This window comes from Ovis canadensis, chromosome 2 (assembly GCF_042477335.2).
Source record: "Ovis canadensis isolate MfBH-ARS-UI-01 breed Bighorn chromosome 2, ARS-UI_OviCan_v2, whole genome shotgun sequence".
Taxonomy (NCBI): domain Eukaryota; kingdom Metazoa; phylum Chordata; class Mammalia; order Artiodactyla; family Bovidae; genus Ovis; species Ovis canadensis.
In genome coordinates, this window is record NC_091246.1 from 53,254,877 (window position 1) to 53,319,886 (window position 65,010).

At 53.7% G+C, this 65,010-nt stretch overlaps 6 protein-coding genes across 25 annotated transcripts in view; 4 read left to right on the forward strand and 2 right to left on the reverse strand.

Moving 5' to 3' along the window:
• Positions 1–1,241: 1,241 nt before the first annotated feature.
• Positions 1,242–12,040, reverse strand: RGP1 (RGP1 homolog, RAB6A GEF complex partner 1). 12 transcript variants are annotated; one of them, XM_069576225.1, is made up of 12 exons: positions 6,712–7,097; positions 6,483–6,558; positions 6,249–6,383; positions 5,744–5,880; positions 5,381–5,464; positions 5,122–5,271; positions 4,713–4,859; positions 4,402–4,529; positions 4,010–4,199; positions 3,321–3,472; positions 2,446–2,601; positions 1,242–1,902 (listed from the first exon to the last, which is right to left on the reverse strand). In XM_069576225.1, the coding sequence occupies exons 3-11, from the start codon at positions 6,362–6,364 to the stop codon at positions 2,548–2,550; spliced, it is 1,158 nt and encodes a 385-aa protein (XP_069432326.1). In that variant the 5' UTR covers positions 6,365–6,383; positions 6,483–6,558; positions 6,712–7,097; the 3' UTR covers positions 1,242–1,902; positions 2,446–2,547. The 12 variants fall into 12 exon arrangements, with proteins under 12 accessions (XP_069432326.1, XP_069432327.1, XP_069432328.1 ...); XM_069576226.1 differs by having other exon boundaries at positions 6,486–6,558; positions 6,712–6,875; XM_069576227.1 differs by having other exon boundaries at positions 6,733–6,860.
• On the forward strand, positions 1,986–3,090 carry MSMP (microseminoprotein, prostate associated). The gene is made up of 3 exons (XM_069576253.1): positions 1,986–2,191; positions 2,373–2,481; positions 2,845–3,090. Exons 1-3 carry the CDS (start codon positions 2,062–2,064, stop codon positions 3,023–3,025), a joined length of 420 nt encoding a protein of 139 aa, XP_069432354.1. The 5' UTR covers positions 1,986–2,061; the 3' UTR covers positions 3,026–3,090.
• GBA2 (glucosylceramidase beta 2) lies at positions 6,848–18,080 on the forward strand. The gene is made up of 17 exons (XM_069576205.1): positions 6,848–7,770; positions 11,198–11,289; positions 11,600–11,715; positions 13,377–13,595; positions 13,898–14,137; positions 14,365–14,467; positions 14,619–14,772; positions 14,860–14,985; positions 15,182–15,354; positions 15,567–15,671; positions 15,869–15,976; positions 16,076–16,227; positions 16,353–16,459; positions 16,596–16,738; positions 16,813–16,928; positions 17,027–17,218; positions 17,493–18,080. The coding sequence occupies exons 1-17, from the start codon at positions 7,442–7,444 to the stop codon at positions 17,772–17,774; spliced, it is 2,757 nt and encodes a 918-aa protein (XP_069432306.1). The 5' UTR covers positions 6,848–7,441; the 3' UTR covers positions 17,775–18,080.
• On the reverse strand, positions 17,942–26,482 carry CREB3 (cAMP responsive element binding protein 3). 2 transcript variants are annotated; one of them, XM_069576234.1, is made up of 10 exons: positions 26,444–26,482; positions 21,845–22,885; positions 21,582–21,729; positions 21,439–21,506; positions 21,238–21,327; positions 19,662–19,768; positions 19,485–19,553; positions 18,797–18,881; positions 18,615–18,699; positions 17,942–18,533 (listed from the first exon to the last, which is right to left on the reverse strand). In XM_069576234.1, the coding sequence occupies exons 2-10, from the start codon at positions 21,980–21,982 to the stop codon at positions 18,217–18,219; spliced, it is 1,107 nt and encodes a 368-aa protein (XP_069432335.1). In that variant the 5' UTR covers positions 21,983–22,885; positions 26,444–26,482; the 3' UTR covers positions 17,942–18,216. The 2 variants fall into 2 exon arrangements, with proteins under 2 accessions (XP_069432335.1, XP_069432336.1); XM_069576235.1 differs by lacking the exon at positions 26,444–26,482 and adding an exon at positions 24,150–24,308.
• TLN1 (talin 1) lies at positions 22,203–53,863 on the forward strand. Of its 4 annotated transcripts, none has more exons than XM_069576182.1 (58): positions 22,203–22,687; positions 28,421–28,583; positions 28,819–28,916; positions 29,159–29,288; positions 29,371–29,523; positions 29,779–29,921; positions 30,029–30,156; positions 30,877–30,937; positions 31,558–31,662; positions 31,978–32,133; positions 32,886–32,987; positions 33,162–33,238; positions 33,461–33,641; positions 33,783–33,896; positions 34,008–34,116; positions 34,318–34,526; positions 34,647–34,745; positions 35,155–35,205; positions 35,745–35,912; positions 36,107–36,401; positions 36,967–37,133; positions 37,954–38,082; positions 38,285–38,401; positions 38,503–38,616; positions 38,820–38,954; positions 39,119–39,247; positions 39,403–39,505; positions 39,656–39,864; positions 40,188–40,307; positions 40,513–40,710; positions 40,897–41,036; positions 41,222–41,315; positions 41,437–41,526; positions 41,644–41,766; positions 42,978–43,121; positions 43,593–43,754; positions 43,997–44,137; positions 44,227–44,408; positions 44,607–44,739; positions 44,908–45,009; positions 45,093–45,263; positions 45,347–45,496; positions 45,604–45,705; positions 45,791–45,910; positions 46,639–46,785; positions 46,916–47,082; positions 47,172–47,355; positions 47,445–47,570; positions 47,669–47,785; positions 50,890–51,075; positions 51,200–51,307; positions 51,806–51,911; positions 52,098–52,222; positions 52,325–52,450; positions 52,559–52,621; positions 52,731–52,913; positions 53,066–53,194; positions 53,306–53,863. In XM_069576182.1, the coding sequence occupies exons 2-58, from the start codon at positions 28,454–28,456 to the stop codon at positions 53,429–53,431; spliced, it is 7,677 nt and encodes a 2,558-aa protein (XP_069432283.1). In that variant the 5' UTR covers positions 22,203–22,687; positions 28,421–28,453; the 3' UTR covers positions 53,432–53,863. The 4 variants fall into 4 exon arrangements, with proteins under 4 accessions (XP_069432283.1, XP_069432285.1, XP_069432284.1 ...); XM_069576183.1 differs by lacking the exon at positions 22,203–22,687 and adding an exon at positions 26,872–26,976; XM_069576184.1 differs by lacking the exon at positions 35,155–35,205.
• A 4,695-nt stretch (positions 53,864–58,558) lies between these two features.
• TPM2 (tropomyosin 2) overlaps positions 58,559–65,010 on the forward strand; it is an 8,450-nt gene continuing 1,998 nt past the window's right edge. For 2 of the 5 annotated variants that reach the window (XM_069576245.1, XM_069576246.1), the window contains exons 1-8: positions 58,830–59,804; positions 60,246–60,371; positions 63,286–63,419; positions 63,518–63,635; positions 63,730–63,800; positions 64,262–64,337; positions 64,517–64,579; positions 64,747–64,816. In XM_069576245.1, the coding sequence (XP_069432346.1) occupies positions 59,691–59,804; positions 60,246–60,371; positions 63,286–63,419; positions 63,518–63,635; positions 63,730–63,800; positions 64,262–64,337; positions 64,517–64,579; positions 64,747–64,816 (772 nt within the window). In that variant the 5' untranslated portion in view covers positions 58,830–59,690. Of the gene's footprint in view, positions 59,805–60,245; positions 60,372–63,285; positions 63,420–63,517; positions 63,636–63,729; positions 63,801–63,939; positions 64,338–64,516; positions 64,580–64,746; positions 64,817–65,010 lie in introns of all 5 variants that reach the window. The other 3 variants (XM_069576247.1, XR_011254328.1, XM_069576248.1) reach the window with 3 other exon arrangements.

The following is a 65,010-nucleotide window of genomic DNA, read 5'->3' on the forward strand; positions in this document are numbered from 1 at the left end:
GAATTCCAAGGCCATGCCCCCCACATGCCAGCCTACATCAGGGCACCCCGCTCCTGTTTTTTTTTTTTTTTTTTTCCTCTTGTTGCTCCTCTGAGATGGAAAGCATATCAGACCTGACTAGGGTGAAGGTGCGGTACAGTCCTCATCTCCGGCCATGTAAGCTGTCTTCTTGGAAAAGGATAGGGAGTTCGGAGGACTGATGAAGCTGTTTCTGAATGGTGACAAGGTGAGAGGGAGGGCAGTCCTCTAGAAGTCAGCCAGTAGTAGTTGAATTGGAACCACTGGGTTACAGGGAGCGGGAGTCTAGAGGTAAATGGAATTGGAGACTTAGAAGGAAAATAGAATAAGTGCCAAAGTGCTGACCCTGTGGGTAGGAGAGTGATAGCTGGAACAGGGGTCTTCGGAGTGTGAAATAGCGAAAGTAATCCGGTGTGGCTGTGGCAATTAATACCAAAGGCCGGCATTAGACACATGAGAAAGGAGAACTTGAGAGTTCACAGGAGGATGGGAAGAAATAGTTCAGAAACCTTATGAGGAAAAGCAGGAGTCCCAAAGTTAGCTGGAAGGATGGAAAAAGGATATGTCTTCCCAGGAAGAAGTGAGGGGTCTTGACCTAGCAAAAGGAGGCTTATCAGCAACTCTGTTCTCAAAGTGGACATTTAGAGTTTCAAGGACACAAGGACCAAAACCATCCTGGAGGTAATTTTTGCAGGAACTGGTAGGATGAAAGGAGCATACATGTACAAGTGAAAGAAGTCTATAGCAGCCCCAACAGAAGCCGTGGGCCATGCACACAGGGCTCCTCCGCATCATTCAAAGAATGGAACATCTAACACCGACCACAGGAGTTTACTCTTTCTGGAGGGCTATGTGCCAGGCACAGCGCTAGGAGCATGACATGCATTATCTCATGGAATCCTCTTGATGATCCTATGAGCTGGTATCATTATCCCAGTTTACAGACAAGGGAACAGGTTTAGAGAGGTGAACTAACTTGCTCAATATCACATAGCTTTTTAGTAGAATTAGGATCTAAATCCAGAGTCTGACTCTTAATCACCAATCTTCAGGTTCTCCAGAACCTACAGGAAATCCAAAAGAGGATGTCAGAGGATACGTTCCTAAATCCTCATTCCGTAACATACAGGAGGAAAGAAGGGCCTCTCTTTGTGAAAACTGGAATGACCCATACGGTAAGGGCACTTAAGAGATGTTCCTCTTTGAAAAGAACCATTCCCAGATATGGCAAGATCTTTTATTTGCTGTGTGTTTGGGGTGATGAACAATGGATAGTCTTATCTCTGGGATGCCTGTAAAAAAAAGGAGACACCTGCCCCCAGCCCCCCACCCCTAACCTCTGAGGGCCAGCCATGTCTCTAGGACACTGCAAGGAGACCCTGCCCTAGGGTCTGAGAGAAACATTCTCCACACCAGGTGCCTGTTTGCTCTCCTGGAGCCTCTGGCCGTCGCACCCTACTGCATCTCCTTGGTTTGGCTGGGGCACAGGATTAGCCATCCCCAGGAAATGCCTCCCTCCGGTCCAGGCAGGGATCCCAGCGTACACACCCCTGGAGAGTGTGTGTGTGTGTGTGTGTGTGTGTGTGTGTATTACGGGGCGGGGGGAGATGGTGGAATGCTTCCTTCTCTCCAGGCCAGGGAGAGTCCTGGGGACCACCTGGGGGCCCTCACCCTACCCCCTCCTTGCTGGGGAAGTGCCCAGTCCAGCGCCCCTTCCCCGGCCACCCTCCTCCCCCTGGCTGTGCGGGGGCATGAATCAGCTCTCACAGCTTATTAAAGCTAGACCTCTTGTTTTCATGCCCTCACCTCAGGAAACAGAGTTACGGCTTTTCCAGCTCCACTCAGCAGGGGGCCAGGGTCCTCACTTTATAAACATCCCCAAGCCTGTGAGAACAGAGGGCACGGAGATGGTGTAAGACAGGCGCCCAGGGGAGAGAGACCGAAGCTAAGGCTCAAGGAGAGGAACAGAGAAGAGCCAAGGAGACGAGGCCAGAGCAGCCTGAACGGAAGCCAAGAAGGGTCCGAAAGAGCTGCGCTGCCGGAATGGCCCCAAGGACACTCTGGGCGGGACAGGCTACGGGAACTCGGGGAGGCTGGGGGGTCATCTACTTGGTAGCATCTCTGCTCCTCCAGCACCCAGGAGTCCACAGCAAGTGCTACTTCCAAGCTCAAGGTAAAGCTGCGTGAGGCCTAAGGAAGGATGGGTGCAGAGGGCACTGGGAGGAAGGGCTCAGAGATGGTCCCGTGGCAGCAAACGCAGACTCCCTGGAGCGGGGACATAGGAGAGACCACACGCAGGGGCAGCGTGCCCTTACTGCTCCGCTCTGGCTCTAACGTTTCCTGTTCTTCCCCAGCCCCCTGCCACTATGAGGGGAAGTATTTCACCCTGGGCGAGTCTTGGCTGCGCAAGGACTGCTTCCACTGCACCTGTCTGCATCCGGTCGGTGTGGGCTGCTGTGATACGTGAGTGACCAAAGGTGGCCAGAGAGAATGGCTCCGATGTGAGGGACTGAGCTGGCCAGGGTGTGACTAGATTGCTCTGACGTGAGAATGAACGGAGTAGCAGTAAGAGGCTGGCTGAACCTGACGATACCAACAAGAAGATGTGAGAGGCTTCAGGTTACAGAGTGAGGGGAGTTAGGTGGATCTGGAGGGAAAATATTCCTGCTCTGAAATGAAAAAAATCCATATATGGCAGGCAAGAGAAATACTGCAGGGCCGGGGGCACTGAGGAGACATGGGAGGAGCGCCGGGGAGGGGATTCGGGTCAGGGATAGAGGTGGACCTTCACTGTCCTGACCCTTCCCCTGTCCTTCGGTTCCCCAGGTCCCAGCATCCTATCGACTTCCCTGCGGGCTGTGAGGTACGCCAGGAGGCAGGAACATGCCAGTTCTCCCTCGTGCAAAAATCTGACCCTCGGCTGCCCTGCAAAGGGGGAGGGCCCGACCCAGAGTGGGGCTCAGCTAACACCCCTGTGCCTGCGGCGCCTGCTCCCCACTCCAGCTAAACACAACTGACTGCCCTTCTGCTGACCGCCCACTGCTGCTGCCACTTCCAGGGAAACCACTAGCAGCTGCCGATTTATTCTGAATAAATAAGTTAACGCTCAGCCGAAAGCCTGCCTCTCATTATCTGTGCCACTGGACCCCAGGTGAAAACAATGGGCCCTACTGGAGCCCAGGGGCTGAGTTCTCAGGATCCTGAAGAAGGCTGTGCCACGTGGGGCAGTTTCAGATGGTTATGGTGCTGGTGCTGGGGCCGGGGGCCGCATAGGAGGCCAGGGTAGGGCTTGTAGGCAGCACCTTGATGGGCAGGTCCCAGCTGAAGGTGTCCACAGGCACTTGCTCAGGCCCCGTCCAGGTGGCGGGCTCAGGCTGTTCCATGGGAGGTAGGAGCACCAAACCGGGTTCTCGGGAGGTGACAAACTCAAAATGCAAACGCCACTTCAAGGACACTGTGGTGGGGGGGGTGGGGGTGGGGGGGGGAGAGATAAAGGCAGAAGCATTAGAGGCCAGGAGTAAAAGCCAAAGACAGGATGTGGTTAGCAAATTAGAAAACAAAAACGAAACCCTGTATTCAGGAAGAGCAGGGAAGTCATGGGGCAGGGAGCCAGGATTGAGGATTTCGCTCAAGAAATCTAATGTGTTGTCACTGGAAACGTGACAATAAGGACAAGAGCATCAAGCACCTAAGAACCCAAGTGTGGGACAGTTAGGACTTGGTAGCTTGAAGCAAATGCTCTGTGGAATCAGAGATAAGTGTACCACAGGGTCCCAGTGGGCAGATGGGGAGAGGAGATTTGCCCAGCTGTTAAGAATTTAGGGGTGCGTGCACCTAAGAAACAGGTTGAAGTTCTGAGGAAGTGTTAAGGGTCAGAGGTTGGATGTGGAAACTTCTGGGCGTGTGTTAGGAACCAGGATCCATTATACTGTACCAAAGCACAGCATTTTACCCTGGGCTCCCCTCGCCCCCAACAAGGTCAGGGTCTCACCAATGGCTGTGCAGAAGCCTGGGGTGGAGCTGAGAGGGATGGGGAGAGAGAAGCTGGTTCTGGTCGTGTGTAGGCAGGACTCCTGGTGCCGGGCATGAGTGATGTGGGACACCGAGGGGGCACCTCCTGCCCCGCGGCGCCGCTGGTACTCAGGCTGCACACGCTCCTCCGTCTGTAAGCTCACTGAGAACTGCGATCAAGAAGACAAGGGTGTGCAGGCAGGCACAGGGACGCGCTGACTCTGGACAGGAGGGCAGCCCAACCTCACGCTGTTTTACCAGAGGGCCCTGGGTGACGCCCACTTCTCCATGCCACCTGTCTTTCTGCAGGCCCTCTCCTTCCACCCTAACCCTTCAGGCCCAGTTCCCCCAAAGTTCCTGCTCCTCTCTCACCTGCAAACAAGCTACAGTTCCTTCTCCTAAGTTTAAGGTCCCCACCACATCCTCGCCAAGTCTGTATACAGATTTGAAGATGCCAAATGTCCCAACTTTTCCTCGGCCATCACTGATGTTGTACAGATCTAGGGAGAGACGGACACAGTAAACCTGGGGTCCATACTGGGGAGTCCAAAAGGTGGGCCTGCCTTTATGATCATGAACTATCTGTGGGTCCTCAGAAGAATCTGGCAGTTAGGAGAGTCTGGCTCCGAGACAGGAGTCCTACAGGGGAGGAAGGGGTGGGGCAAATTTGGAAGGACCCTCACGGAGGCTTCGGCAGGATGTGGCAGCCATGAGGCGCTCCCCAGCCAGCTCGGTGAGCCACGAATCCTTCTTCCCACCTTCATCCTCCTCTAGGAATGGGCTGGATGGGGCTACAGCCTCATCCTGGGGAAACCGGACATCTTGAAGGCCTAGAGAGAGTGTAGAGAGGTGGTGGGAGAGAAGAGCAGTGGTTAGGGTTTTAGATGCCAACCGTCAGGGTTGAAGGTACAGGGCGCCACAACTGAGGGGTAGGCATCTCACCTGTGCTCCAGGACATTCTCTCCCCAACTCCCTCACACCGTGACTAAGATCAGGAAGCTTCCCTCCAGCCCCTTTCACAAACTCTCTAAAGAGCATTACTGCTTTGGTGAGGCTCTTCCCCAGCCCCTCCCTCCAGGAACCCTTGCTTACCAGTGAGCACAAGAACCCTCAGAGGGACCCTCAGTAAAGTGATGGGTGAGTTGACACGCTGGCAGCCAATGGTCAGTTTGTAGACATACTTGACTGACTGACCCCGAAATGAGGGTGGTCCCTCTACAGGCAGCACTTCGCTGTAGGAGTCTGGTTGGGAAGCAGTAGTCAGGGCAGCCAGAAGTAGCCGGAGAGGTCCTCCCTCCAGGAGCCGCAGAAGGCAATCCAGGGGCCCAGGGGCCCAGGGGCAGTCACTCACATGATTTGGACTCTCCAGGGTCTAGCCTCAGGTCACAGAAGAGGATTTTTGGTGGAGTGGAAAGGATACACTGACCCCTCTCACCTAAAAAATAGAAGACTGCAACTTAATAACCTCATTGTCTAGCGCTGGAGAAGGCTAGCGAGCAAGTGGGGACAGTAAGCACTGCCAACACGGGGCAAGCCATTCCTCTTTCCTCAAGGTGAGACAGGAACAGCTTTACGCCCCCTAGAGCAATAATTACACTCCACCACAACCCCAATAGGACAGAGACTGTAATGACCCACCAGAACAATTTGACAACTTCACCCTTGGGTAACAATGATTCCATCCCCCTCTGAAGGCAAAAGCCCCATCTCTAACCTCGGTGTGGAAGAAAGACAGTCTGGCTCTCAGGCTGGACCTCCGGCTGACTGGAGTCGGGGGGAGGAAGTGCCACTCGACTCTCACTGGCGTGGAACTGGCAGTGGATTTGGGCACTGGCCCAGGCCAGAGCCTCACTATGGGAGGAGGAAAAGAGGGCATCAGAGGAGCTCCTGACCTCACAAATGCTCTCCCAAACTCCCTACCACACTGAGAAGACCAACACAGAGAGGTGGCTGTCGTCCGGATCAGAGAATCCAGAACCCCAAAGAGAAACCATTATACACAGAGAAGTATACCACAGGTAGCAGGGGGAGGAGAGAAGAAAGGCGAGCTGAGGGCTATGTCACCCACATCTTCTGTTAACTAGCCCTTCCCTACAATGAGAGCACAATGAACAAGGTGATGGTGATGTAGCCACAGGACAGCCTGAGCTCTGGCTCAGCTCTACAGATAGCAGGCTTCCTCCCAGAAGGGCCGTCTTCTTCAGTACCAGTGTCCCCACCTGGATGCAGAAGTGGCCGTGGGGGGCAGGGGATTGGTGACTGTAACCACACACTCCAGGGCCTCCCCTGCCAGAAACACAGGACCTCTGCTCAGCTCTGCTACCACTTCAATCATGGCAGCTCCGGGATCGGATCTAGAAGGAAACAAGGGGTATCAGAGGTCAGTACCACGGCAGGGAAGGGTGTCTCGGGCGAGCCTGGGGGTGAGGACCGAGGAAACGGGCGTTCAGTACCACGGTGTCAGAGGGAAGCGCCCAGGTTTGGAGTGCGGGAAGGCGGAAGGCAGGTACGGCGGCAGCTGACCGGGCACTGCAGAGGGAGACGGAGCCGCTTAGGGTCCCAGCCCCCCGCCCCTATCGGCTCCAGGTCATCCCCTCTCTTCCCCGCCGGGACCCCTAGGCCACCCCCGACCCCTTCCCTGGAGGTTCCACCTCCCAGCCCTGGGCCCCGGCCGCCCGGCACCTCGCAACCAAGCCCGGATACCCCTCAGATCGAAACAGGGGACCAGACTGAAACAGGGTACTCGGTGCCTCGAAGGCCTCGGCCGCCCGCCCCTCCGGGCCCGGGCCAAGTGCGTGGCTGCGGCCGCGGCAGAGGCGGGACTTCCCTCCGAGTCCCTTCCGGCCGGAAGCGCCGGGCCGGCTAGGCCGGAAGGGGCTGGGGTGGGCCGGCCGCCCTGGGTCACCTTCCCACGGGCTGGTACCCGGGCGCGGGCGCCGCCCCGGACACCGGCCGGCGGGACCCGGCGCCCACCGCGGGGGGGCCTGGTGCCGCGCCCCGGGGACGGGGCCTGGGCTGCGGCGAACTCCCAGGCCGGTCCCGGGGGCGGTGCCTGGAGGGCCGGCCCCGGGGGCTCCTCCCCTCTCCGCGGGCCCAGTCGCCCTTTGGCCGGGCCAGCTAATCACCGCGGCCCAATGACGTCGAGACCCGATCCTTCCCGCCCAGGTCCCAGAGAGACAACCGAGGGTGAGACCGTGGCGGCTTTATTGCTGTCGCCGCCGCCGCAGCAGCAACAGCTACCTGGTTGCACAGAGACACCGGCTCGCCTCAGCTTTCCCCAGTGGCCCGCTTTCCGAGACAACACCTAAAAACCATCCACGTCCACATCTGGGCTTGGCTGGCCAGATACTTGGTACCAGAAAGCTCGGGAACTGAAACCACCGAGGTCCTGGAGACCCAGGATCCAGGGAATATGGGAACCGGAGTCCCAGCCTCGGAGCAGACCAGCTGTGCCAAAGGCGATCCACAGGCTTCTTGCCCTGAAAATGGCACGGAGGCTGTGCAGGTTACAGACTGTCCAATCCCTGAGGACAGTCAACCCCAGCATGAACAGGGTTACAGCAGTGCGGAGGACTCTGGGCAGCTGATGGCTTCCTACGAGGGGAAAGCTAAGGGCTACCAGGTGCCTCCCTTTGGCTGGCGCATCTGCCTGGCTCACGAGTTTGCAGAGAAGAGGAAACCCTTTAATGCCAATGACATCTCGCTGAGCAACCTGATAAAGCACTTGGGCATGGGCTTGAGGTGAGTCGATCCCATTGCCTAGAGGACCTTGTGCCTCACTTTGTTCCAGCAGAGGCAGGAAAGGGTAAGAAAGCAGGAGGGTGCCTTGTCCTGGTCAGGTGGCCCCTATCTATACCCAACATCATCTAAGCCCATAGTTTTGGAGGGTGAGACTAAGTCAGGTCTCTTTGCAACCCACTTCCTTCCAGTAACTTGTCTGTTTAGCAAGAAAGGGCATTTGAGCCTTGTAGTAAGCCTTACACATCTAGGCTCCCTCTCAGGTGCTCTCTCTTCTCTGAAGACTGCCCTTTGGGATTAGTTATACTTTGTGACAAGGTAGAAAAGATACTCTGGCTGTTTCGGTATTGATACAATGTTGTCTTCTTGGAGGGGAGGGTTCTCAACTCCAGATCCCCCTAAGCAACTGGAGTATTCACTGAACCTCACTCACTTAGGCACAGCATTTTATAGTCCCAACACCCTTTGGCTTCTTTCCTCAAACTCTGGCTCCAGGGAGTGGTTGAGAACTTGCCTGCTCTCAACCCTAAGGAGAGGGCGATGAAAGGTAATATTCACTCTATTCTGGAATAGATGGCCCCTGATATAAAAAGCAAAGAAGACCTTTGACCAGAATGGCCCTGCCTTAGGTGTTCCTAGAGATTAGTTATAATCTTCCAGAGCATTTCCTGGTCCCCTGCCCCAGCAAAGGGTTGCAGACAGGCTGAGAGCTTATCCTGGGCTATAGGACTCCTCCGGATCCTCACTGAGTGTTGGGACCAAGACCCAGTAACAGAGACAGGTGCCTGTGAGGACAGAAAGCATCACCCTGAGGTCATCCTGAGTCAGTTGCCACAGTAAACACAGAACTGTGGAGGGAGGCTTCAAGTATGGGAAACCTAGCTTTGACAGCCTCTTAAGTAGAGGTTCCTTCTCTTCTGCGGTCAGTGCTGTGGGGTTGGGGTGGAGAGCCCATGGACCTAACCCAAGCCCTCGGCAGTGGGGAGGGCCTGTTGCTGCCTGGGTGTCTGACTCCTTTGACAGTTCCTCTGGGTGGCCTGTACTAGAGCACAGTAATTCCTCCAGGCTGCTTCTGAAACTGACTTGGCTAGTTTAGACCCTAAAAGGCTTTGGGTCAAAACAGGATCTGGGGCCAGGGTACTGAGAGAAGCACCTTGGGGTGCATGTGGTGGGAACACTGAGGTCAAGAACCTGCCCATGGGCATCTTAGCCCCTCCATCCCTAAGTATAAGCTGAATCACAGATGCCTGAAGCTGTCCTCACCCCCTGGACTCAGATCCCCATCCTAGGACAGGGTGGGGATCACTGACACAGGGGTTTTGAGATGAGATGAGGTCCTGCACTGAGGAGAATGCAGGGGTGAGACAAGAATTCTGAATGATTAAGTTGAGGTTGAAATCATGGAAAAGGACAAATAGATCAGGAATAGCCAGCTGTTCAATGGTGTGAGAGAAACATAGGCCCTAAGAGGGAGCTGAATTGGGGGTACACTGATCAGGAGCCCCAGTAAGACAGAGTTCTCTTGGCCTCAGAATGGTAAGAACTCAATTTTGGTTGCTCTCCCTTTCAGCCCGAATCCATTCATTCAGTAAATATGTACTGAGTGCTTGTTCTGTGCTAGACACACCTTTGTTCTGCTATCTTCACATCTTGCATTTCTCCCTCACCACCCTAATCGGAGCTGTGCCCTCCCTCCATTTGGCAATCCTTTCTGGCCACCAGTTTCAAAGTCCAGTTTCCTCTAAACTGGCAAAGAAGAGCTGCCTTCCCACTGTTCATCTTCCCTCCGTCTCCCCTCACTCCCAGAATGTACCCTCCTGTTCTCTAATCATATTTCTCCTTCACTTGCTCCTGTCCTTGTTTATTTCTCTTATGTTCCACTGTTTGTACATATGTTCTTTGTAAACCCAGCAAATATTTGTTGACTGCAGACCAGGTGCCCTGTGCTTGAAGCTGTGGGTAATAAGCAATAAGTCTTTGTCGCTGTCCCTTTCCCCAGGGAACTGAAAAGTATGTCAGACTCACGTGAGAAACAGTAAAGTAACAGGACAGTGTCTGATTGGGAGCTGAGATAGTGTACATACAAGTAATGATGATATGTGACATGGATATTCCACTTTGTAGCTTTCCTATCTATTGTGTCATTTGTGACCTTAGAAGGGCACAAATGTGCCAATAGAAGGTTATCTATTGTGCCCTTCCAACCATCCCTTGAGGTAGGAAGGGCAAGAGTATCCCCATAGATTCAGCAGGGTTACTTACCCCATTACATAGCTATAAGCAGTGTGCTTGAACAATGGGGATAAATGAACGAACTGCCGAGGGAGGAGAGTGGAATTGGGAGAGAGTCCAGCAGGAAGGGGTTGCTTAGTGAGGACCCACTCTGAATGGAAACTGTAGAAGTATTAGGCTGGGGCTTTCCTGGTGGCTCAGATGGTAAAGGATCTGCCTGCAATGCCTGGGTAGGAAGATACCTTGGAGAAGGAAATGGCAACCCACTCCACTATTCTTGCCTGGAGAATCCCATCGACAGAGTGCCTGAAGAGCTACAGTCCGTGGGGTCACAAAGAGTCAGACACAACTGAGCGACTAACACACACACACACAGACACACACACACACAGCTGAGACAGAGGTCAAAGCCTTGAATCCCAAACAGACACACAGACACACACACACACAGAAATACACAGACACAGACACACACACACACAGACACACACACACAGACACACACACACGGCTGAGACAGAGGTCAAAGCCTTGAATCCCAAACAGAATCATTTGCCTATTGGATACAGAGCTGTGATAAGACCAGGATATATTGGGGTTTTTAGAAGGCTTTTCTGGGATATAATAAGAGAACAAATTAGAAAGCTTACAGTTTAAATGTTGAACTTAAAAAAAGAGACAGAAAAAGGAAAAAAAAAGAAAAAGACCTAAAAGAAGATGGCCCAAAATGTATATGGGTGGGATTTTTTTCACCTTCCACTTAGTGCATTCTCCAGATTTTCAACCTTTCATAATCAGAAGAAAAATCATTTTAAAAAAGAAGGAAGCTATTGCAGCAGCCTATGCCTGTTTATGGGGTGGGGATGATTATAAGTCAGGAAACTAACTGGCCCTTTCAACACCTCAGACAGAAGCTCCTGGAATAAATTAAACCAGTGGTGGAGTCAGAGGTGAGGAAAGATCAGAGAGCTCCTTCTAAGGACAGTAGAGAGGAGAAACAAAGATAGTCCCATGCCATGACCAGGGGTGACTGGGAAGATGAGAAGACCTTGAACTACAGAAAAGTCGAGAGAAGAAGTTTGGAAGTGAAGGCAATGGGTCCTTGGAATAGTTAAACATGGGAAGTCACGGCTGGGTGTCCAAAGAGAGAGGTGACTGCAGGCCCTTGCCCTGACCCACAGCACCCCTTGCTCCTCAGGTACTTGCAGTGGTGGTACCGGAAGACCCAGGTGGAAAAGAAGAAACCTTTCATCGACCTCATCAACTCTGTGCCCCTGAGACAGATCTACGGTGAGCCTCACTCCAGCCCTGCTCAGTCAGAGAGGGCAGCATCCAGGCCCACGTGGAGCTAGGCAAAGAAGCCTTCAGCTTCTTTAAATTGCACTGACCCATTCCCTAGGGTTTCCCCCCACCCCAGCTTTATTGAGATATAACTAACATAGAACACTGTATAAGTTTAAAGTGCACAATGTGTGAATTTGATATTCTCCCCCGACCCCCCATCCCAGGTTTAGGGGAACACATCTCTGTAGTCTAGAAAGTGATAAATGGGCTCTTTTTCATCTCCCATGCCCCTCTGACATCCTAATTCTTTCTCTAGGTTGTCCCTTGGGTGGCATTGGGGGAGGCACTATCACCAGAGGCTGGAGAGGCCAGTTCTGTCGTTGGCAGCTTAATCCTGGAATGTACCAGCACCAGACAGTCATCGCTAACCAAGTAAGAGCCAGGAGGTAGAGCAGAGGTCCCGGGCAATACTTCCCAGGCAAGAAGGGTCTCTTGGCTAGTGTAGGATGTGGCGATTAGAGATGTACATGATTCCATCTAGTATTTTCAGGATGTTTTCTGTGTGCCAAGCCCTGTGCTGGGTGTACTATAGGAATGAGACACTCAGAGTTCCTGTTCCTTGAAAGAAAAAAGGTACCCCTATGCCCTTTATTTCTCTAGTAAATGCCTCCTACCTGCCTTGCTGCCCCAGCTCCACTGGTTGAGCCTGTCCCCAGCCACAGAGAGTCAGACAATTCCGGGATCACTTAACCTGCTTGAAAGATCAGAAGGGAAAACAAACCGAAAGTCTGCAAATGCACAGGAAAACATGCATGCACAGAGCACCCACTGCTTGCCCTGATTTGCCAGCCATCAGCCACTTCGTCACTGCTAGGCCTTTGATTGCCAGAGGCATGTGGACTACCTTTCATCATCACTCTCTAGTGCCCTCCCATGTTGAGTTGTCCACCAAGTTCCTGTTTCCTGTCTGAGGGAGGCCTCCAGCTCATCTTCAAAGGAAAAATGACTAGCAGACCTTGAATTCTATTAATGACACTGCCTTTCCTAGTTCAGGTTCACCAGCCCTGTCCAAGGCCCCAGGCTTCCTCTCTGGCTCATCCCTGAGGTATCCTGAGGCAAATGCCTTCCAGAATCATGACTTTTTTTGTATAATATTTAATATGTAAAGAGACTTCTATAAGGGAAGTACCATTATTATGCCCGTTTTACACATGAGGCAACTAAGTACCATGCCCAAGGTCACATGGTTGGTAAATGGAAGCACTGGGATTCAGAACCAGTTTTCTCTGTGGTTATAAGCCTGTAATGTTAACCATTACCTACTATTCCAACAACATAAAAAAAAATTATTTGATGTATACATTAAAGATATTAGGCGTACTTTGAACTGAGGGAGGAGATATTAACCCCTCACAGCCCGTACCCTCCAGAGCAGTCAGGGAGTCAGAACATAAACGCATTATCACATGCTGGACTGGAAGGGTAGGGGGACACACAGGAGAATGGCTCACTGCTTGAGGGGAGAGATGGCATTTGATCTAGGCCCTGAAGCATGAGGGGTTTTACCAAAAGGAGAATAAACACATGCAAAAGCATGGAGAAGGAAATGTATTGTGCTCAAGGAACAGTATTTGATATGACCAGAATATAAGGGCTTGAACAAGTAATGAATCTGATGGGCAGGGAGAGGCCACCTCAAGAATGAAACTTTGAAAGCCAGGTAAGTGAGTTTAGATTTTAGCCTGAGGGCCACGGAAGTCATTGAAATATTATAAACACAGACTAACATATCTTGAGTTCTCTGTAAGAAAGATCAGTCTGAAATCCAGATGGGGTGGGGCAGAGATGGTACGGGGCTGTCTTAGGGCAGTTAAGACCAGAGCAGTGAGAAGGGAGAGCAAGCAGGGAGAAAGAGAAGGCATGATTTGCAGTGATTCATTGAGTGTAGGCGGAAGGCCTGGGAGAGATGGAGTTAAGCTGTGGGGCGCGGGTCACCACTGCAGGGTCTGCAGGGGAGAAGCTACTCTGAGGAGAAGGGGTCTCATTTGAGATACCTGTTACCCCATTCCAGCCCACGTGCCTTCTTGGTTTAGTTCACAGTGTGTTTGCGCCGGAGAGGACAGACGGTGTACCAGCAAGTCCTGTCGGTGGAGCACCCGAGTGTCCTGCGCAGCTGGAACTGGGGTCTGTGTGGGTACTTTGCATTCTACCACGCCCTCTATCCCAGAGCCTGGACTGTCTATCAGCTTCCTGGCCAGAACGTCACCCTCACCTGCCGCCAGATCACACCCATCTTGCCCCATGACTACCAGGTGAGGCTCCCTCTTGGTTTCCTCTGTGCTCTCCCTTCCCCAGGATCTCTCTCTCCTGGAAGTGTCATGACCTGTGCAAGACAGGGGGTGGGGCGTGAACTTCACGCTGGTTTCCTAGGACCACCACCCGATTGGTCTTCTGTCTCCTAGTAGACAGCTTGTCAGGCAATGTGGGGAGATGCAAGTGGAAGACACTGTATTAGCGGGTATCTGAGTCAGCTCCTTGGTGCCAAGGACTGATCCTGGGAAGTAGGGCCAAAGGGCTACACAGGGACCCTCTGAGTCTGACCTTCTGCTCCCAGGACAGCAGCCTGCCTGTAGGAGTCTTTGTATGGGATGTGGAAAATGAAGGGGATGAAGCCCTGGAAGTGTCCATCATGTTCTCCATGCGGAATGGACTTGGTGGTGAAGACGACGCCCCTGGGGGGTTGTGGAATGAGCCCTTCTGTCTGGAGCGTGATGGAGAGACGGTTCAGGGGCTGCTGCTGCATCATCCAACCCCCCCAAACCCCTACACCATGGCTGTGGCTGCACGACTCTCGGTATGGGGGTGCCTGCCCTATAGCACTGCCCTGAAGCCCTGCTGTGAGCCTGACCCGAGCCCAATCCCATACCACTGTGGTCTCTTCACTTCCTCAGCTCCTGAGTCCTATCCTAACCATAGCCCTCGAGCTGGTGGAACTTGGAGGTGGGAAGATGTAGAGGGGAGTTAGTCAGGAGCCACGCACCTATGGAGTTTCTCCTCACAAAGTCTTTGACCCCTTAACAGGCAGACACAACGGTAACCCACCTTACAGCCTTTGACCCTGACAGCGCTGGGCAGCAGGTGTGGCAGGATCTACTTCTGGATGGACAGCTGGACTCCCTCGCTGGTGATGGGGGGTCTCACGGGGAGGTGGAGGGAAGAGAGAATGTCCCTGTCTTCAGAGCAGGGCTGGGAGGCCTGGTACCAACAGGCCTTCTTCCTATGTCAGGGATCTCTGTGGCCAAAGTGGGTACTCACTCATTTTGTGCTTCTCTCAGGAAAAAGTCTCCCTTCGCAGAAAGGAGTGGGCATCGCTGGGGCTGTGTGTGTTTCGGGCAAGCTGCCACCGCGAGGCCGGCAGCGCTTAGAGTTCTCACTGGCTTGGGACATGCCCAGAATCATGTTTGGAGCAAAGGGCCGGGTCTACTACAGGTGACGGGAACAGGAGTGTGCACGGATCATGGTGCTGGGGCTCTGAGTAGAGCCCATGTTCTCATGCCTCCCCTTCTGCCCACCTAGGCGGTACACGAGGTTCTTTAGCCCAGATGGTGATGCAGCACCCGCCCTCAGCCACTATGCCCTCAGCCACTATGCTGACTGGGAAGAGAAGATCTCGGCTTGGCAGAACCCGGTGTTGGAGGACAGGTGCCAGTGGAGCCCATTTCTTGCCTTTCTCCCAGACCCTCACACTTTCACTAAGACTCTCTGATTCACTCTCCATCACCAAAGTCAACAGAGGTTGTCTGGGATTCACTTGGGACCCCTACTTCACTGAACCCCAGAATCCTTCCTTTCCTGAAGTGCCACCTCATAAGACCATTACCTCCTCCTGCCTCCCCAGATCCTTGCCTGCCTGGTACAAATCTGCACTGTTCAATGAACTCTACTTCCTGGCTGACGGGGGCACAGTATGGCTGGAAGTTCCTGAAGACTCCCTGCCAGAGGCGCTGGTGGGCAGCATGGGTCAGCTCCGCCCCCTCCTGCAGGAGTATGGCCGGTTTGCCTACCTTGAAGGTACGAGCTGCCAAGGGGCGTGGTTTGTGTCCATGAGGCCAGTTAGTGCCCTGCTCCACGGCAGGAGGATGGGTTTTGCCTATCCCAGGGTACTGGCTAGAACATGAAGTGTGATGGTGCCCTACACCCCAGTTCTAGAGGTGTGGCTAGGTAGGGCAGTATGAAGAAGCAACAGGAATCCTGGCAACGTGTTATCTCCTTCATTTCTCCAGGCCAGGAATACCGCATGTACAACACATACGATGTCCACTTTTATGCTTCCTTTGCCCTCGTCATGCTCTGGCCCAAACTTGAGCTTAGCCTGCAGTATGACATGGGTGAGAGTCCCTTTTGTGCCCCTTCTGCTTCTCAGTTCCCCACAGCCCTGAACCTTGGTGGTCCCTGACTTCTCTTCCACTGACATATGTGGATCCTGCTCACCAGTTCCCCTCGAGTCACACACACAGTTCTGTGTGCGACCCCAAGCCTACCCACTCCCTGCCCCGCACCCCCCCTTGTGTATCTGCTCCCCCAGCTCTGGCCACTCTCAGGGAGGACCTGACACAGCGGCGGTTCCTGATGAGTGGGGTAACAGCGCCTGTGAAGAGGAGGAACGTCATCCCCCATGATGTTGGGGACCCAGGTACATGTCCCTCCAGCACAAGGGCGCGTCGCTCCCTCCGTTTCTGCACCCTCCACCTGAGCCCGCAGTGCAGATGACCACATTTCCTCCCCTCCCCAGATGACGAGCCATGGCTCCGGGTCAATGCGTACGAGATCCACGACACTGGAGACTGGAAGGACCTGAACCTGAAGTTTGTGCTGCAGGTCTATCGGGACTATTACCTGACGGGTGACCAGTGTTTCTTGAGGGACATGTGGCCTGTGTGTCTGGTAAGGGACACGTGTGCAGTGGTCTGTGTACCAGGGGCATGTTTCTGGGTGTCTGGGGAAAGCCCAGCTGGCTACTGTTGTCTTTTCTTAGTATCTTGGTCTTCAGTATCTTGATCCCTCTCTAGGCCGTGATGGAGTCTGAAATGAAGTTTGACAAGGACCATGATGGACTCATCGAGAATGGAGGCTATGCAGACCAAACCTATGATGGATGGGTCACCACAGGCCCCAGGTTGGGGGGTAGGGATTTCCAGGGCCTAAGGTGGGGAACTGGGCATCAAGGGATTGTGGGCTCAGTGTGCCTATTATATTGTATAAGAGTGGCTGGAGCTGCCAGGCTGATTCCCCCAACCTCTGTCCCTCATCAGTGCTTACTGCGGAGGACTGTGGCTGGCGGCCGTGGCTGTGATGGTCCAGATGGCTGCTCTGTGTGGGGCACAGGAGGCCCAGAATAAGTTTTCTTCCATCCTTAGCCGGGGCCAGGAAGCCTATGATCGGCTGCTGTGGAATGGTGAGTTGGGGGATCCTAAAGAATCTCAAGGCAGCTCTGGGAGGCAGGAGACTTACTTTGTCCTCCCTCTCCAGGCCGCTACTACAACTACGACTGCAGCTCTCAGCCTCAGTCCTATAGCATCATGTCTGACCAGTGTGCTGGCCAGTGGTTCCTAAGGGCCAGTGGCCTAGGAGAAGGAGACAGTGAGGTGAGAGACTAGGAGGAGAAATCCTAGAGAAAACTAAGGGTTTTTCCTGGGGGTGGGAAGCAAGTATAAAAGACCGTGTTTCTTCCCTGTCCCTCTAGGTGTTTCCTACCCAACAGGTGGTCCGTGCTCTCCAAACAATCTTTGAGTTCAATGTCCAGGCCTTTGCAGGAGGGGCCATGGGGGCCGTGAATGGCATGCAGCCCCGTGGTGTTCCTGACACATCCAGCGTCCAGTCTGATGAAGTCTGGGTGGGCGTGGTCTACGGGCTGGCAGCCACCATGATCCAGGAGGTAATTCACTCCCTTCCCCGGCTCTCTGTCATCTGTACCTTGGCTATCAGACTCCTAATAACCTAATTCAATGCCATCTTATCCATCCAGAGAGCCTCCCCCCTTCCTTGGCATGCATTCTATTGCCTGTCTTCAGGCTTCTGCCTGTGAGCCAAATTTATCTCCCCCACTAGCCAGGAACTCCCTGAGGGCAGAGACCCTATTATCTCCATCTGTCCAGCTGAAATAGCTATTCAAGGGTTGCCAAGTAATGACTTCCCTCTCTCCCCTACAGGGCCTGACTTGGGAGGGCTTCCGGACAGCTGAAGGCTGCTATCGTACTGTGTGGGAGCGCCTGGGCCTGGCCTTCCAGACCCCTGAGGCGTACTGCCAGCGGCGGGTGTTCCGCTCACTGGCCTACATGCGGCCACTGAGCATCTGGGCCATGCAGCTGGCCCTGCAGCAGCAGCAGCAACATATAAAGGCCTCTGGGCCAATATCCAAACGGGGCACAGGACTATGCACCAGGCCCAAACATGGACCAAAGGAAGCCATGGCAAACCCGAGCCTAGAGTGAGTCGTGTGAACCGGGGAAGGAGGCGCTCACAGCCCAGCCTTTAGCCTGACCTTTCCTCTGCCACCACCCCACCCCCAGTCTCCTGCAACCCTGAGCCACCAGGACAATCATGCCCTCCCTTCTACCTACCCACCGTGCCAGTAAAGAGGGGTTGAGGGTGAACCATGTATCAGAATCACTTATTTATTTCTTTCTTCACCCCATCCCCTCACTGCATGACGTGTTCAGGGAGGTCATCTGATTCTCCTAGGCCCTTTCATGGGGTGACAGACATATACAGGTTCAAATAAAAGACCCAGAAAACCAGTGAGTGTGGTGTGTTTGAGTCCTCAGGCTTCCTGACAGGGCACAGGACCTGAGGCTAGCCCTCTCCCATTCCCTTTCCTCCACACACAGACTAGGGGGCACCAGACACTGACAGAGGGCCCCCACATCCTCACATCTAGCCTGAGTATCTGCCCTGCAAGATAACAGATGTGGGCCTGGGAGTAGGGAGCCATCCTTCCTCTCTTGTGAGATTTGCATGCAGGGGAGAAATGGACTCTGGGCAGGAGCACTCTGAGAAACTATCAGGCAGTGGCAATTGCAGGGGAGGCTCTGCTCTAGGAGCCTGGGGCATGCGATGGAAGAGGCAGCAAGAGTTGCTAGCAGCCTGGAGCTCATGGTCCAAGCTGTCCTTTGGTACCTCTGACTGCAGGGCAGGTGGCTCCAGCTGTGGGGGGTCCTCGCTGGGGAGGGCACGAAGCTGACGGGACAACACTGAGGAGACAAAGCCTATTCAGGGGCAGGCTGGGGCTCTCCCCTAGCCCCTCCTTAGTGGTATCCTCAAGGTGCTCTCACCTCTGTGCTCAGCCGGCAGGCTCCCCCTTGTGTCCGAGGAGTACATAGCAGGTACGAGGAGGAGACAGAAGGAGAACAGTAGAACCTGGAGCACAGGAGAAAAGAGATGAAGAAGGGCTCTGCGTTGCACCCCTCTCCCTGCCACCTGAGAAAAGAATATCTCCTTCCATCACCATCCTCACCAAGACACAGGTGCTGCCGCTGCTGGCTTTGTTTGCTGTCTGAATCACCATGGCCTGGAGTCTCCTCAGCTGATCCAAAAGGGACCTAGAAGAGGGGACAGTGAGCACCCCCAGCCTGGCACCTTGCCATACAACAAAACCCTCCTGTTAAGGCCATCCCCTCCATGTGTGCACTGGATCCTCTCTTACTTTTTGCAAGTGATCCCTTCTGTGACCAAAATACCAGACCTCATGAACACAAACACACACGTCTCTGCCCTGACTTAAACTTCTTTTGCAAACCCCTTCAGTGGTTCTCCACTGCCTGATCAACTCTGTATACAATCCTCACCAGGGATTATATTCTCTATCTTCTGGCCCAACTCACATATTTTAGGGTTCCAGCCAGACTGGACTAGGCTGTGTCCTCTCTGCCTAGAATGCTCCCCACCCCCATCCCAGAATCATATCTTCTATCAAATGCCATCTGCCACATGAGGTCTTACTCCCTCTCTTCCTCCTTGATACTTATACTTGTGAATTTATTCCCCATTACTGTGAGCTTCATGGAATCAGAGACCCACTAAAGACCAAGCATCAGACATATGTGAGAGATGCCCGGTGACAAATCAAATATGGAGCAGGAGAAAGGCTGAGACAGTAGTAAGCGGGAGGGATGAGCAAACCCTGATGTGAAAGAGCTGCTTACAGATTCTGTTCCTCCAGGAGCTGTACTTTGTTCTGTAGCTCCAGATTCTGGGCTGTGTATTTCAGGACCCTGGAGGAATAACAGGGATGTGGGGACATGGCCTGTATCCTCCCTTCAAAAACCTCACACTTCCAATTACCTGTTTCTCCCACCCCCGAGTCCAGCTCCCTTTCATACCTGCTTTCTAAACCCCCCACATACACCTTCTTCTTCCTACGGCTCTCTTGAGCAGACTTTTTGTTTCGAATCTTCCTCCGCACTCGTTTCAGGACTTGTTCCTCCATCTGGGAGAAGACAGGAAAAGGGATCCCATCAGAGGAACATTAGACCAAAGAGTTTGAAGGCAACCGAGTTCAATCTTCTCAAAGCAGAGATTCCTTCTACAATTTCCCTGACCAATAGGCACTCTGCTTCTGTCTGAATGCTTCTGTCCTCACAAGCCAAACCATTGTAACAATTTTGTTAGATAATTTTTTTTTAAAACCTTCCTTATGAGCCAACATCTGCCTCTGTTATTTCTACCTGTTGGACTTACCTAGCACCTAATCTCTGGGGCCATAATAGAACAAAGGTCTTCAGCTATTTTAAAGCACTTGGCATTTCTTCAGAGTTAAAAAAAAAAAAAAACTGGGCAAAAATTTTAACTCATCATCTTATCTCTTCTCAGGATGGACTGCATCTTCTTAATATCTGTCAAAGATAATAGGCTCAAAACTTAAGAAGCTTTTTGGCCAATGTAAAAGAAAACAAGATAGTTACTGCCCTTCTAGTGGCAACACTATTAGATAACTGGTATCTGATGATACAACTGGGCTTCCCCAGTGCCTCAGCAGTAAAGAATCTGCCTACAATGCAGGCGACTCAGGAAACACAGGTTCCATCCCTGGGTTGGGATGATCCCCTGGAGAAGGAAATTGCAACGTACTCCAGTATTCTTGTCTGGGAAATCCCATGGACAGAGGAGTTTGGGGGCCATAGTCCATGGAATTACAAAGAGTTGGACACGACTTAGCGACCAAACAACAACAACTAAATCTGATGATACAGCTTCTAAACCCCATTCTCTTCCTTAGTAGCCATATCACACTGTTGACTCAACTTGTACTTTTTTTTGGCCACACCTCGCACTTGTGGGATCTCAGTTCCCAGACCAGGGGATTGCACCCTGGTGCAGACCAGGATTGCACCCTGACCCTGAGCAGTGAAAGCACAGAGTCCTAACCACTGGATTGCCAGGGGATTGCCTCAACTTATATTTTTGAGAAATTAAAATTGTTAACCTTTCTGTTAACAGACATTGATTTCATCATAGTATCACAATACTGTGCATGTGAAACTGCCTCTCATTGCTTGAAACTCCAAATTTCACATTTACTCTTGTTATACTACTTAATTGTTATACTACTTGTTATACTACTCTAATACTTGATTTACTATTCAGCTACAAGTAAATTGCATGAAACCAGTGAAATATAAGTATCAGAGCCCCGCGCTTGTACAGTACTTTCCAAATCCCTTTACTAATATTACCCTGATAATTTTGAATTCTTAGTTAAAAAGAACACCAAAATTTATAAAAGCACTACAAACCAGGATCTGTCCTTGCAAGCAGTATACTAACCACATGCCCCAGCTTCCTACTCAAAAATGTGCTAATCTCTCACCTCAATTCTTTTTCAAGTTACTGATACAAAATTAACAGAACTGGCCTACTTGGAACTCACAACCCCCGTCCCCACAATGGGAGACTTACCTTAGTGAGTGGAAGCATCCCAGGCAAAGTAAGCCCCTCCTTCTCCAACAGCCTTTTCTCCTCCTCAGTCAGTATCAGCCTAGCAATCTCCTGCGGTTCCGGAGAGATGGGCAGCAGAGTTGCAAAGGGATTTCAGAAAGTAACGCGGAATACTGCCCCGACCCGCGCAATACGGAAATAACCCTCCTATAAGTCAAGTACCTGATCTGCCGGCTCCTCCACACACAGTGGAGTCATCTGAGTCCCCTCTTTTCCATAGCTCTCATTATCTGCAAAAGGGAAAATATGAGTAGTCAGGCCTCGGAGTCCTCTCCTTTCCCAAACTTCACTTATTTCAGGCTTACCTAGATCTATGGAGACATGCTCTTGTGAGAGAGAATAGGTGTGGTCATGCTGGACAAGACAGGAGTTAGAGCTGCTGAAAACGTTCAACGATGATGGGGGACTCGGCAGGCAGCTCAGGAAATCCTCCACGTCCCAATCGCTCAGAGACTGCACAGGGTTCAAATTGACAGGCTTTGACCATCACCACCCCCTGCCTCAGGGACACCCCTACCCCGCCCACAAACCCGCCTCACGCCTCCCCGACTCAGAGCCCCCCACTCGCCTCAGAAAGTGGCAGCTCCCAATCCGGCGGAGACGCCAAGGCCTCGTCGGGCGCCGCACCCAAACCACCGCTTTCCTCTAGCAGAAAGCCTAGCAGGTCACGGTCACCCGGGTCCAACGCCAGCTCCATATGAGACATTTATGGAAAAGATGCGCAGAAACACAGGAGTTCACCTCGCCACCCGGACCCTATCCCCAACCAGGCGTAACCGCGACGGACTGTCAGTCGGCCCCACCTATCGGCTCTTCAGCGGCGTTTTCCTCCTAGCTGCTGGCGAAGGCTCTGAAACCGGGACACGCCTTCCAGACTCCACTCCCCGCTAGACTTCCAACAGAACACAAGTGACGCACCTACCCGCGAGGCATGCCGGGAGTTGGAGTCCCCCACCCCACCCCGACGCGGAGGCTGCCGCTGTACGCGCCACGTCCAGGGCGCGATGCAAATAGAGGGGACGTGCCTTCCGCCCCCGCAGTCCCTGAGGGCGGGCATTCTGAGGAAGCGGCTCCGCCCCGGGCTAGAAAAAGGAAGAATTACAGCCTAAAAGGGAACTAGGGCGCAGTTCTGGCGCTTCCTCGGGACTGCACCGCACCCTCGCTTCCGGCTGGGGAGGGGCTGCCGGTCGTCAGCGGGCTCCCGAGCATCGAGAGCTGGGGCCAGAGCAGCTTCCTGCAGTGCCCGCGACCATAGAGCGCGGGCCCAGGGCGCCGCCCGCGGGTGGGGGACGTTCCCGGGACGGAAGTGGCCGAGAGTGTCGAAGGGAGGGCGAGGCCGCAGCCCGAGAGCCACCGGGAGAACGAGCGGGTTAGCGGGCCGGCGGGCGGGGCACAGAGCCGGGCAGCGCAGGTAGGCCGGACCGGGCGAACTGGGGCCTCAGGGTGGGGCCGCGACACCAGGCCTGGGAGGCGGGCGGGCAGGGCCCCTGACTTCTGCGTCTGTTTCGGGTCATCTTGGAGAGGTTCGCGTCCGGTGTATCTCTGCTTGTGCTCTGAGTTAAATAGGCAGTTTTTCGGCAGCCAGGCCCTTCCTGGAGCAGTCCTCGGCCTAGGATAGTTTAGAGGGAGGGTGAGGAGTGGGTGGCAGTGTGACGCAGGGCGGGGATCGGCTTTGAGGTTAGCTGATAGCGGGTACGTGAGCAGGAATGGGTGAGTTGGAGATTAGGTGGAGTTGGGTTTTAGGAGTTAAGGTTAGCTTTAGGAGTGTGCAGCTGGGGTTAAAATTTAGATTTATTAGTGTGAGGTGCGTTTTGTGTAGGTGAGGTTTGGATTAAGGGCATTATTTTGTTTTCTATAACGACCAACATTAGAGTTCAGGTTAAGGGTCAACAACAGAAACTAAGTTAGAAGTCCAGATTTAGGGATTAGAGAAGGTTAGCATAGCCAGTACAGGGGATAAACAAGAAAGGGGTGAATCAGGAATCAAGTGACAAATGAACTTTAGGTTTAGGGATGAAGATTCAGGGTTAAAGGTCCAGAGTTGATGCTACAGGTAAAAATTAGATCAAAATTAGGGATCAGGGATTGGATTCAGGTATGTGGTAGGACAGGGATGCCTGTCAAATCCAGTACTGGGAATCAGGAGACAAATTATGGTCAGCATTAATGTTAGAAATTTCAGGCAGTTTTCTGTGCTGTAGTTGAGGTCAGGGTAGTTGACCTCAGGCAGGTGAAATTTAAGAGACTGGCAGTAGGTAGATGCCCTTGTTTTGTGGGGAAGGCTTCTTTGGCCCAGGGAAATGACAGACTAATTTCAGGCTAGGGTTCTGGGCTAGCTGGAATTGCTGGCATCAGGGATTCCAGCTTAATTCTATTCTCTAAGCCTCAGGCTCTTGCTGTGACCACCACAGTTGAGGGCAAGGGTTCTTGGATCCTGTTGTTTACAAGGTAGGAGTTAGAAAAGAGTTAGGGACCCAGGACATGTACAGGGCTTAGTAATCGTGGTGGACTGCCTAGGGGAGAAGGGACTGGTGATTAAGGGGGAAGCAGACCAAGGACACTGTTCCCATGCAAGAAGAGGATGGCTTAATTCTCTGAAAGTTCAGCCCTACTACCTCCATTTTCCCTCAGTCTCTTGAAATTAAGCCTTCCTCTCCAACTCTTCTCCCTGGCCCTGCATTTCACACCCTCAGGCATACCCACTGACAGAATACTTCCCTTGCCTTTAGCTTTCCCATGCATTTCATGTTACCTTCTCAGCCTCAGTTCTGCCTTCCTTCCCACCTCTTAATCCACACATCCCACCTTCATTTACCCTCATCCACATCTGAGCTTTCCCATCATTTTAAAGCACTCTCCCACCATATATTTACCTGCTCATTCACCTACATATCTCCTGTTTATCTGCTAAATACCCCACCACCAGCTCAACACTACTGCCAAGCCCTCACAGTCCCTGCTATATACCATTCCCTGATTCTAAGCCTCCTAATTTCTTGGTCCAGTTATAGATCCCCTTCCCCCACTCCCCCAACAGAAAAGAGGAAATGAGACCCAAAGAGGAAACTGGGTCTTGCTGATCCCACGCCCAACCAGGCCACTGACCACACCCCCTTTCACTCCCAGCCTGACCCTGCCACTGACCACAACACTGTCCCCTACCCAGCTTGACCCAGCCACTGGCGTCAGCCCATCCCCCTCAACTCCATTTTTACTTAGACACTGCCAGCGTCTCTTCCCTGTCCCCCTGTTCCACTCATTTAACCTAATTTAGCCACTGACCACACATCTCTTCTCAACCTCCTACCGCCTGACCTGTCCTCTGACCTCATTCCCTGTCTTAGCCTGGATTCACGTAATTGTTCTTCCTCTTCCCCCAGGCTGATTCAGTAACTTATTATATCCCTATTTTTCCTACTGTTATCTTCCCTAGCTTGTCCTTGCATTTTTCTCTTCCCCCATTTCCAGTCTGGTAGTAGTCACTAAGCCCATCCTTTCTGCCCCTACCTGACTGCTAACTGCATCCCCTAAGGCAGCCTCATGTTTGCATTCTTACCTCCCCCTGTCCTTTCTTTCCCCTCTCCCCAGTACCTTACCTAAATTCAGGCACTTTGAAGTACCTGCTGATGACTGGAAGCTGTGGGCTTCCAGCCTCTCTTTGGGCCCTGGTTCCTGAGTTAAGCCTGCCATCAGATCCTGTTGGTTCTACCTCTTCAAATTTCTGATGAGTGGCATCCTCTCCTCCATTCTAATTCTGGCTTCATTACCTCCGACTTGTGCCAGTGCAGGGTCTTTATAACTAACCTCCCTGGTAGCTACCGGAGTGAGTTTCCTGAAGTCTAGTTCTGGTTGTGCCCCTTTTCTGATCATCGCCTCCCTTGGCCTCCTGTTGCCCTCTTGTAGGTGAAATCCCGCATCTTCCTCCTGAGTCCACCCCTGCCTTTCCATCCTAACCTTGACTTCCCCATCACTGCTTACTTGCAGGTACCCTGTGCTTCAACCAGCCTGCTCCTCACTTCCCTGAATGCTCCTCCGTGATTTCCTGCTTTTCCACCTTTGCTTATGCTATTCTCTCTGCCTGGAATGCCACCCCTGACTCATCTCCGGCTGGCTGGAATAGTGGAGAGAGCTTGGGCTTTGGAGTCAGAAAGACCTGGGTTTGGATCCTGGCTTCACAACTTATTAGCTGTGTGACTTTGGACAAGCACCTTTGAGCCTGAGTTTCCTAATCTGTAAAAATGGAAATAACGACACCTACCTTGCAGGGTTGTTGTAAGGATTAAATGAAATTGTGTACACAAAGCAATTGACATATCGTCAATAAAAGATAGATCATTGTTTTTTCTTATTATCTTTTTTGTTTAAATCTTAACTTCAAATGACACTTTTCATGGAGACATTTTAGTCCCCTTTGCCTGACCTGAAAGGGATCTCTCCTATGAGCGCGTACTGTTTGGTTCTTAGCTCATTCTGCCTTCTATTATAACTCTGTATGTAGCTATCCACTCTGCTGAGGGCAGGCGTGAGTGCTTACCCTTCTTGGTTCCCAGCCACTGAGAACCAGGGCCTTCCCCACAACAGACCCTCAGAACTGCTCACTGGAAGACTGGAAGGAGAAAGCCCACAAGAGAGACATTGGGGCTGAGTGTTGTGTGCTTGACGACAGAGGTGGAGTCTTTATGGGAAGATAACGTTGTTGTGATGGAGCTGTGTAGGGGCTGTGTGCTTGAGATAATGTGTATGTATGTAGAGACTATAAGTAACTTTGTAGGAAAGAGCTCAATGCATAGGCTGGGGTACATTTAGGGAGAATGAATATTCATGGATCAGGATGGAGGTAGGCAAGGGTTATGCTGGGGGAGGTCAGGTCCAGCCCTTCAGCTGCCCAGTCCAGCCCTAAATGAGCCTGCCGCAGCCTGAGGCCGGATATGTCAGTCTCACCCACAGCCCTCCCCTCCTCCCCGCGGTTACAGACTCAGAGGCCAAATTTGGTAACAGACTTGAGTGTTACTCCCCCCAACCCTCTTACATTCTGAGTCTGTCTTCAGCTTTCTCTCTCCCTCTGTCCCTCTCTGTAACTCCCTGTCTCTCGGCAGCTCCCTCTGTAGGTATCTGCTCTGACTATATTCTCTATGTCCCCCAAATTCCTTACCCCCAGTACACTTACATTCCATTCCTTGCTGGGATTTGACCTCTGTCCTCTATCCTCCCTCCACCTCCACCCCCCCCAATTGCCCAACTCCTCTGGAATGCATCTCAGGAATGTCTTGAGGGAGGAGGAGCTCTCTGGGAGGGGGACATGGTGGGGGGGAATTGTTGCTGTTCCATAAAACATGACAGAAAGTAGAAAGGGGAGCACAGTTCTCCAGCCGGAACAGGAACTGGATAGCTTCTCCCCTTACTTCCAGGGGCCCGCTTCTGTGCTCTCATTGCCCCCAACTCATTTGATTCCTTTTGCTCCTTCACCCACTTGTAGCTGTGTGGGTGTCCACTCAGGACCAGCTTGAAAGTGATGGTAGCCATGAGTCAACTCCCTTATCGGGGGCTCAACAGAGGTTTCCGTGCTTAAGGAGGAAGGGGGGTGTCCATATATCCGGAGGAAATTGGGGGAGATGTGCAGTTTCAGCTGAGGGTGGAAGGTCTTTTCAGTGTGTCCTTGGCTTGACAGACCTTCCAGCCTTCCAGCGACCCTACAGCCAGGTCTGTCCAGCTCTCGGGAGAGGTGTGCCAGGGATGGGGAGGGGGGCAGAGACCTAGAACTGGGGAGAGTGGGAGGGTCCCCTCTTGTTGGGAGTAAGGATTGAGGGCGAGCTACGGTTTCTTCTTTTTGGAGACTCGAGATTATTTATAAGGTCAGAAATTGTCTGTCAGACTCCTGATCCAGACCTTTGCCACATCTGCCTCCTGTCTCCTGTTTCTACCTAGATTTTCAACCTCTCCTCATCTCTTCACCCTCCAAAAACACACCCCTCCCCAGCTTCCCTGGTTCTCAGCTGCTGCCTCTGTTTCCCACCTTCTGCTTCTAAGACCCCAACCTCCACTTCCAAGCTTCCCTCTAGCTGTGCTTTCTCCCCCTTGGGGCTAGCAGTTTGCAGAGAGGGGAATGGGCTGCCTGGGTGTGCGCACCTCTCTTAGGTAGGAGGCACCAATCCCTGGACGGAGCTGGTCACATCATCAGCTGCCAGGCAGACTTGTTGTCTGGTGCTCTGTGCGCCACCTGCCACCTCCATGGAGGGTGGAGCCTGGAGGGCGGCGGAAGGCTGGGTGGGACTAAGACACTGTCAGGAGAGGCAGCTGAGCTGGAGGGCAGTGTTTGAGAAGGACTTACTGAAGAGGACAGAGCATAGGAGGAGTTATGGTGAGAACTGGGTATTAACCTGCTATCTTAGAAGGAGCAAGGCCTGAGGAGTTAAGAGGGACTGGGCTCTCTCTCTGAGCTGCCTTGAAACACACACATATCCAGTCTGATTCCCCTTCTGCAAAATTAAAGAGTTGGCTAGATCACTTTTGAGATCCCCTTGGATTAGAAAAACCATGATTCTGGCTTGACTGCTGGGGGAGCCAAATGTGGACCGAGCTGCTCCGGGAGGCCCCCAGCATGTCAAGTTACTGGAGAGCTGAGACACGTAAGCCAGGATGGCTTGAACAGCAGTGTTGGGCCTCCCTGCCAGACTAGCTCAAGTCAGTGTTTGCAGGGCTCAAGAGCCCTTGGGGATTATCTAATATAACGTCTTCATTCTGCAAAGAAGAAGAATAAAGCTGTGAGAGGAAAGATCACGTGATGAGTCAGGGCAGCGCTCTGGAAATCCCAGACAGGGAGAAGTCAGAAGGATATAGTAAGAGACAAAGAGAAAAAGACTGAACCAGGAAGGGTGAAAATAGGGCAGAGACAGGACTGGGAAAGGAGGTGAGCAGGGACAAAAAAAGGGTAAGAGAGAAACACTTGGAAGAAAGAAGGGAGGCCTAGATTCCAGTGCTGGGGGTGGGGTGGCAGCTTATCTTTCACTCTTTAATATCATTAAATAAAACAAGAACACACTCACACTGTTTTCTGCTTTGGTGACTCCCTTTCCCGGTTCTCCATGTGGGGGGCCTCCTCTCCTCCAGTGAGGGTGTATTCTAATGCCCTGATGCCATGGGCCAGGTATAGCCAGGCTGGAGAGAAGAAGCCGCCACCATGGTTGCGCTTTCGCTGAAGATCAGCATTGGGAATGTGGTGAAGACGATGCAATTCGAGCCGTCTACCATGGTGTATGATGCCTGTCGGATCATCCGTGAACGGATCCCAGAGGCCCTGTCTGGCCCTCGTGAGTCTGACTGCCCAGGTGGCTGGGGCGGGAGCCCTGGTCCCTTCTTGTTCCCAGGCTCTTGGCCTTGGGAGATGACTCTGTTGGCCTCTCATCTCTCAGGTCTGTGTTCCTTGGGTCCCGCCCTCCTCTTTAGGCCCAGGATCACTGGGAAGATAATAAGGGGTAGTGGAGTAGCCATTCAGCTACATTGGGGTTTTTCTTTAAGCCTAAGCTGACCCATCTTCTCTTTTAGCCAGCGACTTTGGGCTGTTTCTGTCAGATGATGACCCCAAAAAGGGTATATGGCTGGAGGCCGGGAAGGCTTTGGATTACTACATGCTCCGAAATGGGGTGAGTATCACTTCACAAGGACCACCAATATCCTCTGCCATCACTTCCCTCCTTCTGCCTCCTATTCAGCACCCATATCTGTTGTCTTTGAGCTCTCCCATGCTTTCTAATAATAGGCAGTCATAAGACTGTTTTCACGCAGTCTTCCTTTTAGTAATCTACTTTCCTTCCCTCTCTGGCTGCCTAAAAAGAAAGTAATATCTTTAGCTTAAAGTGGGCCTCTCCTGTTCCTGACCCAATAGGACACCATGGAGTACAGGAAGAAACAGAGGCCCTTGAAGATCCGCATGCTGGACGGCACCGTGAAGACTGTCATGGTGGACGACTCGAAGACTGTCACCGACATGCTCATGACCATCTGTGCCCGCATTGGTAAGGGGCGTGCGGGGCTGGGGGCTCAGAAGGAGGCCTAAAAACTCTGCTGGGGATGCTACCAACCCACCCCCTCCCCCAGGCATCACCAACCATGATGAATATTCACTGGTTCGAGAGATTATGGAAGAGAAGAAGGAGGAGGTGACAGGGACCTTACGAAAGGACAAGACACTGCTGCGAGACGAAAAGAAGATGGAGAAACTGAAGCAGAAGTTGCACACAGATGACGAGTGTAAGCAGAAGGGGACTGGCGAGGGCATTTGAAACAACTGGGGTGTCGGGGGCAGCCATTTCTACATTATTTTCTGAGTTTTCTTTTGCAAGGTACTGTTTAAACACTGGGGCTGCATCTGTGGTAAAACAAAGTCCTATGCTCATGGAATGGAACGTATTACTGAGAGGGTGGGACATGAAGAAACAAAAAATCAAAGACTGACGGTGTAAGGGCTGCAGGGACTTGGCACTGAGGGGACCCTCTGTGCCCCAGTGAACTGGCTGGACCATGGCCGGACCCTGAGGGAGCAGGGAGTGGAGGAGCATGAAACGCTTCTGCTCCGGAGGAAGTTTTTCTACTCAGACCAGAACGTGGACTCCCGGGACCCCGTCCAGCTGAACCTTCTCTACGTGCAGGTAGGGAGAGGATGGGCCGGGTGGTGGGCGGCAGGGAGAGAAGCAGGAGTGCGGTGGGGCGCCCCTGCTCCCCACACAGCATTTGTTTCCTCTCTCTGTGCTTCCAGGCACGAGATGACATCCTGAATGGCTCCCACCCCGTCTCCTTCGACAAGGCCTGTGAGTTTGCTGGCTTCCAATGCCAGATCCAGTTCGGACCCCACAATGAGCAGAAGCACAAGGCCGGCTTCCTTGAGTGAGTGACCCTCGTCCCATACCTGTCAGGGCCCAGGACTCCCTGCCACTGCGGCCCTAGCATAGTGCGCCTGTCTCCGTCCCAGGCCTTCTCCCCTGCTTCCTCCTCTGAGTTCCCAGGGCCTGACCCCCACGGGGGCCTTTTCAACTTCCGTCCTCCACGTGTCTCTTTCCATGTGGAATGTGAAAGTAGTCCAGACTCTGCCCCTGCCCCCTACCTCTGAAGCAAGCATGTCACTTTTTTGAGAGTCTCTGAAGAATTGTGCTGCAATAGCCAGAGGCAAATAGGGTACATTTTTGTCACAGGAAACATCAGATTTCAGAAGTCTCATAGGTCTCATCCACTGATATTTCTCAGAATATATAGAGTTTGATGTGGCTTTCTCAGGTTCCTACAAGCATGGTCATCCTTCTAGTGAGCCCCTTCTGCTCTTGTGTCCCTAAAATTGTGATCTAGTCTTTATTTTCCCCAGGAAATGAGCCTCCAACTCAAGTTCCCTCAGTCTCTTTCCCTGCAGAGAGAGATGCAGGCTGCATTCAAGAGTTAGTACTAAGTCACTTCAATTTCAGGGACAATCTAGACTCTCATGCCTTGAATCTTCCTTCTCCCCAAAGATAACACTCTCCTAGACATCTCCTCACACCCCCCAGGCCCACAGTCCATGGCCCACATAGCCCTGATGCTGTCCACTACATGCTGACCCTCCCTTTTCTGGTGTAGCCTGAAGGACTTCCTGCCCAAGGAGTATGTGAAGCAGAAGGGAGAGCGTAAGATCTTCCAGGTGAATGGGGGCAAGGGACATGTTTGGGATGACCTGGGAGCTTTGCTGCCTAATCCTACTGACTGAATGGACCCCCTCCTCGTCACCCCTACCCTGCTTCTGCCCACCAAGCTGTTCTCCTACCTCTCCTGTGCCAAGAAAGCAAAAGACCTGGGCTTCTGGCCTGCGCTGCATCACTGCATCTGCTGTGGAACTCAGTTCAATAATCTTGTTTCCTTTCCTTTCCCTCTAACATGGGATAGCTGTCTCCCCTGAAGAGGACTGATAGGGAATCACTGTGAAGAGTAGATCTTTGTACAGACGGAAGGTGTTATCTCTGCTCTTTGAATCCTCAGCCCAAAAGGCCTTCTGTTTGACCTTCTACTTCCTAACTATCCCTTCACATCTATAGAACATGTCCAAGTCCCTTAACTGTATCCTTCGCTTCTTGAACCATCGCTTCAGCATATTCTATATCAGCCCATCCCCTCACCTTCTCATTTCTCATAGCCTGCATCCCCTAACTTTTTCTGTGTTCCCATAATACTCTCCTACCATAGTTCACACCCCAACTTAACTTCTAGTCTGCAATGTCATCTTACTCAGATTTTGCTAAAAGTTTCCCCATTTCATACTCGAAGGCACACAAGAACTGTGGACAGATGAGTGAGATTGAGGCCAAAGTACGCTACGTGAAGCTGGCCCGTTCCCTCAAGACATATGGCGTCTCCTTCTTCCTGGTCAAGGTGGGTTACTGACCCTTCTCCCTGCCCACTCTTATCTCTGCTCTTACCCTTTCCTCTCTGAGTCTCTTGCCCTGCCCTGAGTCACATTTTCTGCCATTCCCCAAGAGTTTCATTTTGTTCCTTGTGAAAACTTGCCCCCTTGTCAGCACATCCCTCCCTGCCCTGCGTTTTTCCTCCCTTTCCCTTTATCCTAATGTAGCCTTGTCCAGGTCCATCCATAGACAACCCAGTTTAGCTCTCCTGCCACCATCAGCACCCCTTTGTGGTCTGGATCTGATCCCCTGACTAATAACATCCACGACCTCTGCCTCATAGGAAAAGATGAAAGGAAAGAACAAGTTGGTGCCCAGGCTTCTGGGCATCACTAAGGAGTGTGTGATGCGAGTGGATGAGAAGACCAAGGAGGTGATCCAGGAATGGAACCTGACCAACATCAAACGCTGGGCTGCGTCTCCCAAGAGCTTCACCCTGGTGAGCTGGGGTCTTGGGGGAGAAAGAGCTGTGTAGTTTTCAAAGAAGGGGCAGCCGCAGGGTCTCCCCAACCCCTCTGTGCAGAGGTAGGTACCCTGAAAATGAGTCCAGAAAAAAGGAGAACTTTGGAGCTACTGCAGGAACTTGGAGTTTAGAATAGAGGAGAAACTCTGTACTGGAGAATGAGAGAAGCTAAAATGAAACATTTAAAAATCGGCAGAACCAAACTGTAACCAGCAAGCTGAGATCACAGGCCACTTGGAATGAGGGAAGAAAAAGATGATAGAAAAATGAGCCTCCCTTCTTTCAGCAGCAACTCCTTACAGTAGCCCGCCTCTAACTTTGTGTTTTGGCATTACTAATTGAAGACTGATCCCACCTTGAGGAAGTGCCCCACTGAGAAGGGAAATTAGTAAAGGCGATTTTTCCATTTTGGATACTAGTGCTCATCCTTAACTCTGGTCATTTAATGATGAATGTGTCCTCCCAATTTTATCATCAGGGTGACAGAAGAGAGACTTCCTAAATGCCATGTATTTGAAAATGTGTAGTGTAAAGGATACTCCTTAGAAATAAAGTATTTCCCTCCAAGGGAAATAGAGAACTAGGAGACGAAGAAAGGCTGTTGTCCCAGAGGCTGCTCACACGGGAGGGCACCCTCAACAGCTCGGCCTTGGGCTCTTGCCCCACCAGTTCCTGTCCCAGGTTGTCTCAGGCTTCCCCACTGAGCCCCTTCCCCATTGTCCCCCTAGGATTTCGGGGACTACCAAGATGGCTACTACTCGGTGCAGACGACTGAGGGGGAGCAGATCGCTCAGCTCATCGCTGGCTACATCGACATCATCCTTAAGAAGGTGAGCACTGGCTCCCCGACCCGCACCTCCTCCGTCTCTTCCTGTACCTTGCCCGCGTGCAGGTCCTTTAGAAACTGAGACCCAGGTTCTGGAAGCTGGCTGACTGGGGAAAGATTAGACGCTGCCTTTTCCACTTCCCTCTTCTTTGATGCTTGTTCCTTTTTTCTCCTACAGAAAAAAAGCAAGGATCACTTCGGGCTGGAGGGAGACGAGGAGTCTACTATGCTGGAAGACTCGGTGTCCCCCAAAAAGTACGAAGGAAGCTGGGCCCATTCCTCGGGCAGGGAAGACACGGCATGACCCCAAGGACTGGAAGGGTGGGGGGTCCTTAGGATGTCTCTCTGTCAAGTCTCAGGCTGTGATGAGGCCTCACGCACCCCTCAGAGCGCAGGACAAGCAGAGGCAGTAGAGCAGGTAGGAAGGGGATGAGAGGAGGAGGTCCTCGACATGCTCCCTGATCGTCTCCTCTTCAGGTCCACTGTGCTTCAGCAGCAGTATAACCGGGTGGGGAAGGTGGAGCATGGCTCCGTGGCCCTGCCCGCCATCATGCGCTCTGGAGCCTCGGGTCCTGAAAATTTCCAGGTGGGCAGCATGCCACCTGCCCAGCAGCAGATTACCAGTGGCCAGATGCACCGAGGACACATGCCTCCTTTGGTAAGAGTGCCCCTACTGCTGCCATGACTCTGCTGGGCCCAGCTGGGAGTTAGGTAGCTATTCATATTCCTCTCCTTGGCCTCAGGCTCTCCTTTATCTTCTCCCTGTAAATGTTCCCTGTTACTCCTCCTTGTCTTGTAGACGTCAGCCCAGCAGGCGCTCACTGGGACCATCAACTCCAGCATGCAGGCTGTGCAGGCTGCCCAGGCCACACTGGATGACTTTGACACTCTGCCCCCTCTGGGCCAGGACGCTGTGAGTGTGGGACGGAGGAGGGCCAGTGGTGCTGAAGCTGGAACTCCAAGGACCAGGGTTGGGGTGAACTGGAGCAGAGCCAATCCTGAGGTTGGTTTCTCTTCCCCTCAGGCCTCAAAGGCCTGGCGTAAGAACAAGATGGATGAATCCAAGCATGAAATCCACTCCCAGGTAGACGCCATCACCGCTGGCACCGCCTCTGTGGTGAACCTGACTGCAGGTAGGCTGGATGCCCAGCTCTCTGGGCAATGGGGGTGGGAGGGCGGGTGTGTGCAAGCAGGAATGTGACTGCACCTTGACTCACGGAAGGGACTGTGTGTGCGTCTCCCTCAGCGTGGGGGTGGGGGTGGGTGTCTGTGTCTCTGTGTGTGTGTGTGAGACTAACTGCCTGTGACTGATCTCGTCTTCCTCCTCCTGCAAGGGGACCCTGCTGAGACAGACTACACGGCAGTGGGCTGTGCAGTCACCACCATCTCCTCCAACCTGACGGAGATGTCCCGTGGCGTGAAGCTGCTTGCCGCCCTGCTGGAGGACGAAGGCAGCAGCGGCCGGCCCCTGCTGCAGGCGGCCAAGGGCCTGGCGGGGGCGGTGTCAGAGCTGCTGCGCAGCGCCCAGCCAGCCAGTGCCGAGGTCAGGGGCCAGGGTCCCAGCCCAGGGATCGCAGGGTGGAAACGGAACCATGGGTGTGTAGGACCCCTGGACATCTTGGTGGAGACTGGGCAGCTTCTGACCGGTGTTCACTCTCCACAGCCCCGTCAGAACCTGCTGCAAGCAGCTGGGAACGTGGGCCAGGCCAGTGGGGAGCTGTTGCAACAAATTGGGGAAAGTGATACTGACCCCCACTTCCAGGTTGGTGACTCCCCCAGCCCCCAGAACCCCAGCTTCTAGGAGGTGACCTCTGATCCTGAATCCAGCTCTAGTCCAGCTACTATAAACTGACCCCTCAGAACCAACCTGAGCCTCTTTCCAGGAATCACACTGGGAACCCCCTCCCAGTCCCTTTCTGGGGGGCTAAGAATTCAGAACTCCTGAATCCCAACTTAACCTATTAGTTCATCCTTGGCCCTTATTGGTGATATTTTTTTTTTTTTGGCCACTATCATTTTTCCCAGGCTTCCCCATATGTAGCCCTCACCCCAACTTGAGGGCCTCTTGACCCCCCTTCTAATCTTTTAACCTCATACCCAGAGGATGCTGCCCCCTCCCCACCCCATGCCAGTTTCCTCAGCTGACTTGTCATCCTGGATTTCCCATGCAGATCTGTGCACCCGGCGGGGCTGGGTTTCCATCTCCCCCCGAGCCCCCCACGGTAATGGCCTCTGGCCTGGGCCTTCCCAGCTTTGTCCTCTCTGAGCCGCATACACTCGCTCTGCCCCCTGCCCTGGCCTCCGGGGAGCAGAGCACGACGGGAGCTGGGGAGGCGTGGCACAGGCAGGACCTGAGAAAATGGGATCCAGAGGGTCATAAAGGGACTTGCTCCCGAGACTCCAGGGTGACTGCTTCCAACCAAAGGCGGAGAAGAAATAGAGGAAAAATGCTGGGGGTGGGAGGGATCCCCCCCACCATCCTGTTGTAAAGGCACTGCCCGCCCGCCCTCCCTCCCCATTGCCGTCCGGGTGTATCCGCCTCCCTTCGGTGTACACTGTATCTCTCGGTGTGGGTTTGTTCTTTGGTGGGGGTTCTGTCGTACTTGGTGCTCGAGGCAGGGGCTTGGGTAGGTTCTGGTTGCTTCTGCACACCGTTCTGTGATTGGAGGCAGTGGGACTAATGAAACAGCTTACGCCTCTGAGAAGGGCCCTTGGACCCCAAGCTGGATCTCGGGCCACGCTGACCGCTGGTTTCTCACAGGACGTGCTCATGCAGCTAGCCAAGGCCGTGGCAAGCGCTGCAGCTGCCCTGGTCCTCAAGGCCAAGAGTGTGGCCCAGCGAACAGAGGACTCAGGGCTTCAGACCCAGGTCATCGCTGCGGCAACACAGTGTGCCCTGTCCACCTCCCAGCTGGTGGCCTGCACCAAGGTGAGCCCCAACGGTGCGCCAGCCTGCACCAAGAGGTGATGCTTCCACACACAAGAGCGTCTCATCTAGTCTCTTTGGCCCCCAAGGCCTCATTGTCCAACCTCACCACTGTTGTGAATACTGCAGAACCGCAGACACCACACCTCATGACTCCTTTCCCTCGCCTGCCTCTCTGACACTCACTTTGCCCACAGGTGGTGGCTCCTACTATCAGCTCCCCAGTCTGCCAAGAACAGCTGGTGGAGGCTGGGCGACTGGTGGCCAAGGCTGTGGAGGGCTGTGTGTCCGCCTCCCAGGCCGCCACAGAGGATGCACAGCTGTTGCGGGGGGTAGGTGCGGCGGCCACAGCTGTCACCCAGGCCCTGAATGAGCTGCTGCAGCACGTGAGGGCCCATGCCACCGGGGGTGGGCCTGCTGGCCGCTACGACCAGGCCACTGACACCATCCTCACTGTCACCGAGAACATCTTCAGCTCCATGGGTGATGCTGGTAAGGACACCCCCCTGGGAAGACAGAGAACCCCGATGAGGTTCTCTGAGCCTGCTGGACTCTTTCTTGCAGACCTGCCACCACACCCCTGAGCACTCAGCACAGGGCCGAGTGTTCAGTCTTTGAAATCGCCAGTTCCCCATTTGTTAGGCAAGAATAGAATCACTGCCCTGCCTTCCTTGGTGCAGTTAAAGAGCATACGAAAGTATACACAAAAATAGATGGAAGTGGCATTATTAAGAGATGGCTGTCCCACCTCCGCTTCATCACTCCCAAAATCCTTCACAAAGAGCCTCTTCCGCTTAAGACTGCGGAAAATACTCATTGGAGACTCTTCCCACTGTCACCCCACCCCCGTCACCCCTGCCCCCATCAAAACCCACCAAGAGATCTGTCCCTTTCCAAGATCCTGAACCCAGAAAACAATAACTTCAGGGAAATCAAGAACTTTTGCGTCTGCTTACTGCCCCTAAAAGCCTCATCTACCTTGTCTGCATCTCTCTCCCCACCCTGACACCCTCTCAGCATCTCTGGCTCTGTTTGCTGACTGTGCCTATGCTCTCAGGTGAGATGGTGCGACAGGCCCGCATCCTTGCCCAAGCCACCTCTGACCTGGTGAACGCCATCAAGGCTGATGCCGAGGGGGAGAGTGATCTGGAGAATTCACGCAAGCTCTTAAGTGCCGCCAAGATCCTGGCTGATGCCACAGCCAAAATGGTGGAGGCCGCCAAGGTAGGGAGCCTTCTGTGCAGACTCCCAGACTGGGCCCTGAGAAGGGTCCAGATAATCACTCATCTATGGGAGCAACCTGGGAAAAGCGGAAGATACAAGAGAACAAATACAGGAGCACTGAGGAAGTAGACGCACCCCTTGGCAGTGAGCAGATGGCACCAGACTTTCAGCCAGTGTGACTCGCAGAGTTCTTACAGACAGGAGACCATGCCCCTCTGCTTCCTCTAAGTCTAGGGTCCATGGTTCCAGCTGTTCCCTACTATGTGGCTACTGCTTGCCTGCTCCCTGAATGCTTGCACATGGGCGTTCAGTCCCAGGGGGTCCGTTGCTAGCAGCACAAAGAAGGACCAGGCAGTGGGACACAGAAACACCAGGTGTAGAAGGCAGCAGGAAGAAGCCAAAAGATTCTTGGGTCCCTGGACACTGGGCTCTTCACTTTGCAGAGTAACCAGGGCCCCTGCTCTGGTGTTCTGAGATCCCTGCTCTAAACTGTGTCCTCCTTGTCCCCAAGAGCCCCTCACTCCCCTTTGCTGGTGGCATTTTTTGGCGAGTGGGGAAAGAAAGAAGGCTACTTCCCTGGAGGGGAAGCAGAAACAGTCCTGCCTAAGGAAGGGCTTTCAGCATCCCAGAAGGAAGCTAGGGCCCACACGACTCCCCATTTACCCACCTGAGGGAGCTTGTCTCAACCATGATTACCTTTCAGCAGGAATGGTTAGAAGTGACTTTAAGAAAAGAAGTGTGAGTATGGAGACATAGAGAAGTGCTTACTTAGGATTCACAGGGATTCTGGGTGGTCACTGTCTCTGTTACCACCTCTCAGGGAGCAGCCGCCAATCCTGACAGTGAGGAGCAACAGCAGCGGCTGCGGGAGGCAGCAGAGGGTCTCCGCATGGCAACTAATGCCGCTGCACAGAACGCCATCAAGAAAAAGCTGGTGCAGCGCCTTGAGGTAAGGCTGGGAAACTGGCATGTGTAGGTGCTATGGGAGGAATGGAATCAGGAAGCATGTGCGGGGACATGCTCGTGTCCTTGGTGCATGTTGGCATCCTCAGTGCCAACGGTTATTTCCTCAGGGAATAGCAGGGGCAGGGTAAGCCAGGGACGGGGAACAGGAACGTCTGAGCCTTGTCCTTACTGTTCTGTCCTTAAAGCATGCAGCCAAACAAGCTGCAGCCTCGGCTACACAGACCATCGCAGCAGCCCAACATGCAACCTCCACCCCCAAGGCCTCTGCTGGCCCCCAGCCCCTGCTGGTGCAGAGCTGCAAGGTGAGACGCCAGGAAGCACATGGGGGCTGGAGGAGGCACGGGAGGTGGGGACTTTCCCCCAGCCTGTGGGAAGGTGGTGCTCATGACATTTTTACCCACAGGCTGTGGCAGAGCAGATTCCACTGCTGGTGCAGGGTGTCCGAGGGAGCCAAGCACAGCCTGACAGCCCCAGTGCTCAGCTAGCCCTCATCGCCGCCAGCCAAAGCTTCCTGCAGGCAAGGCCCCCTTGTTGACCACTCAGACCACACCCTTCCCACTCCTCTTAGGGCCTCTAGATCTCATCAGTTTAAGTCTCTGCCCTTAGTCTCTCTCCCTGTACTGAACCCTAGTGCTCACCACATCCTGACCCTCATCCATCCCTGTACCCAAGCCCAGAGGGCATATGGTGTGCTTCATCTGCCCACCTATTCCCCAACAGCCAGGTGGGAAGATGGTGGCGGCCGCAAAGGCCTCCGTGCCAACAATTCAGGACCAGGCATCGGCCATGCAGCTGAGTCAGTGTGCTAAAAACCTTGGCACCGCATTGGCTGAACTCCGTACTGCTGCCCAGAAGGTATGGAAGCTGGCTATATTTTTGGAAGATGAAGGGGGTATCCTGGGATAATGGAGAATCTGTTCAGGCTATCCTAAAATGGATAACTGTAACCTGAGCCACAAGTGAGACCCTGTGTACCTCCTACCCCTCGAACTCTCCCCCTTCACCCCGTGTGTTTGTAGGCTCAGGAAGCGTGTGGGCCTTTGGAAATGGATTCTGCTCTGAGTGTGGTGCAGAATCTGGAGAGAGACCTGCAGGAAGTGAAGGCAGCTGCTCGAGACGGCAAGCTGAAGCCCTTGCCTGGGGAGACGGTAAGTACTTGTGAGATCTGAAGGCTCCTTCTCACCTGTGTCCCAGAGCTGCCCTGAACCTCTGTTGAAACTGCCTGCTGACTCTCAGTAGCTTCTCAAGCTCTCTCTTCCCTGTTTCTCCTGTGGCTGAGTCCGAGTCTCCCTGTCATCCCTAGATGGAGAAATGTGCCCAGGACCTGGGCAACAGCACCAAAGCCGTGAGCTCCGCCATTGCCCAGCTGCTGGGGGAGGTTGCCCAGGGCAATGAGAATTACGCAGGTATGCGGTTAGGGCCAGGATGGGGCCTGTAGGGAGAAGGAGGGGGAATGGGAGCTGTAGGAGGCGTGGGGCGACACAGGAAGCCCCCAGCATCAGGGGTTGGCAGTGAAGGTACCTTTTTTCCTCCTTTCTCTCTCGTTGTCTCCCCAGGCATTGCAGCTCGGGATGTGGCAGGTGGGCTGCGGTCACTGGCCCAAGCTGCTAGGGGCGTAGCTGCCCTGACGTCAGATCCTGCAGTGCAAGCCATTGTGCTCGACACAGCCAGCGATGTCCTGGACAAGGCCAGCAGCCTCATCGAGGAGGCGAAGAAAGCAGCCGGCCATCCTGGGGACCCTGAGAGCCAGCAGCGGCTTGCCCAGGTTCGGTTTTGGGCCGAGGCTGCTTCCTCCCTCTCCCCCGACCCCCTCAGAAGGCTGCCTCGAGGGGGTGTCTCGTCAGCACTGTGGCTCCTCTCTGGATTCCACCCTTCCTTCTCAGTCTGAGTAGAAGAGTCTCAGCGAAAGCGGGGCCTGGGCCTAGCCAAATACCACATTTGGGGAAGTTTGATACCCTAACTCGATACTTTGGCTGTTCAGCTATAGCACCCCCTTTCTGCTTTCACTTTCAGAGGCTCCCATGGGTGGAGGCGGGGATCTTGCAGTTGTTTCTGCTTTGGCAACCCCTGTCTCCCTTCCCACCTCAGGTGGCTAAAGCTGTGACCCAGGCCCTGAACCGCTGCGTTAGCTGCCTACCTGGCCAGCGTGATGTGGACAATGCCCTGAGGGCAGTGGGAGATGCCAGCAAGCGACTCCTGAGTGACTCGGTAGGAGGACAGGGGTGTGAGGGGACATGGGGACAAAGGACTCCAAGTATCTACCTCTAGACCTATCCATCACCCTAACTCCCCAGATGCACCCCCTCCCCTCACTGCTCCCCCAGGCCTGTGCCCACCTCCCCAAGCTCCCTCACCAGGCTCCCTCTCATGTCATCTCCCATCCTTGCTCCTGACTCTCTCTCTGATCCTGCAGCTTCCCCCCAGCACTGGGACCTTTCAGGAGGCTCAGAGCCGGCTGAATGAAGCCGCTGCCGGGCTGAATCAGGCAGCCACAGAGCTGGTGCAGGCCTCTCGGGGAACCCCTCAGGACCTGGCCCGAGCCTCAGGTCGATTTGGACAGGACTTTAGCACCTTCCTGGAAGCTGGCGTGGAGATGGCAGGCCAGGCTCCGGTATGAAGGGAAGCTGGGTACGGTTCAAGGGTCAGGGGTGTCTCTGTGACCAAGGAGTCCTGACCTGCTCCTGGCCCCCTCCCCTCCCCAGTCTCTAGCAGTACTTGGGTGTCTGAGACAGAGAATCCCTTTTAGAGACAGACAAGAAAAGATTGAACAATGCATTGGCCTTCTTGCCCTCAACAGAGCCAGGAGGATCGTGCCCAGGTTGTGTCCAACTTGAAGGGCATCTCCATGTCTTCAAGCAAACTTCTTCTCGCTGCCAAGGCCCTGTCCACAGACCCTGCAGCCCCAACCCTCAAGAGTCAGCTGGCTGCAGCTGCCCGGTAAGTGGGAGCTGGGAAACCAAGCCCTTGCATGTTAAGCAGACTGGGGAGGGGACGTTTTGTAAGAAGTCTCTGGCTCAGGAATTGTTCCAGACAAAAAAGAAATGGCTAGAGACTTGCTACGTGAGCAGGATGTAGAAGTGATGATCTCTGCACTCATTCACTCAACTTCCTGTTCCTCCCAGGGCAGTGACCGACAGCATCAATCAGCTCATCAGCATGTGCACCCAGCAGGCGCCAGGCCAGAAGGAGTGTGACAATGCCCTGCGGGAATTGGAGGTGGGCCTTGGCAGGCTAAATGGGGTTGAAGTTGAGGAAAGGGTTCTTGGCTAAAGGGCAGTGATGGGGCGTCTTGGATCTCAATTCACCACCAACTGCACCCCCTTCCCCCACCCGACAGACTGTCCGGGAACTCCTTGAGAACCCAGTCCAACCCATCAATGACATGTCCTACTTCGGCTGTCTGGACAGCGTCATGGAAAACTCAAAGGTAGGTGTACCCAGTCCCCTCCCAAGGAGGGGAGAGGGTAGGAAAATGAGCCAGCCAGGGGCTGCCCTCTCCCCCTGAGGACAAGATCTGACTCTCCCTATACCCTCTGTTCCCCAGGTGCTGGGTGAGGCCATGACCGGCATCTCCCAAAATGCCAAGAACGGAAACCTGCCAGAGTTTGGGGAGGCTGTCGCCACAGCCTCCAAGGCCCTCTGCGGCTTCACCGAGGCAGCTGCACAGGTTATCCTCCTGGGATGGTCCCTGGAACTCCCCTGTTGTCTCTAGCCCACCTCCTCGGACTCTGACCCACATGCACAGAAGACAAAGTTATAAAGCCAGCTGTGTGGAAGATGGGGATCTTTCCCCACCTAAAGTAGAGGTGTTTGTCAGCAAGCATAGAACACCAACAATTCTGATCACTGTCACCGCTGAGCCCTGGTGCTTTCAGTTGTGATTACACTGAACAACCACTGAATCTGGCCCCAGCTTGCCTGGTATATTCTGCCTAGCATATGCAAATTATTTTCATATAATTAGTACTTTTTTTTTTTTTTTCACTGAGCCACACGGCAAGCTGGCTCTTAGTTTCGTGATCAGGGATCAAACTCATGCACCCTGAGTTTGGAAGTGCTGTCTCAACCACTGGACCCCCAGGGAAGTCCACACATAATTATTACACCAAATTCCCAGTTACTTGAGTCACCACCTAACTTGCCATTTTCTGCATTATGAAGTATAAAACGATCCATCGGCTCAGAGTATTTTGCTTTTATTTATGAACCCTTAAAACAAACTGACTTGAGAGCTCATCCTTTCAGCCTGTTTCCTTCAATCTCCCTGCTTCCCTGTGCCCTGTTCTGTTGGGTGGCCTGCTGTATATGGTTTGACGTATTTCTGGAAAAGCATGAGGAAGAAAATGCAAAGCTATCATGTGTTGGGTGAAGTAAGAATCAAACCTTACGATGATCTTCCAAGCAGAAACAGTTTTTGGCAACCATCCCTTCCCTCTTTCTAAATCTCTGAAGCTTGGAGGCGTTATGTGTTAATTAGCCTAACACCACCCACAGTTTTATTAGCCCCTAAAAGAGGCTGTGTGTGTGTGTGTCTTTCAAATTTTTTTTTTTACCAGCACTGAGAATAAGCACTACTTTTTACCTTAAGACCCAACAAACAAACACATAAACAGGTGAACTGAATTTTGATAAAAAGCTTACTGTGCTTCTTTTTTTTTTTTTTGTCATTTTTTAATCTGAGATGTTTGAACACATTTAACAAAACAGGAGAGGTTTTTCCCTCTTTTATACTATAATTGCAGTTTGCTAGTGTATCTCCACTCACGTAGAACCCTGGCCACTGAACTTACCCCTGCTCCCCTTTGTCCCCACTGTGGCTATTCCAGTCCTACCTCAGGAATATTCCTTATTCCTCACCCCACTCTTATCTCTCTACAGGCTGCATACCTGGTTGGCGTGTCTGACCCCAACAGCCAAGCTGGACAACAAGGGCTGGTGGAGCCCACACAGTTTGCCCGAGCAAACCAGGCAATTCAGATGGCCTGTCAGAGTTTGGGGGAGCCTGGCTGCACCCAGGCCCAGGTAACTCGGGGGTGCAGTCACTGTGAGCAAGCCTGGGAAAGGCTGCTGAGCCAGGACAGGCCGCCCCCGTGGTGGGAGAAGGTGCAGGATGTGCAGCGCTGGGTGGCGCCCCAGTGCTGGCCTCCTGCCCATAGCTTCTCTGGGCCACTGTCTTCTCTGGCTGTGTTTCTCATCATTCCTTCCGTTACTGCCTTTACTTCCATGACTTCTCTATGGAAGTTTGAGCTCTGTCTCCTCCTGAGCCTGTGAGCGATTTCTCCATTAGTGTGCCGGCTTTTCATTTTCCTTTCTCCTACACCCTGCGCATCTTTGGGTATCTGTCTCCCAGATCTTGACTTTCAGGTGACTCTGTTTTTCCTAATGAGGCTTCCAAAGGATTGCTGTCCATCCCCCAAGCTGAAGGGGCTGCTCCCCGGTGTAGACACGGCCCTCCTGCCCTCACATGGCTCTTCCACATCTCTGCCTCCTCAGGTGCTCTCTGCAGCCACCATTGTGGCCAAACACACGTCTGCACTGTGTAACAGCTGCCGCCTAGCTTCTGCCCGAACCAGCAATCCCACCGCCAAGCGCCAGTTTGTACAATCAGCCAAGGAGGTGGCCAACAGCACGGCCAATCTTGTCAAGACCATCAAGGTTCCCAGTGTTTGAATTCTCAGCCTCTCCCTGACCTGTCCAGTCTTCTCTCCCCCGACCCCTACACCCCGTCATTCCCTGAGGCCTTTACCCAGTCCCACCTGCCTAAGCCCAAGGTCTTTCCTGTCTGCACTGGTCACCACCAGCCCTGCTTCGTGCCCTTTGAGCTCCGGAGGGAGACCTGGGCTTCACTGCCTTTGTCTACAGTCCATCCTGAGCTCCTCCTGTCACTCCCACTTCAGGCGCTGGATGGGGCCTTCACAGAGGAGAACCGTGCCCAGTGCCGAGCAGCAACAGCTCCTTTGCTGGAGGCTGTGGACAATCTGAGCGCCTTTGCATCCAACCCTGAGTTCTCCAGTGTTCCTGCCCAAATCAGCCCTGAGGTGAGGCAGGGTGAAGGCATGAACTGCTGGCCACCTCATCTTGTTTCCAGGAGTCTTGAGACTCACCCCTCGGCCTCCCCTCTCCCCAGGGCCGGGCTGCCATGGAGCCCATTGTGATCTCTGCCAAGACAATGTTGGAGAGTGCTGGGGGCCTCATCCAGACAGCCCGAGCCCTGGCGGTCAATCCGCGGGACCCACCACGCTGGTCCGTGCTGGCTGGCCACTCCCGTACTGTCTCGGACTCCATAAAGAAGCTGATTACAAGCATGAGGTAGGAGGCAGGGTGGAAAACCTTGTGCCTGGAGGATGCACATCCCTCTGACAGAACAGAGGGATGGGCACTGTGGTGCGGTGAGATGGGCCAGTGTTGGAGGGCAGCTGTGGTCCAAGATTCGGGGTTCAGGGAAAGGTGGGCCAGCCTTGTGCTCAAGAGGTGTACTTGATGTTGGAGACTGTGATGTGTCTGCAGGGACAAGGCTCCAGGGCAGTTGGAGTGTGAGACAGCCATTGCAGCTCTGAACAGCTGTCTGCGGGACCTTGACCAGGCTTCTCTGGCTGCGGTCAGCCAGCAGCTCGCTCCCCGTGAGGGGATCTCTCAGGAGGTAAGGGGAGGAGGGAGGGCAGGCTTAAGGAAGGTGGGGGATCTGGGAGTGAGCTCATAGACACATAGAGGGTATGGAACATGCTGGGTACTGGGTCAGTTGGGTGTGGAAGGAAGAGTGGGGTCCTGTGCAGGTCACAGTCAGGGCTAAAGTCCACTTCCTCCCCAGGCCTTGCACACCCAGATGCTCACTGCGGTGCAGGAAATCTCCCATCTTATCGAGCCACTGGCCAGCGCTGCCCGGGCTGAAGCCTCCCAGCTGGGACACAAGGTACCTGGGGCGACACATGGGCTTCGGTAGGCTGAACCAGGGTACCTGGCCAGGCTGACCCCCATCCTAACCCCTTGCCGCAGGTGTCCCAGATGGCCCAGTACTTTGAGCCACTCACTCTGGCTGCCGTGGGTGCTGCCTCCAAAACCCTGAGCCACCCACAGCAGATGGCGCTCCTGGACCAGACCAAAACCTTGGCTGAGTCTGCCCTGCAGCTGCTGTACACAGCCAAGGAAGCTGGCGGTAACCCCAAGGTACTGAGCTAAGGCGCTGCTACTATAGTAAGAGAAGCAGGAACCACTACTCCCTGCCCCAGCTCACTTGCTCTGCCCCACAGCAAGCAGCTCACACCCAGGAAGCCCTGGAGGAGGCTGTCCAGATGATGACAGAGGCCGTGGAGGACCTGACAACCACCCTCAACGAGGCAGCCAGTGCTGCCGGGGTCGTCGGTGGCATGGTGGACTCCATCACCCAGGCCATCAACCAGGTTGGAGTCTTGGGAAGTGTGTGGATGGAGGTGCCTGTGGACAGAGGTGCCTGTGGACCAGTGTCCCTGAGCCCAGTCTTTCCCCTTCTGCCATTCTCCCCCCTCAGCTAGATGAAGGACCAATGGGTGAACCAGAGGGTTCCTTCGTGGATTACCAGACCACCATGGTGCGGACAGCCAAGGCCATTGCTGTCACCGTTCAGGAGATGGTGAGATTGGGAGCATACAAGAGGCCTGCTCTTGGAGAGTTTGGACATTGAGTTTGGATATCAATTCACTTCCTCCTGTCACCAGGTAACCAAGTCAAACACCAGCCCTGAGGAGCTGGGCCCTCTCGCTAACCAGCTGACTAGTGACTATGGGCGTCTCGCCTCCCAGGCCAAGCCTGCAGCTGTGGCTGCTGAAAATGAAGAGGTAACTTCCCCTGCCCCTGACAGAAAACTCAAGGTGTGCCCCTTGTCCCATGATGTCAGCTCTGAGGCTGTCCCACCCTCGGCCACTCGGGTCTTTCATAGAAAGGGGAACTCATCCTCAGGGCTGCTCCATGAAAGAGTGATCAGGGCTCCATAAAGGGTGGGATCAAAGCCTCCATCACAGGGGTAAGGAGTAGCCCAGGGTCTAGAGATTGCCTGGGCTGCCACTATTTCTCCTGCTGGCCCTGATTGCCTGTGGCTGCTTCTCGGCTGTGCTGCAAGCCTTTCTTCCCTTCCTAGTTCTTCCATGATGCAAAGCCCTGAAGCGCTTCCTTCCCTAAGCTCCTGGCTTTCCAAGAAAGCAAGTAATTGGATCTTAACATGACACACCTAATCCCCAGCCCAAACCCCTCCACAGCCACACATGCCAAACTGTAAGCCGTGGCCTCTGCTTCAGATACCCCAGCATGAGGGCTTCTCCCCCTCCTCCTCGCTGTGCTTATTAGCACGGTTCTCACAGCTGGTGCCCACAGGCTAGTATTTTCCATGTGTGGGAGGAGACCTCCTGACTAAAGGCTGTGAAACAGGACAAGTTCTGTGCAGAGTACTTCTCACTACCTATTTAGTGCTCAGTGAGTGGTTTTTTAGGTCCTTAGTGCCTCCTCCAAGTGCAGTGGACATCCCCGAATCCTCTTGTAAAATCCATCTCCCTGTTTCATCTACTCACAGATAGGCGCCCACATCAAGCACCGGGTTCAGGAGCTGGGACACGGCTGCGCAGCTCTGGTCACCAAGGCAGGCGCTCTGCAGTGCAGTCCCAGTGACGCCTACACCAAGAAGGAGCTCATAGAGTGTGCCCGGAGAGTCTCTGAAAAGGTGACTGAGCCCGTCCCCATGGCCTGGGGGCTGCGCTCCTCAGCCCTTTCCTCTGTCCCTTCTCCTAGACCCAGGACCTATCCTCTTACGGGGGCCCTACCACAGTCACCACCTGACTCTCCTCCCGCAGGTCTCCCATGTGCTGGCTGCGCTCCAGGCTGGGAATCGTGGCACCCAGGCCTGCATCACAGCTGCCAGCGCCGTGTCTGGCATCATCGCCGACCTGGACACCACCATCATGTTCGCCACTGCCGGCACGCTCAACCGTGAGGGGGCTGAAACTTTCGCTGACCACCGGTGAGGAGGGAACTGGGCCTTGTGCTGTGGAGGGCCAGAGGGGTTGGGGGAGGCCTGAGAAGAGCTGACTGGGCTGGGCTGTCCCCTAGGGAGGGCATTCTGAAGACTGCCAAGGTGCTGGTGGAAGACACCAAGGTCCTGGTGCAGAATGCAGCTGGCAGCCAGGAGAAGTTGGCACAGGCAGCCCAGTCCTCCGTGGCCACCATCACCCGCCTTGCCGATGTGGTCAAGCTGGGTGCAGCCAGCCTGGGAGCTGAGGACCCAGAGACCCAGGTATCTGCCCCACACGCCTCACTCTGGCCAGAACCACTTCCTGATCCCCCTTTCCTCCCACAGACCAGAGCCTCTGCTCTCGCACACAGGTGGTGCTGATCAATGCAGTTAAAGATGTGGCCAAGGCCCTGGGAGACCTCATCAGTGCCACCAAGGCTGCAGCTGGCAAAGTCGGTGACGACCCTGCTGTGTGGCAGCTCAAGAACTCTGCCAAGGTGGGAGGAAAAGAGAAGCTCCCCAGGCGGGGAGTAGACCGGTGTGCTTCTGCCCGCCCCGTAAAATGATGCTGCCCTCCCTCCTCTGATGCCCACAGGTGATGGTAACCAATGTGACATCGCTGCTCAAGACCGTGAAGGCGGTGGAGGATGAGGCCACCAAAGGCACACGCGCCCTGGAGGCCACCACGGAGCATATTCGGCAGGAGCTGGCGGTGAGCCCGTCTGTCTGTGCAGCCGGGCCTGGGCTGGAGAGCGGGGTCTGGGTGGATTGTGAATGTGCGCCGCCCACACATGCACAAAGACGCTGACGCTCAGCCTCCTCCCCCGGCCAGACTTCCTGTGCATGCTGCGCTGTCTCCCCTTCCTCACCTGTTTCCTCCTTGGCGTTTGACACCTACCCTCTTCATCCCCGCCTCTACTCTCTGGCCTCTCAGTTGCCACATTCAGGGGTCACTTCTTAGCCTTCACCTTCTTCAGTCATTTCCAAAACAGCGGACCCCCTAACAAGCCTCTCTTTGAAAGCCTTTCTTCCTTTGGCCTTTGTGACACTCGCTTTTCTGTTGCCCCCCACATCTCCTCTATAGTTGCACTCACCTTCAACCAGATAAATCTTAGAGGCCTTCCTGAAACTGCACCGATCGCCTTCGTACTCCTCTTTGGCAGGTTCAACCCTCTCATCGTTGTTCTCTGACAAGCAGACTTCCAGTTCTGCGCTTAGTCATTTTCAGCCTCCTGGTTGACCTTAGCACCGAGCCACAGTGCCTTCCCACCAGCTACTCTTCCTACTAAGCATGGCCACAGCCTGCCATTGCAGCAGGCTCCCTCCCCATCGCCTGTGACTTCACAGCCTCGCTCACAACCTGCAGGCCATCGCCAGGTCCTGTGCCGCCCTCCTCCAGTCTCTCCCTCTCCTTCCTTCCCTCCCAGCCCACAGGCAGCACTCCCCCTCACTGTGACTGCTGTGCCAGGTTTTGACCTGGTCTTCTTGCCTTCAGTCTTTGTCATTTTCATCTTTTTTTTTTTTTTTTTTTTTGACTTATTTTTTGGCTACACTGGGTCTTCTTTGCTGCACGTGGGCCTTCTCCAGTTGTGGCGAGCCAGGGCTACCCTTCCTTGCGGTGCACAGGCTTCTCATTGCAGTGGCGTCTCTTGCTGTAGGGCACAGGCTCTAGGCATGTGGGCTTCGCTTATGCTCACTGCAGTGGCGTGTCTTGCTGTGGGGCACGAGCTCTAGGCGCATGGGCTTCGCTTATGCTCTCTGCAGCGGCGTCTCTTGCTGTGGGGCACAGGCTCTAGGCATGTGGGCTTCGCTTATGCTCACTGCAGTGGCGTCTCTTGCTGTGGGGCACGGGCTCTAGGCGCGTGGGCTTCGCTTATGCTCACTGCAGTGGTGTCTCTTGCTGTGGGGCACAGGCTCTAGGCACGTGGGCTTCGCTTATTCTCACTGCAGTGGCATGTCTTGCTGTGGGGCACGGGCTGTAGGCGCGAGGGCTTCGCTTATGCTCTCTGCAGTGGCGTGTCTTGCTGTGGGGCACGGGCTCTAGGCGCGTGGGCTTCGCTTATGCTCACTGCAGTGGCGTCTCTTGTGGGGCATGGGCTCTAGGCGCGTGGGCTTCGCTTATGCTCAGTAGTTGTGTGCACAGGCTTAGTTCCTCCCCCGCATATGGGATCTTCCCAGACCAGGGATCAAACCTGTGTTCCACTGGCAGGCAGATTCTTAACCACTGGACCACTGGGGCGGTCCCCATCTTTCTAACTTCTAAATTTATCTTTCTCATCCTCTGTTTTCACTTCTCCTCAGAGATGTTCAAATTGAAATTCCTTTCTACTTACCAAACTTGATCATTCATTCCCTCTTCTTTCCCATATCACTAAATAGCACTTTTCAGTAACTCAGTTCCTAAAGCCAGAAACTCCGTTTTAACATCTTTCTCTCATTGTTCCCCACATCTGAGCTCATCAGCAGTTCTTTTAGTGGTCCCTCCAAATAGACCTCAATTTCTCATTTCCCATCTCTGCTACCAGCACCTTGTCAAAACCATCATCAGGCCTTAGCTGTGTTTATGTGACAGCATCTGTGTAAACTCCCTGCTTCTCCACTTACCTCCCCCTCCCCAGTCAATCCTCTCAACACAGGATAATTTTTTGGGGGGTGGGGGGGCGCCTCACCATGCAGCTTGTGGGATCTTAGCTCTTCAATCAGGGATTCAACCCAGGGCCATGGCAGTGAAAGTGCTGAGTCCTAACCTCTGGACCGCCAGGGAATTCCCAGAATAATCTCTTAAAAATATAAATCAGGTTATGTCACTTCAGTGCTTACAATCCTCCAGTGACTGCCCTGGCATCTTTGGTAAAGTCCGCTCTCCACACCAGGGCCTTCCAGGCTCCAGGGCCCCTGCTGCCTTCCCCAGTCTCTCCTCACCCTTCTCTCCTCCGGGCCAGGGGCCAGGCCCCTGCAGTCTCAGCTCCACCCACTGCAGACCCTTGTTCTTACTCTTTACCAGTTTTTTGAACATCTGGCCCCTTCTGATCCTTCAGGCTTCAGCTTAAACATCCCCTCTGCCAGAAGCTTCCTTGACCACCTTTCTAAAAAAGAACTTCCTTTTTCTTTCTCATCACAGCACCCTTTTTCCCCTTCACAGTGTAGTTTCCCTGCTCATTCACCTATTTATCATTTGTACCCAAAACCAGAATGTAAGGTCCATGAGGACAGGACCTTGTCTAGCTTATTCCCCGCTGCACCCTCAGCACCTCACGTAGTCTCCCACCTAGCTGATCTTTAGTGGGATTGAATTTGTTGGGTGAACACATACAGCAAAATATTTTTATGACTTTTACATACTGTGTAAAATTCTAAGTTCCTTGTTCTGATATCCAAGGTCCCAACAGCCTTTTCTCTGCCATCCCTGTGCTCTAGAACATTTCTTAATACTCTCTCACACTTGACATCCTGGTTATTTGTGCTCTGCTACTATGTCAGTGCACTCCTGTTATCTGTATCCTTAAGACCCAGCTCCTTACCCACCTTCACCACTTGCCACATTAAGACTTCTCTTTAGGAATGAAAAGCCAGCACAAAGGTACTTGCTTAATTTCAAATACACTTTCCCCAATCACTTTAGTCAGAAATGAGGACCAACTGCCTTCTGTTGTATTAGCTGTGAACGTGTGAAAGTCTCCTAGCGCTGATCTACAGTAACTACTCAGTGGCTGCTTGTTGACTGAGTACGCAGATGAATGAACCAGTCACACAAGTGCTGCACCATCTCACAGCCTCCCTCACCGTGGAGTTTTTCTTCTTGCTCTACCCCAACAGGTCTTCTGCTCCCCAGAGCCACCTGCCAAGACCTCTACCCCTGAAGATTTCATCCGCATGACCAAGGGTATCACCATGGCAACCGCCAAGGCCGTTGCCGCTGGGAACTCCTGTCGCCAGGAGGATGTCATCGCCACAGCCAATCTGAGTCGCCGTGCTATTGCAGATATGCTCCGGGCTTGCAAGGTAGAAATCCCGGCGGTGAGGCAGGAGTGTAAGGCAGCTTGAGGGCAGCACATGGTAGGGGAGAACCTGCAGGGACTTGGGAGCTCTTTGGGATCCTAAGGCTAATGTATACTCTGTGCTACAGGAAGCCGCCTACCACCCGGAAGTGGCTCCAGACGTGCGGCTCCGAGCCCTACACTTTGGCCAGGAATGTGCCAATGGCTACCTGGAACTGCTGGACCACGTGCTGCTGGTAAGGCGGGAGGTGTCTGTTCCTCACAGCGGCCTCCCTGAATACACAGGCCTCAGGCCTGCACTCTAATCTTTGGTTCAGATCTCCTCCCCACCCCCCATCTGTTCCCCGAGTGTGTCCTTGTTTCCACATCTCCCTTCCTCTGGGGCTCCATCAGTTTGAGCATCTTTGGTTCTCCTACTCACCTCCTCCTCTTTCTCTTGTCTCCTCTCTTCCCGCCTGCCCTCTCCCTCCTCTACCTCCTCATCTCTTCTTTCTTCTCATTTCATCCTTCTCCTGGCTCCTTGTCAGCCGGTGAGTGACACATAGCCTCACTGTCTTCACCATGCATGCAATGTGATGTCTGGCGTGCTCCTGGATAGACTGTGTACTGTTTCAGGTGTGGTGTGGAGAGGCCTGGGGTAGGGGTGGCGGGAGGGGGCGGGCTCTCCCCTGTTTCAAGGGTCAAGGTAGAAGCTGAGATCTGATGCTCTCTGCCCTCTGCCCCCTCTTCCCCAGACCCTGCAGAAGCCAAGCCCAGAATTGAAGCAGCAATTGACAGTGCACTCAAAGCGTGTGGCTGGATCAGTCACTGAACTCATCCAGGCTGCTGAGGCCATGAAGGGTAAGGGGTGACCAGGGGCAGGGAGGGAAGGGAAACCCTTGTTCTGGGGAGAACTCTGCTTCAGGGAGGCTGCTCAGAGATGGCCTCTGCAGAGTCTTCACAGATGCCAGGGCCTGGTGACAGTAAGCACACTGCCCGGTGCTCCTGATCTCCCTTAGCCCCTTCCCTCCTTGCTTTGTCCACCAGGAACAGAATGGGTGGACCCAGAGGACCCCACAGTCATTGCTGAGAATGAACTCCTGGGAGCCGCGGCCGCCATTGAGGCTGCGGCCAAGAAGCTGGAGCAGCTGAAGCCCCGGGCCAAACCCAAGGTCAGCCCTGCTCCCTTCTTCTCCCCTCCGCTCAGAGTGTCTGCACCTTCAGCCTCCCCTTACCCTGCATCTCTCTCTGCCACTTCTGTCTCTTTTTTGCAGGAGGCGGACGAGTCCTTGAACTTTGAGGAGCAGATACTGGAAGCTGCCAAGTCCATCGCAGCAGCCACCAGTGCCCTGGTGAAGGCTGCCTCAGCTGCGCAGAGGGAACTGGTGGCCCAGGGGAAGGTAAGGACTTGAATACCAGCAGCTTTGCCTTCCACATGGCATGATGGTCTCCTCCGGGAGGCTCTCAGGAGGGCACAAGTCTCAGCAGACTCCTGCCCTCCTCCACAGGTGGGCGCCATTCCAGCCAACGCACTGGATGATGGACAGTGGTCCCAGGGCCTCATCTCTGCTGTGAGTGTACAACTGCCCCTGTGCCCCTCTGCACTTCAGGGACTTGAGAGGCTGGAGAGGGGATGGACCAGGGCAGGAGGCATGTTCTAACCTAATCTCCCTGCTTCAGGCCCGGATGGTGGCCGCGGCCACCAACAACCTGTGTGAGGCGGCCAATGCAGCTGTCCAAGGCCACGCCAGCCAGGAGAAGCTCATCTCATCGGCCAAGCAGGTCGCCGCCTCCACAGCCCAGCTCCTCGTAGCCTGCAAGGTCAAGGCCGACCAGGACTCTGAGGCAATGAAGAGGCTTCAGGTGAGGCCCCCTGGCCCATCTCATGTGCCTTGAGCTGAGCTGCTTTCAACTGTCACCCCTGACATGCTTTCTGCGAGGGAGATGGGGGCCTTGCTCAGCTGGGACCTTCCCAAGTTCTCATCTCACACTGCCTGCTCTCTCTCTCTGCCAAGGCTGCCGGCAACGCAGTGAAGCGAGCCTCAGACAACCTGGTGAAGGCAGCCCAGAAGGCTGCAGCCTTTGAAGAACAGGAGAATGAGACCGTGGTAGTGAAGGAGAAGATGGTCGGGGGCATTGCCCAGGTAAGCTCTGAGGGACATCAGCGGGGCAGTCACAGTGCCTGCACTCGTTCCCACTCCCCCAGACCTTGATGCACATACTCACTGACTGAGTCCCTGATCTCTGTCCCTCAGATCATTGCCGCCCAGGAAGAGATGCTTCGGAAGGAACGAGAGCTGGAGGAGGCACGGAAGAAGCTGGCGCAGATCCGGCAGCAGCAGTACAAGTTCTTACCTTCAGAGCTTCGAGACGAGCACTAGGGCAGCCGCTTGTGTGTATCACAGACCCAGCCCAGAGACTGTGCCTCACTACCAAAGCCTCCTGGGCTGTCGGGCCCAGCCTGCCCAACCCCAGCACCCCCAAGTGCCTGCCAGACCCTGGGCCTGGTCCTGCCGCACGTTCCCTGGCCCTTCCCGGACTCCAAGTGCCTTCATGCCCTAGGGCCCCCTAAGTGCCTGCCCCTGCCCAGAATATTAACGTTCCCAGAGTATTATTAACGCTGCTGTACCTCAGTCTGAACCTGCCAGGGCCCCAGCCCGCTCCACCCTGCCAGCAGCTTCCAGCCAGTCCCCACAGCCTCCGCTCTACTCATCCTTTTTTATACTATCCACCCCCCACCCCCAACTACGTGTGGGGGCCGGGGGTGTAAGCCCCAAACAGGTCATGCTCCAATAAAGGTGATTCTGCCTGCAGCCTCAGCCTGGCTTCATGAGGAGATACCCGCCCCGAGGGCAGGCGGGGAGAGAATGGGATGGAGTACTGTGGCCCAGCTTGATGGGCTCAGAAGTCTGCCCCAAGGCCCCTTGCTCCCACTACACGCAGAGCCCCAAGTCATCCTAGTCAGGAAGCTGTCCCTGAGCAGGCATGCTGCTGCTGTCCCTTGCCTCTCCGGCCAGCGCCCACGCCACACCAAGTGTCATTCTTCTGTTCCTGGGACAGCAGCTGCCAGTGCTCTTTGTGGCTACCAGGGACACACTCTGTTCTTCATCACCACTCATGTGAACAAACCTAGTCCCTCACCAAGTCCGAATTTTCAAGAAGCAGCTTTGCTGAAACAAGCCTATGGATACAAGTATCTGAGCCTAAGAGAACTACAGCCAGATTTGGTTGAGGCAGTTAACAAGCCAAAAATCCAGCCTGAGGCTGCCTCAGGTAGGCTCAACTGTTGACTGGGTTGGGCACTTCCAGCCCCTCCCTGGCCTTGCTGCCACTCCTGCCCAGAACAGCACTAGAAGAGAAGCAACTGAAAAAGCCAGACCCAAGTGTGAGGCCGCATCATCAGCGGCCAGAGCTCCCCTAATGGCCAGGCAGGTGCTAGGAGCCGTGTGCCAGCTGCCCCACTCACCTGAAGGTTGAGTGGGGGAGGTGGGGATTGCCATGTGCTTCCACTTCCTCCCACATCTGCCCACATGGCCCATGCTGCCTGGACCACCTGGCAGCCCTCTCAGATCTGCCACTGTTTTCATGTATGATTCTTCAACCAGCCCTATTGCTCAGTATGTTACTTCCTTGATTCTCCCTCCAAGTAGAACACAAACACCACCCAATCTGCTGCTACTCTTGTCACCTCCTTAAAGGCATGACATCTTCTACTCCTACCCCATTAAAGTAGGTTTAATGTAGAATGACTTTGTCCTCCCCAGGGCAGCCCATCAGGGGAGGTGCCAGCTTCCTACTATCGTTCGTGTCACCTGTGATTAATTCATTCAATATTTACTAAGCCAGGCCCAGGCTAAGCACTGGAAAACAGATGTATTATCACCTCTCTGACGCAGACTGGCAACTGCAGTCCATGTGGCTCTGGCCCCCTAACCCCAGATTCCATGTCCTGGCATCGTTGAGGACCTTAGAGATCAAATCCCTTTTACCACTTCCCCAACAAGTGGTAGTCCAGACCGTTTGAACTCCAGCTATGAGCCCAGACAGCTGCTGACCCCTGCTACCACTTCCCTGCCATATCCTCAGGAACTGTGACCAATCACGTTCCTCTTGATACTGATGCCTCAGGGAGTCTTCTGGGGAGAGACTCAAATACCTATTAGACCAGCAGTTCTTACAATGCAGTTGACCCTCAGGCCTCTAGGGGTGCCCAGGATCCTTGCAGGGGTCCATAACGTCAAGATTATTTTCATATGGGTTTCCCTGGTGGCTCAGTGGTGAAGAGTCTGCCGGCCAATGCAGATGACACAGGTTCGAGCCCTGGTCAGGGAAGATACCACATGCTGCAGAGCACCTAAGCCCCTGTACCACAACGGTTAAGCCTGTGCCCTGGAGTCCACAAGCCACAGCCACTGAGCCCACACATCACAACTAATGAAGCCCATGCACCCGAGAGCCCACGCTCCACAACAGGAGAAGCCACTGACTGCAGTGAGCAGCCCACACACTGCAAGGAAGAGCAGCCCTCGCTCGCCACAGCTAAAGAAAAGCCACGCAGCAATGGAGACCCAGCACAGCCAAAAATAAATAGAAAAAAGACTACTTTCATAGTAATACTAAGACACTATTTTCCTTTTTCAGAGTGTCAGCATTTGCACTGACAGTGAAAGAACATTTGGCAGGTAAGCTGCCTTAGTGCAAATCAAGGCAGTAGCCCAAACTGCACTGTAGTCACTGTACGCTTCACCACCATCCACTAACTGTATGATACAAATGCTGGCTTCTTCCTGAAGAATGTCCTTGATGAAGCAGCAAAAATTATTCGTTTTGTTAAATCTTAGTCCTGTAGTAACAAGTGTTTCAATATTCCTTGTGATGAACTGGGGAGTGTGTGTAGAACTTTTCTGGTGCACACCAAAGTATGATGGTGTCTCAAGGAATGCACCTAGACAGTTCTTTGAGCTGAATTAGCTGCTTTTTTCATAGACCACATTTACCTGCAGGAATGACTGACAGACAAGCCATAGTTATCAGACTTGGGTAGCTGGCAGATTTTTTTCTCAAAAACAGAAAGTGTCACTTCAAGGAAAAACCTGCCAATACTTGTTGCCAATGATACAATTCAAGGTTTCAAGTGACAACTAAAATTTTAGAAAACTTGTATCTGCCACCATGAGCTTTAGGGCTTCCCCAAACTTAAAACAAGCTTTTCTGTTGAAACCATGACTTTTTAAATAATATATAATGAAATATGTTGACATTTGGAACACCTGCATAGCTCAGTGAATCATTTTCCAAATGACCAATGCATGCATGCTTACAAAATTATCCCTGAGTAAAAAAAAATGATCCAACCAAAGTCAATACAGACCAATGGATTTTACTGAAACATTGTACAGGAAGGTTATTGATATAGTCAGGTTCTTCCCTGCAGCTAACCTTTAAGAGAATAGTCAAGTGTTGATGTAGTATCAAAGAAGAATATCCACAACTGCCCCAAAAAAGCTACACATGCCATTGACACTTGAACAACATGGGTTGTTACGTTTGTATGGGGATCAATAGATATTTACAGTACTATATGATCAGTGGTTAGTTGAATCCAGGGATGCAGAATCATATATATGGAGGAAGCAAGCAGAGGGTTAAGTTACGGATTTTCAACTCCTCAGATCCCTGTCACATTCAAGGGTCAGTGAATTATATTCTTTTTTCCAACTACGTATCTGTGCGAGACTAGATTTTCTTCATAAAGAGTACTTCAAACAACCAGCACATAGCAACAGACAGAAAGCACAAGTAGGTTTTAAGAATCCAGCTGTCTATTATGGAAGATATTAAAGAGACTTGCAAAAATGTAAAACAACTGCCATGCTCTAATTTGGGGATGTGAATATATTTTTCATTAAAAGTATGTTAACACAGTAATGTGTAATGGGTTTGTTTTATTTTTAATGAATTAATAAACATTGAATTTTTTGTTTTAACATGATAAGTATTGTTAGATATAACCTACTCCAACAAAAGCTTTTTGAATCTTCAAACCCCACTCTCAATTTTTAAGAGTGTATAGGGTTCTAAAATGAAAAGGTTTGAGAATTGCCCCACTAGACCATGAGTTATCCACAAAGTATCTGCATGTATTCTGAACCTGGTGCACAAAAAATTCACCTGGCAAATGTTTATCAGTGCCAACTTTATGCCTGATGCTATGCTACAGTGGGCATTCAGAACTGAAACAGAGTCCCTTCTCTGGAGGGTTCACAGACTGGTGGAGAAGCAAACAGGTACAAGGACAGTACCCTTATACTTAAGGGGGACTATGATGAGAATGTTAGTTAGGAGCCTGCAGGAAAAACACGCACCCATGAGGTGGAGAGGGTGGGAAGGAGTCGATAGAGAAGGCTTCTCAGAAAAGCTGACACCTGGTCTGTCTTTACAGCCACCAGGAATCAGCCAAGGGAAGGGAGGGAGAACAGAATGCATCAAAGGTGGAAGCTTTAAGAAAAGTATGGTGATGTCCTGCTCCTGCACTGAGCTCAGTATGAGTGCTACACCAGTACAAGTCTGTGCACTGGGGGTGAGTCTGGAAGTGAAAGAAGGTCGGCTAGAGCTGAAGCAGGCAGGCGCCAAAGCAAAGGGCCTTGTATACCATATTAAGAGATGTGGATTCTTAACATTAAAAGAGGGAGAGCTAAGGGAGGCATTGGCAAGGATTTTAGGGTCCCACTCGCATCAACTTTAAAAAAGATTTTTCTGTCAAGGAGAGTTGGGGAACCAGGAGCAAGACCACAACAGACTCAGGCAGGAGGTAATATAAGGAACTGCCCAAGGCAACCCCAGAGAAGTTTGAGAAGTCTTCCTTATCTGGAGGAAGTACCTCCTACAGGATTAAGGGGATGTGGGGAGTGAGGGACAGGGGAGCTATTAATGACTCCCCTGGATTTGACCCTGGCTACAGGGTGGCTAGAAGCGACTTTTTAAGAGTTTGGGGGAAACGGAGTCAGTTTTGTCCATATGTAGCAGCAGTCGGCTAAGCAGATCTATACATTTCCCTGCCCCCTACCTCCCCGCCCTGACCTCGCGCAAGCCGAGGACCCAGGATTCCCACGGTTTCCACCCCACCAGCAAAAGCCAGGCCTCCCACCCGCCTGCCCCTCGGGAACAAGGCTTCCTCCGCCTGGTCTCCCCTTCCCCCCTCCAAGGCAGCTCTCCACTTCCTCTCCAACCCCCCCCACCCCAACCCGAGGAAAAAAAGAAAACAAAAACAAACAGCTTCACGCCCGTGCCCCAGATTTCCCGACCCTGGGCCCCGGCTCCCAGAGCCGTTTGTGGCGCCCGCGGTCAGGGGGGACACCTCCCCCGCCCCTCAGCCCAGCAGCTCAGAACTCTTACCCTTGCCCCTGCCTTCCTCGCCCCAGCCTGGCCCCGCCTCCCCACGGGAAACATCCCAAAAAAGGGCAGAAAAGAAATTTCAGCGTAAAGTTGGCTCATAAGGGAAGAGAGGAGAGTCCGCCGGGAGAAGGGGAGGAGAAGGGAGGGCGGCCGGGGAAGCTAGGGGAAAACGGGGGTGGGTGGGGGTGAGCGGAGGACGGTGGGGGTGGGGGAGTCCCGAGGAGGGACGGGGAAGGGACCGTAGGGACGCGTCCCGGTGGAGGTGGGGATGGGGGTAGGGAAGGCGCAGCGTCCTGCCTGGCAGAAGCCACGTGGAAAATATGCGGGGCACGTGGGGGGCGGGGCGGGCGGGCGCGGAGCTGGGATCCGAGGCTGGTCGGCAGTAGAGGAGGGGCCCTGGCTCCGGGGGTAGGGGATGGAAGCGGGGAGCGAGGGGAAGAGAGGTCAGACCCGCCCTCGGGGGCAGCGAACCCGGCCTCGATCTGCACTGCGACCGGGCTTCTGGGCTCCCCTCCTGCCTCAGTTTCCCCAAGTCCCTGGCGAGACTCATCGCTTTCACTGCCGTGTCGGTTACGCAAAGCCAGAGTCTGGAACTCAGGGTAAACTGAGGCACTAAAGCAGCAGACGAGCCCCGCCTCCCAAGAGACATTTAATCCGAGGGGATTTACAGGAAACTTCTAAATTAAGGGCAGCGGCTGCTGCAGTTGAGGGGGGGACACTCTGCACTCTGCTCACTCTCCTCTGCAGCTGCCGTGAGCTCAAGCCCCGAAATAGCCCCAGGGGCCCCAGCCGCAGCTGCCACAGGGCCGCGCTGTCACTCAGGAGAAGTGCGGAGCCCCCAGCCCCAGGGTCCCCTCCCCTCCGCGGCGCTAGTTTTTCCAGCCGACTATCCATCTACTTTCCCTTCCGACGGCTGCGGGCGGGGTGGGGGTGGGATGGAGAGGGGTGGGATAGAGGGGAGAGGCGGGGCCCTGAGGGGGCGGTCCCGAGGGGGTGGGCGCAGGGGGTGGCCGCGCCCCCCGACCCTGCAGTTCTTCTGCCCCTACAAGGTTTGGGACGCAGTGGGGGAGGGTCTTGGCCCCCGGCTCCGCCCGGTCCCTCCCCGCCTTTTAGGCGCCCACGCGGCAGGGACATCCCAGTCCCGCTTGGTGCTCCTCGCCCGCCACCCGTGCGCCCAGTCCGCGAGGCCAGCCCAGTTCTCCCGGTCCGCACTGCCCACCGGCCGGCCCGTCCCCCACCGCAACCATGGACGCCATCAAGAAGAAGATGCAGATGTTAAAACTGGACAAGGAGAATGCCATCGACCGCGCAGAGCAGGCCGAGGCTGACAAGAAGCAAGCTGAGGACCGCTGCAAACAGGTGGGGGGGTCCCAGGCCCGGCGCAGCCCCCGCCCCACCCCACAATGAGGGCAGGGTCGGCCCTGCCCTATGCCCCCCAGCCACTGGCCTGCTCTCCAATGCTCTCTACCGTCCAGTGTGGGGGCTGCTGGGCCTTCACAGTACCCTGGAGGGTCCGTCACCGGAGCCACACTTCATTCCACCCACCTTAGCCTGGGGAGCCCCAGTCCCCAGATTTCCACTGCTGCCCTTGCAGAGCCATGATGGGCCTTCTCCTTGGGGCTGGGAACTTTCTCTCTACTCCCACCAGATCCCTACACACCCCTAGCTGCACTGTCCCCCACTGTCCTCGGATGTCCCTCCTCCTCCCTAACCGCCTCTAAATATCTCAGTAACCCCTCACACACCCCCCTGACTCTGGCCTGGGCCTGGGCCTGGCTGACTGAGGTTTTTCTCTCCCAGCTGGAAGAGGAGCAGCAGGCCCTCCAGAAGAAGCTAAAAGGGACGGAGGACGAGGTGGAAAAGTATTCTGAATCAGTGAAGGATGCCCAGGAGAAACTGGAGCAGGCTGAGAAGAAAGCCACTGACGTGAGTGTGGACCTGGGGGTGTGGGAGAATTAGTGCACTGGAAGGGATCCCAGATGGGGATGGAGGGGACCTTCTTCACCAGGACTAAAAGGGTTTCCTTGCAGGAACCCAGGCTAGAGCAAGCTGGCACAAATAATTCAAGACAGTGGGTAAATCAAAACCACTTACCACTTCCCCCAGAGGACATAGCATTACAATTCCATTGGGTTCCAGCTCTTAGAATGTACAGTGATCAAACAATGAGTCATCGTGGGGGTGGGTAGTACAAGAATTTACCCTCCACCTCAACTAATCCTCCAGTTGAAAATGCAGAGAAGACTGCAGCTACATTCTGGGGGTGTGGGCTGTGGGTGTAGGTGCTGTGGGCAGCGGGAGAGAAAACAAATCCAAAGATGGTCCCTGACTTGAGTTACACCCCTGGGGTCCATTAGAAATTCCCTGGCCTTGACCTCTGGCTCCAGTGGCCCTGCTGTGCACTAGGGCCCCAGCTCAGGTTCTGTCAGTCCCTTATTTACCCTCATTAAGCTGTCAGCCTTGAGACCATGCCAGGCCACAGAGCAGAGGGACAAGGCCACAAATGCCAGGGCAGCCACCTTGGCAAGTCCTGCTCACTCTGAGATTTCTCTGCCCACCCCACACCTCCTAACCAGACATCTCAACCTCCTGCCAGTCCCAACCCCCACCCTGAGGTAGGAGAATGGCCATAAGACTTTGGACTTGGTACTTTCTCTGCCTCCTGTTCCCTATTTGCCTTCCACCCAGGATTAAGTTTAAAATGAGGCTTCAACTTGGATGGATGGGGGGATTAGCATAAGCATGGTCTGAACATCCGAGATCAGAGATGACATTACTGTTTGTGTTGACCATTATCCATATTCCCCATCCCCCTCTGCCACCAAGGTTGGTTTCTCTGACCTCCAGTCTTTGGTTTTGGTTCTTCACCCGCCCTGGCACTTGGAAGGGAACTGACCTGCAGCTGCTGGTGAAGGCGACCCTGGGCATCTGACACTCTATAAATAACTGCAGCCCAGTGCAGCTGGAGGCAGGCCTGGAAACCCAAGGAGCTGGGTGGGGGCTGAAGAGGAGGAGGGGAGGACAGGGACAGAGCTGGGGAAGCGGGGCAGCAGAGTAGGGAGGGAGTAGAGAGGAAGCACTGCCCAGACTTGTTGTATGACCTTGAACACAGCACTTAACTCACGCACTGCCTCAGTCTCTCCTCCTTCTCTTGCTTCCCGTTTGTGCAGTGAGGACAGCACTGTCTGTCCCGTGGTTAATAGAGCAGCATCCATAACTGGGAAAAACTTGAGAAGCACAAAACGGCAAAAGTCAGTCCTGTGATGCAGGCCCCAGGACTTCCCAGGTTCTCTAGAGTCACTTGTTACCCTATGAGCATGAAGAGAGGTTCCCTTTTACAGAGTCTCACCTCTCTCCAGACCTCCAGGATTCCTGAGTCATTCTTCCCAACCCCCAGTGCGGTCCCCAGAACCCTTCCACGTGGAGTCACCCAGCCCTGCGCCCAGGATGGGTTCCTGTCACTAGGTGGCCTTCAGCACCTGGAGTGTACAGGCAACACTGCTTTCTACACATGGTGCTGTTTCCCCTGTCCTACCCCCAGCACTGCCCCCTGTCTCTCCCCTCTCAGTCTCTTCTTCCCCTGCACTGGTCCCTTCTCCTTTCCAGTCCTGAACCTCAGGGTCTCTGTGTTTTGTCTTTGAGGGAGAGACAAGGGATGAGCTAATGTTTATGGGATGGGGACTCTGCAGGCAAATGCTCAAGTGCTTTGTGTGTGTTATTTTACTATTTCCCAAGATTGCTTATCATCAGAATCCCTGAGTGAATGAGTGATACTTGCTCAGTCATGTCTGACTCTGCAACCCCCTGCCAGGCTCCTCAGAATCCCGTGAAAGCTTAAAAAAGAAAAAAAAAAAAAAAAAGAAGAATTTCCAAGCCCCTGCCCTGGAGATCTCAGTTCAGTGGCTCCAGCATGGAGCTAAAGAACCTGGATTTTTGTTTGTTTGTTTTACCTCCCCGATGGTCTGTTATTAATCCAGCATTAGAAGCACTGTATTACCTCAGAACATTCTACAAAGGAAGAACCAAGGCTTAGAGAAACTAAATAAGTTACCCAAGGTCACACAAGTAGCTCAAAGACAGCAGTCTCACTCAGAGTGGATGCTCTTAACACCAAATTGCACTGCTTCTCTGCTTTGCCTTTTTGGGATCTTTCTTGCTCTGTCCTCTTTTTCTAAAGGTATCATCCCTTTCTATGGACCATCTCCAAAACCTCCATGATTTTGCCTCTGTATTGAAGGATCAGTGGCAGATCTGCCACTCACACTGCGCTTGCACTGCCCCCACTTGCATCCAGCGCTGGCAGAGAGCCTCTTGCTACAGCCGTGGGTCCCTTAGCCTGGCTTGCCGCCTAAGCCTCCTGCTATGAGTCTGCCTGGCCGCCAATGACATCACAGAGCTTGATTCTGTGATTGGCGGATTTTCGCAGCACTGTGGCCTGGTTGGCCTGATTCTTTCCCACCCCTTGCCTGAACCAGACTCCGCCAAGGAGTCAGGGCTACCTCAGACCTGATCCCAGCAGTAGGAGTGCTCTCAGACAGGACGGGGTGGGGGGGTGGGGGTAGCGGGGGGATTTGTGTGCAGATATCCACTGGAGACTCTGCACAGTGCTAGAAGAGGCCCCGCAGCAGGGGAATGGAGCTTGTCCAAGAGTGCATGTTTTGGGCTGGAACACAGAATCTGCGAAGAAGATGGTTTAGTGAAAAAAAAAAAAAAGGTTGAATGTCTGGAGGCCAGAAAGCTTAGCTTTGTTCTGACAAGCATCTTAACCATCCTCTGATGCCTCTTTGATCCTCATCCAAGGCAGACACAGCCGTTCTGACCTCTGACCTTTGACTCACAGGCTGAGGCAGATGTGGCCTCCCTGAACCGCCGCATTCAGCTGGTAGAGGAGGAGCTGGACCGGGCACAGGAGCGTCTGGCTACAGCCCTGCAGAAGCTGGAGGAGGCTGAGAAGGCAGCTGATGAGAGCGAGAGGTGGGCAGAGGGTTCCTCAGAGGATGGGGCGGGGAGGGAGCCGGGAGCCTGTCCCTGCTGGGCCTAACCCCACCCCCACCACTCGCCCTGCCTCTCAGAGGAATGAAGGTCATCGAAAACCGAGCTATGAAGGATGAGGAAAAGATGGAGCTGCAGGAGATGCAGCTGAAGGAGGCCAAGCACATCGCCGAGGATTCAGACCGCAAATATGAGGAGGTGAGAGCCCTGCTCCACTTTGTTCTCATACCTGAACCCCAGGCACCCCCAATCATTCACCATGAATCTCCTCCTCGCTCCCCCATCCCCACAGGTGGCCAGGAAGCTGGTGATCCTGGAAGGAGAGCTGGAGCGCTCAGAAGAGAGAGCTGAGGTGGCTGAGAGGTAAGGACACCCCAGGGTAGCAAGTGAACCTCGGCCTGAGCCCATGGCTGTGGGGCACTCTGTGCAGTGGGGAGGTGCTTCCCCAGGCAGGGGACCCCAGGGACAGGTCCTGCCTCTGACCCCTACCTGCTGCCCCCAGCCGAGCCAGGCAGCTGGAGGAGGAGCTTCGAACCATGGATCAGGCCCTCAAGTCCCTGATGGCCTCAGAGGAGGAGGTAGTCACCTCTCCGGACCTTTCTGGCCAATGGCACCTTCTCTCAGCTCACCTTCCCCTCCACCTCAGGCTGCCCTCTCTCAACCTGCTGGGGGTCGGGAGGGGCCTGGGGCTTCCAGTCTCCGGCTGCTGTCACTCTCACAACTTTGCTCTTCTCTTCTCTCCTCCACCCCGTCCCCACTGTGCCACCTCCACTGTCTCCCCCACTGTGCCCTCACATCCCACCCTGCCACATACCCCCCTGCAGTAAATGTGGGGACCTAGAGGAGGAGCTGAAAATTGTTACCAACAACTTGAAATCCCTGGAAGCCCAAGCGGACAAGGTAGAGGGGGGCAGAGGGGCAGTGAGGATGGGTTCCTTCAGGGAGGGAGGCGATGGGCCCAGGCAGGGCGGGGTGCAGTGTTTGATGGAGACAAAATCAGGAGTAGCCTGTGGGGCTCCGTGAAGAAATGAAGGTTTTGTGGGGGTGGTGAACTGATGACCTGTGTCTGTCCCTAAAAGTATTCCACCAAAGAAGATAAATATGAAGAGGAGATCAAACTGCTGGAGGAGAAGCTAAAGGAGGTGAGAGTCCTTCCAGTCCGAATGACCCTCAAGCCCCACAGTCCCTACCAGAGACCTCCTGTGGCAGGGAATTAGGAATGGGGGCAGAACAGAAGGTTGACTTAAGTGATAGTGTCTGGGAGGGCCTAAATTTTTGTTATTTTTCCCCATCTTGCCTTTACACCCAGGCTGAGACCCGAGCAGAGTTTGCTGAAAGGTCGGTGGCAAAGTTGGAGAAAACCATCGATGACCTGGAAGGTAAAAAGGATATTCCTCTGTACCCCCGAGACTTTTGAAATAGATCTGTACGACGCATGACTTATCTTCCTATCCCATGAGACTTGCCAGCGGTAAATTAGGACTGGGTCCCCTAGGACTCCACAGGTTTTGGCAGTCTCTGCCTCCCGTCCAAGTAGATAGATGATGTAGCCCCATCAACCCCAGTGCTTCGC

Bases quoted from the DNA above. Each gene is read 5' to 3' on its own strand.
- MSMP (XM_069576253.1), top strand. From the start codon at position 2,062: ATGGCCCCAAGGACACTCTGGGCGGGACAGGCTACGGGAACTCGGGGA. The intron at 2,192-2,372 runs GTAAAGCTGCGT...GTTCTTCCCCAG, and splicing joins GTGCTACTTCCAAGCTCAAG to CCCCCTGCCACTATGAGGGG. The intron at 2,482-2,844 runs GTGAGTGACCAA...TCGGTTCCCCAG, and splicing joins GGTGTGGGCTGCTGTGATAC to GTCCCAGCATCCTATCGACT.
- RGP1 (XM_069576223.1), bottom strand. From the start codon at position 6,364: ATGATTGAAGTGGTAGCAGAGCTGAGCAGAGGTCCTGTGTTTCTGGCA. The intron at 5,272-5,380 runs GTGAGTGACTGC...CTTCCCAACCAG, and splicing joins CCCTGGAGAGTCCAAATCAT to ACTCCTACAGCGAAGTGCTG. The intron at 4,200-4,401 runs GTGAGAGAGGAG...TCTTGATCGCAG, and splicing joins GAACTGTAGCTTGTTTGCAG to TTCTCAGTGAGCTTACAGAC.
- GBA2 (XM_069576205.1), top strand. From the start codon at position 7,442: ATGGGAACCGGAGTCCCAGCCTCGGAGCAGACCAGCTGTGCCAAAGGC. The intron at 13,596-13,897 runs GTGAGGCTCCCT...TTCTGCTCCCAG, and splicing joins TCTTGCCCCATGACTACCAG to GACAGCAGCCTGCCTGTAGG. The intron at 16,228-16,352 runs GTAAGGGACACG...ATCCCTCTCTAG, and splicing joins ACATGTGGCCTGTGTGTCTG to GCCGTGATGGAGTCTGAAAT.
- CREB3 (XM_069576234.1), bottom strand. From the start codon at position 21,982: ATGTCTCATATGGAGCTGGCGTTGGACCCGGGTGACCGTGACCTGCTA. The intron at 21,328-21,438 runs GTACTTGACTTA...CCGGAACCGCAG, and splicing joins TGGAGGAGCCGGCAGATCAG to GAGATTGCTAGGCTGATACT. The intron at 18,534-18,614 runs GTGAGAGCACCT...TTGTCTCCTCAG, and splicing joins CCTGCCGGCTGAGCACAGAG to TGTTGTCCCGTCAGCTTCGT.
- TLN1 (XM_069576182.1), top strand. From the start codon at position 28,454: ATGGTTGCGCTTTCGCTGAAGATCAGCATTGGGAATGTGGTGAAGACG. The intron at 28,584-28,818 runs GTGAGTCTGACT...CTTCTCTTTTAG, and splicing joins AGAGGCCCTGTCTGGCCCTC to CCAGCGACTTTGGGCTGTTT. The intron at 35,206-35,744 runs GTAATGGCCTCT...GGTTTCTCACAG, and splicing joins CTCCCCCCGAGCCCCCCACG to GACGTGCTCATGCAGCTAGC.